Source organism: Tenrec ecaudatus, unplaced genomic scaffold (genome assembly GCF_050624435.1).
Source record: "Tenrec ecaudatus isolate mTenEca1 unplaced genomic scaffold, mTenEca1.hap1 Scaffold_480, whole genome shotgun sequence".
Lineage (NCBI taxonomy): Eukaryota > Metazoa > Chordata > Mammalia > Afrosoricida > Tenrecidae > Tenrec > Tenrec ecaudatus.
The window spans coordinates 1-72,089 of NW_027459390.1; the positions used below are offsets into that span (position 1 = coordinate 1).

Sequence of the window (72,089 nt, forward strand, 5' to 3'; positions counted from 1 at the left end):
TTAAACTCATCTTGAATGTCCCTTGGGATTTATTTCTAGAGCCTCGAATTCAGTGTGGATGAGAAGGTGAACCTTCTGGATCTGGCCTGGGCTATCGACAACAAGCTCCTGATGGTCACTGGTGTCATTCAGCAAGCGGCCCTGGCCTCCTACCACCAGGAGCTGAGCTACCTCCAGTAAGAGGCTGGGAGAGGTTGTTTCAAGGCTAGGGGTGTGGTTTGTTCTCAGGGGTCCGGGACTGGCAAGGGTCTGGGCTGCTGCCTTGCCTGCCCCCACCACCCTCTATAGGCAACTTGTGATGGGACAAGGAAAAGGGTCTCTGGTGTAGGGAGAGACGCTTTGCCTCTTCCTAATAGGGCCTAATGAGCAAGGGGCCGCCTACGGTTATTCTTGCCACAGGTCTTGCATACTTGGTGAGAGGCTTAGAAAGCCAGATCTCAAAATCCTAACCTAATCCCCTTAATAATATCCCAAGCAGCTGAATCCAACTTAAAACTTATGTGACTGACATTTTTCTTGCTATTATGGAGGTGCAAATGTTCTCCAGACCAGCCCATGGGGCCCCCAGGCTTAAGCCAATTGACTGAAAGCGCACAAAAAAAAAATTGCTTCTTAGACCTTTTCACTGAGCACAACGTGGCAGTTGGCACCGTGTTCCATTACAACAGAGCTCTGCTTTCACTCAACGGGTTATTCATGTTGTTCTGCTAAATAGATTCACAGGGACAAAAGTTGATAGTATTTTATAGAAAGATAACTTTTCCAACAGTTTTGTTGGCATATAAGTCATGTATCATACAATTCAGTGGTTTAGACATATTTTAAAAGAATTGTGTAGGCGTCACCACAATGAGTTTTAGAATATTTTCTTCATTCTGGTACCCTTTATTATTAACTCCCCATAGCCCCCAGTCTCCCCTGCCACAACCGGAAGGAGCTATTAATCTAATTGCTGTTTCTATAGATCACCTATCCCGGATTTCATATACAGAAAATCCTACAAAACAAAATAAACACCAAAAAACCTCAATTCAAAAGCAAGTCGACAATAATATAAACCAAAACGAATAAAGTCATTTAATGTCAGGATACACCATTAGAGAACCATTCTTCAAAGACTCAAAGACAAGGCTAGCCCGCACTCAACACCATCATGTTGGCTGTTTTTTGTCGTTTATGCAGACCCAGAGTTTGAGGGCCCTGCAACGGTATGTGCTTCTGTGGGAAGCTGACAGAGTAGTAGCTACATTTGACAGTGTCTCCTTCCTGTGGGCAGGGGGCAAATGAAGCAAATGGTGCAGGAGCGAGACAAGGCAAGACAGGACCTGGAGAAGGCTGAGAAGAGGAACCTGGAGTTTGTGACAGAGATGGATGACTGCCACTCTGCCATGGAACAGCTCACGGAACGCAGGATCAAGTAGGTGCCACCGAGACAGCTTCTGGGTCAGAGCCTGGCACAGTAGCCCTCTAGAATCACAGCAGCTGTCCCCAATCTGGTCCCTACACCCTGGCCAGAGGGTGGGTGAAGGACAAATAGCTGCTACCCAAGTGGCAGTGCTATAGTTCTGGTTCATTGAAGGCCTTACTTGAGCCAGTAGAAACCAGAAAATGTGACTTTTTGTTTTGTACCATCAGTCAGGGGCCTCCAGAGTAACACGGTCAGTACGATAGATGGGTGTTCATATGGGTGGAAACATGGAGGGATACACGTGATTCATTTATTTTAGAAAACTGCCTCCTGGTTGTGAGGCTTGGCAATTCTAAAATCCATCGGTCAGATGGCAGGTTGGAGACTGTCTGCAGGATGGCTACGGTCTTAAAACATCCTTCTCCTTCCAGAAACCTTAACGTCTGCTCGGAAAACCTTCAACTTATTGCATAACCCCCCCCCCCACACACACACACACACACACACACACATCATGGATCATGACCTGTTTTACTGAGGACTGACAGGCTTAAATGCTAATCATATGTAATGCCCTCATAGCAATACTAAGCCAATATGTTAATAAGCAGTGGAGCCCCATGGCCTACCCAACGGCACACATGAAATTAGCTATCACAAGACTCCTTGAAAGATGAGGGTACAATAGAAGCATCAACTGAACTCTGGGTGGGGCTGGTGCAGTATGCACTGGCTTCTCATTCTATATGCCTATGGGCTGCAGACATTCGTCTCTACCCTACCTCTACTCTCTTTGCTCAATCCGTTGGACCTGCCCTCAGCTCAAGGAAGACCTTTAACTATTGTTTGTGCTTGTGATGGGTGTTATGTAAGATATTTTTTGCAAACAGCTTCAGGAGTTCAGCAGGTAGCACTCAACACAGCGAAGGTACCCCAACACCTCAGTCTTACCTCTCATCATCCTTCATACTGAACAGTCTTAGGGGGAACTCTGTATGGTATGTTTGGTGATGGCTTCAAGGCCAGAGAAAAGGATGTAAGAAAACCTAGCCACATATATATCCACACTGCATCAGGGAGAAGGTTTTTTTCACCCCTATTGAGAGAAAAGTCTTGGCCAGAGGTGGCTAAACTCAGCTAGTGATTCACCTTCCTGAATCTTTTGTTTACTGAAGGTGCTCTGCTGGAAACAGCTGAGGCTACATGAAATGATCTTCTACATTTCTCTTTCTCTCATACTGGCTCATGCCAGAAGTCAGAACACTGGCTGCCTGCTCCCTGGTCTGTCTTCCTTCACTGGTGGGCAAGATGTCTGTGGGGCATGCCCTTTTAGAATCCTGCTTCCTTGCCCCTAGCCCCTTGCCCTTTGGGTAAGCTGAGTCCTTTGGTCTCCTCATCTCTAACCTGAGAATGGTAATGAGCCCTGTCTAGCATGGAGGGATGACCAACACAATATGTCGAGCTTCCTAATTCTGATGACTGTGCATAGGCCCAATCATGTGCCTCAGGAAACAGAGAGAGTGAGAGAGACGTCATAAATGATGCAGAGTCCTGGCGTGGTGAAAAGGTTGGCCCCTTGGCACCTTGCCTCTGTGTGGGGTCATGTTCTCCTGGAAGGACCAGCAGTGAATGTGGTGTCCAGTGTCTGGTCCCTGCCTTCAGAACACTCATACTTTCTATCAAACAGGCGGCTATAAAGCCTAAAACTGTCAGTAGATATACAATCTTCCAGAAGGCCAGGCCATGTGTGACACTGGGGAGGTAGTTTAAGGAGGTGTCCCAAAAGGTACCCTCAGTCTCTCCTTTGTGGGTATTGTAGACACCTGGAGCAGGGATACTGTGGACAATTGGCCCTGCTTCGCTCAGAGTTGGAGATGGAACAAGAGCTGCTCTGGCAGCAGACCAGCATGCAGAGGGCTAGGCTGGAGGAGGACCTTGAAGCCCTGCACAGGGAGGAAGCCTGCTTGCAAGAGAGGCTATCATTGGTGCTAAAGGTATGAGGGTGCTATACAAAGAAAATGCATGTGCACAAAGCTGGGAGTACATAAAGCTTGATTTTCTCCTCACAACTGTGTTCCCTGACAATTGCCCCAGCCAGCTCTAGGGTAGTATAGCTACTTCGTGGCTATTGCCTGCAGCTCTGAGCTGGTAGATAGGGGCCAGGGAAGGTCTGCAACAGCATCTGGCACGCCTGCATCCCCAGAGACCAGGAACATATTGTGGCTTTAGCAAAAAAAAAAAAAAAAAGCCAGGACCTGAAGCTCACCTAGCAGGAGCCCCACTGTATTTCCAGGAGCTGAGAGGTTCATGGGTGTGTGCCACCCAGTCCTTACCACAGCCGGCACTTGATCCCCAGGGATTACTTCTCAGGAGAGACAGGAAGGCCCTGAATCCCTGTCTTAGTTGTGAGGCCTCTGGGGAGAGGATGGCATAGCAGGTGAGAGGCAGAAGTAGCTGAGCTGACTGTCTCGGTGGACTTTCTTCCCAGTCCTTTTTGCACTCCAGCCTGCCTGCCTTCTCCGTTTTCATCTTGGCTCCTTTTTTCTCTCCCTTTCTACCTGTCCTCCCTCCCTTGATGTCTGTCTCCCTTACTCCAGCTCCTGGCTTTTCAACCCTGCGGAGCACTCAGCAGAGCCTTACCTCTTAGTTATACACTGTGTCTCAGAAGTAATTCCACATCCTTCTGATTCGTCATTGCAGCTTTCAAGTGTCTGTAAACACTGGACTTTTCCCTGACTGGATATATGGACTGCATTGATGTTATTTCAGATCTCTTATTTAGAAGTACACCCTGAAATCATTTGTCTCTAATCTTCTTTCCTAGCTTATTGCTGTTGAGCTCTTGAAGTGGGAGAAGTAGCGGCAGTGGGAAAGCACTGGGCACTTCAGTGTCTGCATGTCTGGCTTAGGAGCTGGTCTACTAAAGAAATGTTATGGGGGCCACCACGCACCTCCTCTGGCTACACACAGAAGAGGAGACTCCAACACCAACCCAATGCCAATTGGCACAGGGCAGAAGTTAAAGATGCCTCCCCCCACCATCTTTATGCTATTCTAACGCCAACCATCCCTAACCTTCCCATAACACTCTTCTTAGCTAGATTCGGTCATTTATTTCAGTGACCACATACAATTCACAGACAATATTCACAATTATCGAGTTAATCAGGGAAATGTTAATGATACAGGTCTTTTGTCTACAATACCATGCTGATAACCACCTCTTTCTCTGGTCCCAGGCCTCTCAGTTGCATAGTCCCTTGGCTTCTGCTTTGTTCCATGGGCCAGGAAGCCTACCACTCTGCCTCGTGGTCTCAGTGTTGCTCCTTGCTCTGTCTCATGTGCTCAGTGCCAGGGCTTCTGCTGCCTCCACGACTTACGGCATGGATCTCACATGTGCCCCACTGATGGCTCTTATTTCTTGATGGACACAGGATTCTCTCTCTCTGCTACTGAGATGCCGTGCAAGGGCATCACTGTCCGACCCATCTATGAGTGTTTCACATACCTGATTTGCCTAGTCCCACCCAATTATTTGATGAGTGTTACAAAGATATGGATAGAAGAGCCCTTTGGATCATTTCACTTCACCCCGGGCTACCTTTTGGCTCTTCTAGACATTGCTCCTTTAATACATGAAGAATTGCCTCCTGCCCACTGACATCTAGGATTTGTTTTCACAGTCGTGGTGACCCTGCTAACAGTCACTCGTACTTCAGTCATATCATCAAACCAGCATCTTCTCCTCGCCTCCTTTTACCTGAGCCCATGGTGAAAAGAGGACACTCTTCAATGGGGACTTTCCCTTGACTTGTTCTTTTTCTTTTCTTTTTCATATTGATACTAATACACCCATAAAAACTGGTAAACCAGCTACTTCATTACCACTCCCTATTTTAGATATCCCATTGCTAAATTGTCAATCCCTAACAACCAGTCCTCTGAGGAGACAAGCAAATTTTTGATCAGAAGAATCTTTATTTATGATTTAAACTTTGAGCATCTGTTTCCATAAATATAATCCAATCCAGGGAAAGCCATCAAATTAGAGCAATGTATGCCAGATCATAGTGTCAACATTTATCTTGTCATTCATTTGGGTTCTGGTCAACTCAGCCCTAGAATCCAAGGTAGATCAAATAGGTACCAGTATCAAGCTTGGGAGTTCACACACACCTCCCTGTACTTTAGATTAACTGGCCAATTCATATATTCTCATCAACCCTAACTCCCCATGGCCTAGGTCCTGATCATCAGCTTTATAATTCACAACTCATGAAATCTCCCAATGTCTTCCCCTCTTCACTCACATTTTCAAACTTCAGACCAGCCAGCCCCTCTCTCTCATCTCTAGCTTCTGGGGCCAGATCAGCAGGTGCCAATAGAACATGCCAAAATGCAGGCTGTGTCATCAGTGCGGCAGTTCCACCACTCCCACCCAAGTGGACCCAAGTGTCAGCACAGTGAGCGTACTAGGCTGCCGCCAGCTCCCTTAACTTCAGTCTGTCAGGAGCCATTCTCTGAGAGGAACACACTTCTCCCTGCTAAGATGACTCTAAAGGCAGGCAGCTCAAAATTCAAAAGGCCAAACCGATTTTTCTCCTACTCATTCTTTCAGTTGTTCTGGGTGGATCTGCATGTCTTTGCAAATAAGTGCAAAAGTACTGGTAGCAAAGGTTCTGGGTGAGGCTTCCATCCACACTGGTGAGAGCTTTCACTGCTCTCTCCAAACCAAACCAAACCAAACTCACTGCAGTTAAGTCAATTCTGACTCCCATTCAGCCTATAGGGCAGGGGGTAGAGCTGCCCTTGTGGGTTTCTAAGATTGTAACTCTTTACAGGAATAGAAAGCCACATCTTTCTCCCATGAAGTGTCTTGTGGTTTGAACTGCTGAACTTGCAGTTAGAAGCCCAGTGCGTAACTACTACACCAACAGGCCTCCAATACTCTACTTGGACTTAAAACAAAAACCCATTTCTTCAGGGAAAATTCCTAACTCCCCTTTTAACAAATCCAATAAAAATAGGCTGAATGTGAACATACAAGCTCTCTGTAATCATAAAACTGAGTATTTGTTTCTATCGCACATGATACCTATTTATAACACTAGTCAGGAGAAACCTCTATCCAACAGTCAGCTAAACACATAAACCCAAATACATCATCCTTTTAAAAACACTCAGTTCAATGTTCTTTTCTCCACCCAGATTATCCCATTTGTATGTCTACGGACTTGGGCCTCTGTTAGGGTACATCCAGGAAACCCTGGCCTTCTTATTAACTGTTTTGTTTAACCAGCCTGGTATTTCCTTCAGGCCACTCCAGAGCACTTTCACGCCCTTGACATCTCTTACATTTCTTTCAAGCACTGCCATTGTTTTAGGTAGGTACCATCATGTAGGTTTCGACCTTATGCATCTATGCCAGGTTCTGCAATATCCTCACAGTTTTTCCCGTTGAGCCTCCTGTTGCAGCCATGGTACCAATCGATCGCATCGAGAGCCTTCCTCTTTTTCACTGTCCCTTTGCTTTATCAGACATAATGTCTTCCCCAGGGGCTGGTCTTTCCTGACATGTCCAAAGTGTGCCCATCTTAGACTCTTAAGGTGCACTATAGCTGTATTTCTTCCAAGACAGATCATTTTGTCCTTTCAGCAGTCCATAGTAAGAATAACCAAAGTAATAATCTAAGAATCAAAATTTTCACTTCCCTTACCCTGACCTTTCTTTTGTAAAACCCCATGCTTTCATGAGCCTGGAGCCATTGCAGTTAATTCCACTCTTGACACCAACTGATGAAATGCCGTACGTCTGACCTCCTAGCTACACGAAGGGGGAGATTCCAATGCCACACCAGCCCAAGCTAATTGCCACAAGGCAGAATGCCTTGACCCTCTATCCTTTTTTTACCCTTATCTGATACCAACATCCCTCAGTTGGCACGCTACCTCTCTGTTGGGTTCAATAATGTATTGCAACGTCTTCAAAAAAATTTACAGGCAATGTTCATGGTTATAGAATTGCTTAAGGAAGCTAACCAGTTACAGAACGTTAAGGAAACAGGTTTTTTGGTCTGCATTGCCTCTTCTCACCCACGATGGTAGGCATCTCTTTCTTAGTGTTGCACCTCTGCCCTCTACCTCATGAGCTTAGCACTGCTCCTTTGCTTTGTCTTCTGTTCTCAGTGCCTTGGCCTCTGATACTTCTGGTGCCTCCACTACTTCAGGCAAGGATCTTACATGTGCTCACTCCTGGTGTTTCCATCTTGATTAACATGGAATGTTTCTGTCTGCAACTGTTATCATTCACTCTTATATACACAGTGCAATGGGAAAACCAACAAATTCCCTCAGTTAGCATTTCACATACCCTATTTGCTTGATATGGCCCCAAAATTTGGTGGGAGTTACAAAGACATGAATAGAAAAGCCATTCCAAGTAATTTCACTTCAACACAGCTGCCCTCACACCCTCCACCACTACAGGAACTCTTTCAAGGAAAAGCAGCTTGCCTCCCTGTAACACCTCTCCCTTATGGAAAGGTGAGAAACTTACCATTGCGTCATTGCTTGCGTTATATAGCTATTAAACCACTGGCCTGAATCTTTTAGGAAAACAGTCGATTGCAGAAGGAGATCTTTGAAGTTGTGGAAAAGTAGTCAGATTCAGAGAAGCTGGTGCTGAAACTGCAGAATGACCTTGAGTTTGTGCTGAAGGACAAGGCAAGTGCTTCTGCTTATTCTGAGTCTTTCAACTAGAATCATGGTCAGTAGTGTGGGCCATGTCTTGAAAATGATACTTGGGTGATAGAACTTTGGTTTTTTTCCTTACAAAAATCCTGTAATGGAGAGAAATCTATATAATATCTTTTTCTTTCCCCTTTTCATGACAAGTCACTGTGACCTAGTGCTACCCCGCGTAGTATGGCCTCTGTACTGATAAAGCCAGGACCCACTAATAGTACTTGGGATTAGCCAGAGAGGCCAAAGGAGCACTTAGAGCGTGGTGCCATCATATGTCATCTACCCTAAGGACGTTGCTGGGAAGGGAGAAGTTGCACCAGAGACAAGGCAGAAGTGCATCCCAGCCACCACAGGCTCCGGGTCCTAAGAAAACGCTGTTGGTGGCAAGACCTTTTAAACAAGTTTGAAAGTAGGTAGACTGGATGCTTTTTTCTAGAGCTACTGGAAAGTAGAAGTTAGATTCCCAGAAGGAAAGTGAGGAGGTGGCCCCAGGAACCTGGCCCAAGAGGACCTGCCTTACCATTCTCTGTATTGTTGCTTTCTTTCTGGGTCTGACATCAGCTGGAACCAGATGGCACTGCACTCTTCTCTCAAGAACAGTTCATGGCGATCCTGAAGGAGTATGAATTCAAGTGCAGGGTATGTGCCAGGGAAGTTTGGGGGGCTGGGCCGGGGGGGTTCCCTCACCATCCTCAGCTCTACTGCACTCACTCTTTTGACTGCTGTGAGCAGTCACATATTAATCTTGTATTGGGTCTTACATGCCAGCATTTTGGTTGTTGGTACCCAAACCTTCACCTTTGCTCATTCCCATCCTCTTCCCCAACCATTTCTACACTGGGGCAGGGTCAAAGCTTATGGGGAACTTAGGGTTTTCTCTAAAAGCATGACCCTCTGGCTGCATCAGCAGGTCTCTAGACCTCTTGTGCAAAAAAGTCCAAAGAACTCTACTTCTTGTCTCATTGTACCTGCTAAGAGGGTGGTGTTCAACCATTAGAATGGACAGAACTGTAGGTGACCAGTGTCTGTGTAGCTCAACCTAGCTGATGGCTATGAGAGTGGCTGAGGTTTGAGCAGGCCATGTTCAGGCCCTCCTTTTGGAGGTTGAAAGAGGAGACCACTGAGAGTATCTTCTTGAAGAGACCGGGCTTCTACGTTTAGCCTTGATTCTGCTGAAAAGCCTCTAATTTGATGACGTCTACTTGCTGCGTGTGGAAGGTCAACTTGATATCTAAAAGTGGCCTCATGTTATAGCCACAAGAATGTCCCAAGAAACCAGGCCCAGTGCTCCAGACTTGACGGCTGCTATTCTTCTACTGTATATCTTTCTTTAAAAACAAAGTTGTTGTGTGGGTGTTTTTTAATCATTTTATTGGGGGCTCTTACAACTCTTGTTACAATCTATACATCAATTGTATCTGACATATCCGTACATATATTCTGTCTTTCTTTTATAGACATTTACTTTCCATGGAGCCCTTGGGATCAGCTCCTCTTTTTTTCTCTCCCTTCTCCTCCCCCAACCCCAACCCTCGTGGCCCCTTGATACATTGTAGATTGTTAATTATTTTCAAATCTTACTCCGACCGCCATCTCCCTTCCCTTCTAGTTTCTGTTGTTCTCCCCCCTGACTGGGGGTACGGGATTATATGCTATTCATTGCTATTGGTGTCTCCTCTCTCCCCACTTCGCCCCCTTCCCCCTACCCTTTTGTTGTCTCTATTCCCATTCCTGTTCCTGGTTCCATGTGTCGTGAGTTTTATCTCTTGCCTATGCCTATGCGCATGCTCCCGTCTAGTCTAGATTGGGAAGCGGCACTGAGGTCGTGATAGCGGGGAGTGAGAAGCTGTTGAACTCATTGGAGTACAGTCCTTCATAGTACTGTGCAATTACCCTTTTGATTTTATTAGGGTTCATTGTAATGTCCCTTGTTTCATTCCTCATCCTTGCTATTGAAATTTGTTCCTTCCTTTCTTTGGTTAGGTTTTCCATGGTCTTTTGATTCTGTTAATCCTTTCAAAGATCCAGCTTTTAGCTGCATTTCTTTTTTCCATAATTTTCTTGTTTTCCCTTTCATGAATCTCAGCCCTTTTTATTTTTCTTTTGCAATTTGTAGGATTATTCTGCTGACTGCTCTAATTGGTGTAAGTTTTGTGTCAGCACATCAATCATACGTCTCTTTCTTTTTCATGTGCTTACATATTACTATCAGACTTTCTCTGATAGCGGCCTTTGCTGTCTCAAAGGTATTGGTAACTGTATTCTCATTGGTTTCTAGAAATTTTCTAATTTCATATCTTTCTGAGCCAGTAACCACTCCTTTTGCAAAAGAGAGTTATTTTTCTTACAATTTTTTCCCTTGTTTTCTTCATCATCCTTCTGTCGATTTTCAGCCTTATGTTATAGTGGTCGGAGAGAGAAGTCGGTATGGTCTCTTTATGTTTGAATTTACACAGATTCAACTTATGTCCCAGCATGTGGTCTATCTTTGAGTATGTGCCATGGGGGGCTTAAAAAGAATATGAGGGTGTTTTTGCATTTTGGTGGAGCGTTCTGAAAATATCTATCAGGTCAAGTCATTTAATCATAATGTTTAGATCTGTTGCCTCCTTGTTAAGCTTCTTTCCTTGTGATCTTTCTCAGAGAATGGTGTATTAAGGTCACCTACTATAATTGTTAGCCTGTGATTTCTTTTATCATCTTTTGGAGTGTTTGATAAATTTTGTGGACGTCGCGTTGAACATGAATATATTTATTATGTTCACTGGTTCTTCATCTACTGTTCCCTTGAACATTATATAGTGCCCCTACCCCTTATGTCTTGTTATGGCTTGTACCTTGGGAACTATTTTTACAATCTGAGGTTAGGATTGCAACCTTTGCTTTTTTTTGAATGGCCGTTTTCTTGGTATATTTTTCTTCAGCCTATTTTTGTCTGTAATCATAAGATGTGTATCCTATAGGTAGCAGCCCAAGGGGTTGTGTTTTCTAAGTCAGGCTGCTAACCTCTGCCTTTTATTGGCTGAGTTCTGTCCATTGTTATTCAGGGTTATTATATCCAGCTGTGGACTCTGTGATGTCATCTTGTACCTTTTGTGTTGAATGTTTTCCTACCTCCCTTTCTTATCAGTGTGTTGTCCATTTGTGTGTGGTTCATTCTGCCTTTCTTTGCCACTGTTATCTTGGGGGCTGTTTACTCTTTGTTTACATCTGGGTGGAGTTGTTTTATGTGGCAGTCTCTTGTTTTTGTTTGGTGAGTGATGTTTTTCTGCCCATACCGGTTAGATAAGGATCTTTTGTAGGGCTAGTTTCTTTTATCGTAGTCTTTGAGTTTTTCCTGTCTGGGAAGACTCTAACTTCTCCATCTATCTTGATAATTTGGCTGGATAGAGTATTCTTGGGTTTGTGTTATTTTCTTCAATTTCTCCTCTTCACAGTGTCCGCTGATTGGTCTCAACAGACTCTTGTTTGAGTTCCTTTATAGGTAACTGTTTCTATTTTCCCTAGCTGCTCTTATGAGTCTGTCCTTTTCCTCTAAGTTGGATAGAATAGCTGTTATATGCCTTGGTGATTTCTTCTTGGGAATTCAGTCCAGCTGGTGTTATTTTGGCCTCCTGAATAGTTGCCTAGTTTTCATTTATTAATCTGGAGAAGTTTTCCCCTAAGAATTTCTACACTATTTATTATGCCATTGACTCTTTTGTTGTGCCTTGTTCAGGTAGTTCAATTATTCAGATGTTGTTCTTCATAGCATCAAACATGGCTCTCAGCTTTTCTTCAGTTTCTTTGATTATCTTGGCTAACTGCCTTTCCCATTTGCTGAAGTCTGCCTGTTTATCCTCTAGGCCACTGGTGCAATTCTCTGCCTCATCAAGTCTTTTGGAGAAGTCTGTGAATTCACTACTGGATTTGGTTATCTTGTCCCTGAGGTCTTTTATTTCCCTTTGGTGCGTGGCCTTTATCTCCTCTATCATTTCATCCTTTTTTTATATTGCTTCCCTCATATTCTGTATAACTCCAAGCAGAAATCCTGAAGATTGCTTTCTGTTTGCAGATCAATGTCTGCTTCTACTATACATGTCATTATGTTCAGGACTTCTGGCATTGCCTTTTGTTTCTCCTGTTTTTTCATTGAGGTTTTTGTGGCTGGTTGCTGTTTGTGTTGTGTTGTTTTAGAAGAGCCTGGTGCCATTTTTCAGAAAGTCAACAAGCACTGGTCTCCTACTTTGGAAAACTCATTGGAGTGCGTCATTGAACTGCCTGCAGCTAAATGTACTAGGTCAGGCTACCACTTTTTCCTCCTGTGGTTTTACTCCTTACCTAGCCAACCCGTATCCTGTTATTTAGAGGTTACGTTGGATGGTCCTCTCATGGGACTCTGGTTGGGTGATTGTGGACTGGGGAGGATGACACTGCACTGGATGATCTTACAGGAAGCCATGGTGGTGTGGCCCACAGCGGCTTGGAACACCTCAGGGGAAGTGCGGGGGTGCTTCCTGCAGCGGGATTGCCACATAGTGTTGATGGGTGTGCCCACTTTAGTGTAGAGCACTGCAGATAACAGACGGAATTGTTCTAGTAGCAAGATCTCCCATATAGGTCACACAGATGCTCCCACAGCAGTATGGCACACTGGAGAGGGCTCACACAGAGCTGTCTTAAGTTGTGTAAAGCACGGCAGCAAGTAGGAGGAAGTTCCCTCAGCCATGTGGGACCACAGAGGACGGGGAGGGGCCCAGGGACCCTCCCAGCCACATGGTGCACCGTGGAGGGTGGTTGGGATTTCCATCATCTGCTTACAGGGCTTTGGAGGGTTGATGGGAGTTCTCCTAGATGTTTTAAGGGGAGATTCCCCCATTTGAGGTGTGGCAGAAGACAGGCAAGATTTCCCCAGCTGCTTGTAAGGCTACAGAGGGCAAGTGGGCAGGAGCTGCCCCAGCTGAGTGGAGGATGGATGCAGTTGCTCTAGGCAAAGAGCAGTGACCTGGAGCCCAGCAGTGACATGTGAAAGGAAAGACAAGAAAGAAAAAAGACCAGGTGGTGGGTACCGAGGCCAATTAGACTGTGGAAGAAGGGAGAGAGAAATAACAGCCCCAGTCACCTGACTGTGGGGCTGGAGGGGTTTAAACCCTGCTGAAAGGCAGCAGTAAGCTGTGGTTGTGTTGAAGTTAAGCCTTTGTGCTGGCCAAGAGAGCTCAGATCCAGCCGAGACTGTGGCAGGGGAAAGGCTAAGCCATAGCCAACCTCTACAGTAGTAGCCCAAACCCCACAGCTCTTCAAGACCTAGTGTCTGCTCATCTTTAAGATGCTCTGCCTGTGACCCAGAAGAGTGATATTTCCCTCTCAGTGACTCTCCTCCACTGATTTCTGCAGAGTCCCTCTGGAATGCTACTCCATCACCATCTTGCCACACAGACCTATTCATCTTTTTCTTATTGAAGTGTTTCAATTACGTATATCATTGCCAAAATCTTTTTCCTAATCTGTAGATAACATTTTTACTTTTTTGATGAAGTTTTTGTTTTACTTTTCTTAAGTCCCAGACTTCAATTTTGTCTTCTGTTACGTGTGTATCCTTCATTAATATTTGACATTTTGTGTATCCCCTGCAATAGCACTCTTAAGTTTGTCCATGTTTTCTCATTGATTTTCTGGTATTTATTTTTAGATATTTGATCCATATTATATGTTTTTGTGGGGGTGTGGGGCATTAGTCTTATTTAATTATTCTGCAAGTCGAAATCCAATTTTTCCTGCACCATTTGTTAAAGAGACTCATCTTTATGTGGTTATTGTAAATGGTATTGATTCCTTGTTTTCTTTTCCGGAGTTATCTTTGTTAGTATGCAAGAATCCTGTTGATTATTATATGTCAATTTTGTTTCCTGCCATGTTGCCAAATCTTTTTATATTTTCTAGCAATATTTTTGTTGAGCCTTTGGTGCCTTCTATGTATAGAATCAGATCGTCTGCAAATAGTGACAGTTTTACTTCTTTGCCCATTTGGATTTTTGAAACTTCTTTTTGTGTCCTGATAGCTCTGGCTAACTTCCAGTACAATGTTGAATAAGAGTGTTAATAAGGAGCATTGTTGTGTAATTCCATCTGAAAGAGGAATGAGTGCTTTCAGTTTCTCCCTATTGAGTAAGATGCTGGCAGTTGGTTTTTCATATATGTCCCTGATTTCATTGAGAATTTCCCTTCGAATCCTATTTTTTAGTATTTGTATCTAGAATGGCTGTTAGATATTATCAAATACCTTTTCTGAATCAATTGAAATGCTCATGTGGTTGTTTTTCTTTTTTATATGGTAGATCACATTCATTATTTTTCTCATTTCAAACCATCTTTGCATCCCTGGAACCAATCTCACCTGCTGTGGTTCTTTTGCTTAGCTTTTTGATAGATTGTTGGATTCTGTTGGCCAGGATTTTGAGATTTTGCCCCTATATTCATAAGGGATATTGGTTTACAGTTTTGTTTTGTTTGAAATATTTATTTCTGTTGACAAATAAATGAAATTTTGTCTTAAAGCATGGTGCAGCATGGGTAACAATGTTCACTCACGGTACTCACATGTGGGTGTATCTGCATGTGGGCGGACCCACCTAGAGACAGATAGAGGAGCGGTGTCTTGGTTCCTAAGAACATTGGTAACACAGAAAAATATGAGAAAAAGACAAAAAGGATGGTAATAGAAATAAATTAATAAAAATATCTATTAAAGGCAACAAAAGAGAGACAATGGGAAGAAAACATAAAATTTAAATTTACAAGACATATTTTTGTTTTAAATTCTATACCATTGGCTAAATTAACTACACTATCAATAAAATTGCCTTATGCCCAAGGGGATGATTGATAATGTTCTCTAACAGAAAATAACAATTATATCTCTGAGGTGAACCAGAGCCAGATGAACCATAAATATGTGAATGGATTTTGAGCTTGCACTTAATTCTAGCCTCAATCTAAGTACAATTAGTTCTTATGAAATGGCCCTATTTGATGCTCGTCCTCATGAAGAAATCACTCAAGACATGAATGCTATAGGAAAGTGTAATGAAGAAACTAGATGGTGCCCACCTATCAGAAAAAAATAGCATCTGGGGTCTTAAAAGCTGGTCTTAAACAGCCATCTAAGTGAGGGATCAACTAAGTCCATGTGGAAGAAGCACACCAGCCTGTAACATCCTAGGATTTTAACTCATGAAATTCAAATCTGAAGGAGGGAATGATATCAGCTTCAATTATGAACACCTGGTTTTAAGGTTGTGGATAACATTTGCAAGCTCTGGGGAATCCTCTCTGACCAGAGCCATGGGATGTGAACAGCCCTGTTATCAGACAGATAGCATTGTAAAATTGGTTATTACAGATGTATTTAAGTTAAAATTTATACATCTCCCTTTTGACTCATTTTAAATATATTCCAGTTCTTTTAACCTCTGCTTTCTTTTCTAGAGCTTTTTTAATCTGTTTTCTTTGTTATTGTTGTTAGGCTTTTAAAAATACATTTTTCTGTATATGAAATCCAGGATAACTGAATCTATATAGACAATGGTTTTGGGGGCTGTGGCAGGGGAGGTTGGGGGAAATAACATGAATACAATAAAGAAAAAATGTTCTAAAATTGATTGTGGTGATAATGATTATTACAATTTATCTTAATATAATTGAGCTGTTGTATGACATGTGAGTCATATGCCAATAAAAGTGTTTTTGTAAATGAATTAAAACAATTTTTCCAAGCTGTTCTCAGCCTGCTAATTGTTTCTGTCTTGGAAATTTCAACGACAATATGTTCCAGTGTTTTCTTTTGGGATCTGTGGTGTTTTGGGTTCTCTCTGCTTCCTGGAGAATTATTTTATCCTCCTCTGTTCTGTTAAGGAAGTATTATTCCGGAATTTCTTATATGGATAGAATCCCACTTCATTCTTATGTTTTCTTCAGATTCTTTTGTTCTTTTAGCTGATTGTATCACTCATAAATTGGATTTAAGAGATATGCCTTCAAACTCACCAATTCAGCTTTCCATTTCTTCAATTCTCTTACTCTGTTCTTCTAAATTGTTGCCTAATTCTCTTATCTTAATATTTTCTGCATTTCTTTTTAGAGGTTTTTGTTGAAGATATCTAGCTTTTCTATTCTGACCATTGTTCTCGCAAACTCTTTGTTGAAAGTACATGACAACATTTTTCTGAATTCAATTTATGATAGTTTCAGAGCCTGTTCTTTTTAAGAAAATTCCTTGAGATCTGAGTGTTGTTCATTTGTTAATCCTTCTTCTGATGAATCAGGAGTGACTGCTGCCACTGCAGCATCGTGGCCGGGTATTACGGTTGGGAGGGCTGCTAGATTTTGTGGGAGTCGATGACTTTGTTGAGTAGTGCCAGAAATGAATAATAGAAGAGGGACGGGGGAGGGAAAAAAGGCTTTGGGCAGTAAAAGGCTGTACTAAGAAAAGTTGGGAGGGGGAGGAACACTGTACTTGAGTGTATTCTTCCCTAAGGCCAAGAGCTTCTTAACATAGTCCGTCAAAGCACAGGCAATCTTCAGGAAAACCATCATGGTGCCAAGTTTGTCCTTGGGATAGCCTAGGCTGGTCCTTTGGGACCTATGCTCCGGGAACTGTGCAGGCCAGCTTGCTTGGAGAGCTGGAAGCCACATGGGACCTGCGTGCTTATTACACGTGAAGCTTTGGACCCTGCTCACAATGATAGTCTTTGAGGAGTGGAGCTGGGTTGCTGTAGCCAGCAGTGCAGAATGGAGCTACAGATGGGTAGCAGGAGACCACTGGGCGCCTCTTCAGTGGACCTGCTCTTTCCTTCCCTTCTCTGCTTGCTCCCACAGTCTCTGATATATGGAAGCCTCCTTTTACTTCACTTTCAAGCCATTGTCTGAGATCACAGGCCACCTGTCTTTTCTTAGGGCCTAGTCTATCCTGGTTGTTACATAAGGATCTACCTGTGTGTATGTGTTCAGTTGGACATGTTCTAGTCCCCTTTCTTTAATGTTTTTAAAAGTTTCTATAGAACTGGTGTCAGCACTTCTGAATTTTTTATGAAATATCCCAGTGAAGCCATCTTGCCATTGACTTTTCTTTTTATATATATTTTTGGTCTTTTTTGAAGGGGTGGAGCAGGGGGTTAATCACATTCTGAATTGCTTATTTCATAATTACTCTGCTTAAACCTATTTCTATTCATATTAGTTTAGGTATGTCGTATATTTTCAGGAATTTGTCCCATTCATCTGCACTTTCAAATCTGTTGCAGTTCTTTTTCATAGTGTTATGATTCTTTATTCAATGAATATGTTGTGTTGTCTCCAGATTCATTTCTTTGGATTATTTGCCCTCCCCCCCCCCCCCAGTATATCCAGTAGTTTGTTTCAGTGATCCTTTTCAAAGAACCAACTTCTGGTTTGATTGATTTTTTTCTGTTGTTTAACTGTATTCTATTTCATTTCTTTCTCACTGGTATTTATTATTCATTTCAGCTAGTATCTTTGGCCTCTTGCTCTTCCTTTCCTTTTTGTTCAAGTTTTCATTTAAACAATTGATTTTCATCCATCTTTTTAAATATGGGCATGTATTGCTATGAATTTCCCTCTGAGAATGGTTTGTGCTGTGTCCCAAAGGATTTGGTATGTTGTGCTTTCCTTTATATTTGATACCAAGTATATTTTTATTTCACTTTTAATTTCTTACATAGAGAAATTGTTTTCTAGTCGTACAATATTTAATTTTGGTATAATAATAATTATTCATTTTTATTCTTCCTGTGATTGATTTCTTACTTCATACCATTATGGTCAGAAAGTATGCTTTGTATGATTTTAATGTTTTAAAACTTGAGATTTGTGGCCTAATCTGTAGTTGGTTCTGGAAAAATTATCCTGTGAAAATGTCTGCTGATGATGGATGGAGTGTTCTAAGTTAAACTGGCTTATGATTTTCTTTATGTTCTTAATGTGCTTATTGATTCACTTTTTAAATGTTCTGTCGAGAACTGAAATTGAAGGTTTCAAATCTACAAATATTAATAGCGGCACTGTAATTTTTTTTCTTTGATATTAGTGTTTGTGTCATGTTTTTGGACAGGTTAGGTGAATATATGCTAATAATTGTTGTATCTTCTTGAAGTATTAGCCCTTTTATTATGTAATAGCCTTTATCAGTATGACCACACTCCTTTTTTTGGGTGCTGGTTGCACGGAACATTTTTTCCATCCTTTATTTTCAGTCAGTTTGTGTCCTAATGTGAATGTGTGTTTTGTGTAGGTAACAAAAGATGAATCATGTTTTTTATCCAGTCGATCACTCTGCCTTTTGTGTAAATATTTTGGCTATTTACATTTTCTTCATTCTTTTAGCTAATTGGGTTTTGAGTTTCTTTTATCTGGTTTCTCTTTTTATCAATTTTCCTGTTATTTTTTGTATTTAGCATCTTTTGTTATGAGCTTTAATTCCTCTTTACATATTCTCTTAGTGGTTACTACAAATATTATACTATACAACATGCAATTACAGTAACATTTAGCATGCAATCAACAATGAATGTGAAATATTAAGTATTCCTGGTTTACTGTTCCCTCTCCTTTTTCTGTTGGTGAACCTCCAGTGACAGTAATGTACACCCTACATCCAGTAGTCGTAATATGTACTTATTTTCTGAGATCTCTGTCTGACTCCTTCCTCCCCCTTTGTGTACATTTGAGTGTTTGATTAATGTTCTTTCCTTTCCATTTAGAAAACTTCCTTAAGTACATGTAGGGCTGGTCTGGTATTGCCAAATTCCCAAGGCTTCTGGTTATTTGGGACTCTTCTTCCCTGTTTCAAAGAAATGCCTTGACTTAGTGCTTTTCTGTTGTTTCCTTTTTAATTAAAGTAGGGCGATGCCATCTATCGGTTGGCGTGTGTCACATATTGGTATAAGGAGCCCTGGTGGTGCAGATTGGTGTGATACTGCTAACCACAAGTCAGCAATTCACATCCATCTTTCTCTGTAGGGGAAAGATCAAGCTATTGCTCCCATAAACATGTACGCTCTCAGAACTCTAGGGTAAAAAAAGAAACCAAGAAACCATGGGGAGCAGTTTTACTCTTCCCATAGGGACACGAACAGTCAGAATCAACTTGAAGGCAGTGGGTTTTTACCTGTTGTTATGGAATTAAAGAATTTCTGATTTATTACCAAAGGTTTATAATTCATTACTGTGCTTAGATTTCTGGTGTTCAAATTGTGCCAGACAGGTCAACCTATCTGCTAAGTTTTTGCACTGCACCATCATTGTTTTGGTTGTTTTATTACGTGGTTCCTGAGATACTCCAGATTTACCTTGTACATTGCTGCCATTTACCCCAGAATCTGCCATTTCTCCAATGACTGCCGGTTCATTTGACAAGAGAATGATTCTTGAGGTCGATTAGGTTACCAGATGGGCTCATTGCTACAGGGATATCCTTGCTTGTTGGCTGAACTCAGTGTCTTACACTCATTCTACAGAAGGAGAAATAGCATGACCTTTCCCCCTGCGTAGCGCCCATTCTTTTCCAAATTTTAGCGTAAAGTTTCACTGTAATTTACAATGCATATTGCAAAGCACAACAACCATGCTTCTTCCCTTTGTCGCTGAATTTTCCTCCAATTTAGCTATCATTTTAACTTTCTTTCTCTTTCTCTCAGCTGGTAATCTTTGTTTTCTCGATGAGGCTGCCCTTGGCAAATATAAGATTTTAGTCAGATCGCATTCAGTGGCAGTTTTTACTGCTATTGTGGACACTACAATGGATTTATCAAATGTTCTTTCTCTTTAAGCATCATTTCAGCTTTTTCTTTTTTTTCCCAACTGTCCATCTTGATTTTCCTGGTGAGGCTGCCTTTGATAAAAGGAAATATAAGATGGTAACCCGCTATCTTTGGTTTGATACTTTTTTCTGCTGTGTATTTTGCTGGACACCATAATGGCTTTCTGTGGCCTCTGTAAGAAACCCAGAGTCCTTTGTTCTTAATGCTGTGATAGACCTTAGTGGACTTGCTACTTCACAAGACTTTCCCCAGATTCCTTATCACCTTCAACATCCACAGCCACCCACTTAAGCAAGTGATAACTTAAAAACAGTAGTCTGACTTCCATCCTTCCAGAGAGCCACCAAGTAGACGTGCTAAGGCCCTGCTGCTCCAGCTCAGGCTCCACACATCTCTACCAGTTGTAATGGACTATGCTCCTAGGTTTTGTGTTACTAAATCTCAAGACAGAGAGACTTCGACTCGTTGTATATCAGGCATCAGCTTTCTCACACTGCTGAGTGGTAGGGATGTGTCTAAAGGAGTCCTAGTGGTACTTAGTGGCTATGTTTGGGTGCTGTTAAAATCTAGGTCAGTCGTTCAAACCCATCAGCCAGTCTGTGGGAGCGAGATGAAGCCGTCTGTTCCTGTAAAGATTTTCCACCTCAAAAACCGAAAGAAGTAGTTCTCTGCCCTATATGGTCGTTGTGAGTCAGAATCAACTTGTTATCAGCAGTGGACATTTTCAGAATACCTATTTGGAATATAAGAAGAACCACACAAGAAGCAGGCCACCAGATAAATATGACTGTGGATGCTGCTTCCAAGATCCGTGCTGCCCAGTGGAAAGGGAAATGAGCTGCAAGTGCACACAGTTGACGCATCCCACTGCCGACTGCGAGGCTGGCAGTTTGAGTCCACCCACATTGAAAGGGATATTGAAAGAAAGACCTGGTGATCTACTTCTGAAAAATCACCATCGAAAACCCTGTGAAGCACAGTTCTACCCTGACACCCATGGGATTGGCAGTACTACTCAACCGGGTGCCTAGCAAGACACCATTCTTTGTGGGATTTTTCCTATTTTAATTACCATCCATTGCTTTTTATTTTTTTAATCATTTTACTGAGGGCTCGTACAACATTTATCACAATCCATACGTACATCCATTGTGTCAAGCACATTTGTACATTTCTTGCCATCATCATTCTCAAAATATTTCTTTCTGCTTGAGCCCTTGGTATCAGCTCCTCCTTTTTCCCCTCCTTCCTAACCCTTCTCCCTCATGAATCCTTGATAAATTTATAAATTATTATTATTTTGCCATGTCTTACACTGTCCAGCATCTTCCTTCACCCACATTTCTGTTGTCTGTCCCCCAGGGGGTGGTTACATGTAGATCCTTGTGATCAGTTCCTGCTTTCTACCCCTCCGTCCCTCCACCCTCCCTGTTTCGCCGCTCTCACCACTGGTCCTGAGAGGGTCATCTGTCCTGGATTGCCTCTGTTTCCAGTTCCTGTGTGTACCAGTATACATCCTTTGGTCTAGCTGGATTTGTAAGGTAGAATTGGGATGATGATAGTGGGGAGGAGGAAGCATTGAAACTAGAGTAAAGTTGTATGTTTCATCATTGCTACACAGCACCTTGACTTGCTCATCTCCTCCCTGCGACCCTTCTGTGAGGGGATCTCCACTTGCCTACAGATGGGCTTTGGATCCCCACTCTGCACTGCCCCTCATTCACAGTGATAATAATATTTTTGTTCTTTGATGCCTGATACCTGAACCCATCAACATCTCATGATCACACAGGGTAGTGTGCTTCTTCCATGTGGGATTTATTGCTTCTCAGCTAAATGGCCTCTTTATTTTTAAGCCATTAAGACCCTAGGTGCTATATCTTTTGATAGCCAGGCACTACCAGCTTTCTTCACCACATTTGCTTACGCACCTGTGCTGTCTTCAGCGATCGTGTTGGGAAGGTGAGCCTTATGGAATGCCAGTTTAATAGAACAAGTGTTCTTGCATTGAGGGAGTACTTGAGTAGAGGCCCAATGTCCATCTGCTACGTTAATACTATAAATATATGCACATAGATCGATTATTTCCCCATTGTCATATATAAATATGTTTGCATATGTACATGCCTGTATTTAGACCTCTATAAATGTCCTTTGCCTTCTAGTTCTTTCCTCTATTTCCTTTTACTTTTATCTTGTCCCACTATCATGCTCAGCCTTCATTTGGGTTTCAGTAATTCCTCTCAGTTACATTACCCTTGAACGAGCCCTACCATGCCTTTTACACCCTCCTCATCACTGATTTTGGATCACTTGTTATTCCATTGTCCCTGGGATTTATTAACACCACTTCCTTTCCCCCACCTCTCCCTCTACTATGTCCCCTGGAACCTTCGGTCCTGTTGTTTTCTCCTCCAGATTGTTTATCCAGACTCTTTTATCTAGACAGACCTGCAGAGATAATACTATGCACAAACCAAGACAGAGCAAAACAAAGCAACAAACAAGAAAATAGTTCAAGGTCTATTGACATTTAGGAGTGTTTTCTGGTGGAGTCTGATGGAGTGCCACACCATGGCCCCAAAGTCTATTTTTGGTATTCCCTCGAGACGTCCTTGCTCTGCTCCCCTTGCTGTTCTGTTGCACGCCTTTAGTGTTTTGCCTCGGTGTGGTGGGGTCTGATCAGGCATAATTCCCTCACTGTGTATCCAGTGTTGTCCCCTATAGGGCTATGGGCCAGTGAGGGATGTCATGTCTCATAGTGGGGTTGACCATATGGCCCTCTCTAGCTATTGGCTGCTCTGAGCAGGGATATCATCTTCAAGTCTTGGTGGGCCAGGATGTGCTCCACTCTCTCTTCCTCCCCCCTCATTTGCTCCTGTGTGCTCTGATCAGACATGTCCCTCTCCCTGAGCTGTAGCTTCAGTGCTGCCCCTAAGGTAAATTCTTCAGGGGGCAGGGGTGGTTGTCCACATAGTTGGGATTGGGGCCTGTCTCTCAGACCCCTCTACTGGTTCCCTGCTTCATGCCAGTATGTTGCATTCACATCTTAGAGCACCGCTTTGTAGTCTGGTCCCTCTTTCCCTGAGAAGATATGAATAATACACTCCCCTTGGGGGAGTTAGTGCCCTGTTCCCCAACTACTCATTTGTTTTTGTTTTTTCTCTCTTTCCCCTTCCTTTTTAGTTGTCTACCATATGTATTCCTGGATTTGGTCTAGTCCCTGCCATACTCCCTGAACCTGAACCCAGGAATGTTTATATACAATAGTTTTTTCCCTAAGCCCGTTTTGCACTTTTTTTTTTTAAGCTTTCCTCATCAGACTCATATAGTACTTCTCATTTTCTGCTTGGCTTACTTCGCTTAGTATAATTTCCTCCAATTCTTTCCAATGTGCTTCATGCATTCATCACTACTTTTTTTCTTATTTTTTAATCATTTTATTGGGGGCTCATAGAATTCTTATCACAATATGTTCTTGATCCATTGTGTCAAGAACATATGTACATTTGTTGCCATCATCATCCTCCAAACATTTGCCTTCTATTTGAGCCCTTAATATCTGCTGCTTATTTTCCCCCTCCCTCCCCACTGTCCCCTACCTCATGAACCCTTCATCATTAATAAATTATGATTATTTTGTCATATACTACACTGTCCGATGTCTCCCACCGCCTTCTTCTCAACTGTCCCTCCCCCAGGGAGGAGACTATATGTAGATTCTTGTAATCAGTTCCCCCTATCCACCCCACATTCTCTCCATCCTCCAGGCATCGCCACTCTCACCACTGGTCCTGAATGAGTCATCTGTCCTGGATTCCCTGTGTTTCCAGTTGCTATCTGTACCAATGTACATCCTCTGGTCTAGCCAGATTTGTAAGGTAGAATTGGGATCATGATAGTGGAGGAGAGGAAGTATTTAAGAACTAGAGGAAAGTTATATGTTTCATCGCTGCTACCCTGCACTCTGACTGGTTCATCTCTTCCCCACAACCCTTCACTAAGGGGTGTCCGATTGGCTACCAATGGGCTTTGAGTCTCCACTCTGCACTCACCCACATTTTCAATGATATGATCTTTTGTTCCTTGATGCTTGAAACCTGATCCCTTCGACAGCTCGTGGTCACACAGGCTGGTGTGTTTCTTCCATGTGGGCTTTATTGCTTTTGAGCTAGATGGCCACTTGTTTATCTTAGAACCTTTAAGAACACAGACGCTATATCTTTTGATAGCTGGGCACCATCACTTTTCTTCACTACATTTGCTTACACACACGTTTGTCTTCATTGATCGTATCAGGGAGGTGGGCACCCATTGATATGATTTTTAGTTCTTTCATGTCTGATAACCAGTCCCTTCTGCACCTTGTGGTCAGACAGGCTGTGTGCTTCTTCCATGTTGGCTTTGATGCTTCTCAGCTAGATGGCCGCTTGTTTATCTTCAACGCTTTAAGATCCCAGACGCTTTGATAGCCACGTACCATCAGCCTTCTTCACCACATTTGCTTATGCACACATTTTTCTTCAGCAATCATGTCGGGAATGTATGCATCCTGGAATGCCAATTTAATAGAACAAAGTGTTCTTGCATTGAGTAAGTGGAGGCCTAATTGTTTTATTAGGAGTTCACACAACTCTTATCACAATTCATACATACATCAGTTGTGTAGAGCACATTTGTTCATTCATTGCCCTCATCATTCTCAAAACATTTCCTCTCCACTTAAGCCCTTGGCATCAGGTCCTCATTTTGTCCCCTCCATCCCCGCTTCCCCCTCCCTCATGAACCCTGGATAATTTATAAATTATTATTTTGTCATATCTTGCCTTGTCCGACATCTCCCTTCACCCACTTTTCTGTTGTCCACCCCCTAGTAACAAGGTCAAATGCAGATCATTGAAATCGATTCCTCCCTTCCAACCTACTCTCCCTCTACGCTTCTAGTAGTGCCACTCTCACCACTGGACCTGAAGAGATCATCCACCCTGGATTCCCTATGTTTCTGGTTCCTATCTGCACCAGTGTACATCCTCTGGTCTAGCCAGACTTGCAAGGTAGAAATCAGATCATGATAGTGCAGGAGGATGAAGCATTTAGGAACTAGAGGAAAGTTGTATTTTTCATTGTTGCTACATCACACCTTGACTGGCTCGCCTCCTCCCCTACACCCCTCTGCAAGGGGATTCCGGTGACTGACAAATGGGTTTTGGATCTCCAATCTGCACCCCGCCCCCCCACCTCATTCACTATGGTAAGATTTTTTGTTCTGATGATGCCTGATACCTGATCCCTTCAACACCTTGTGATCGCACAGGATGGTGTGGTTCTTCCATGTGGGCTTTGTTGCTTCTGAGCTAAGTGGCTGCTTGTTTGCCTTTAAGACACCAGACGCTATACCTTTTGATATCCGGGCACCATCAGCTTTCTTTGCCACATTTGCTTATGCACCCATTTGTCTTCAGCGATCATATCATGGAGGCAAGCACAAAATGTTATGATTTTTTGTTCTTTGATGCCTGATAACTGATCCCTTTGGCACCTTGTGATCACACAAGCTGGTGTGCGTCTTCCATGTGGGCTTTGTTGCTTCAGAGCTAGATGACCACTTGTTTATCTTCAATCCTTTAAGACCCCAGACGTTATATCTTTTGATAGCCGGGCACCATCAGCTTTATTCACCACATTTGCTTATGCACCCGCTTTGTCTTCAGCAGTTGCGTTGAAAAGGTCAGCATCACAGAATGTCAATTTAATAGAAGAAAGTATTCTTGCATTAAGGGAGTACTTGAGTGGAGGCCCAATGTCCTTCTGCTACCTTAATACTAAACGTATAAATATATGCACATAGATCTATTTACCCATCCTCATATATAAATATATTTGCATATATACATGTCTTTATCTAAACCTCTATAAATGCCCTTTGTCTCCTAGCTCTTTCCTCTATTTCCCTTGACTTTCCTTCTGTCCCACTATCATGCTCAGTCCCGACCAGGGTTTCAGCAAATCCTCTTTGTTACATTACCCTTGATCATGCCCTACCAGGCCTCCCAGCCCCTCCTCACCACTGATTTAGATCACTTGTTCCCTTGTCCCTGGGTTTGTTAACACCACTACCTTTTCCCCCACCTCTCCTATGTCCCTCCTGAACTGTCGGTCCTGTTGTTTTATCCTCCAGATTGTTCATCCAGCCTATCTTATTTAGAAAGACCAGCGGAGATAATAACATGCACAAAAACAAGACATAAAAATACCAAGGAACAATATACAACCAACCAACAACAATAAATCAATGACAAAAAAAAGCACAAGAAAGAAAAGTTTGTAGTTAGTTCAAGGATTGTGTGTTGGCCTTTAGGAGTGTTTTCCAGTTCAATCAATTGGGGTACCACACCCTAGCCCCAAAGTCCACCTTCATCATTCCCTGAGGACCTCGCCATTCCATTCCCTTGCTATTCTGTTGCACCCCCTTAGTGTTTTGCCTCGGTGTGGCAGGATCAGATCAGGCGTAGTTCCCACACTGTGTCTCCAGTGTTGTCCCCGGTAGAGCTATGGGTCAGTGAGGGACGTCATGTCTCATAGTGGGGCTGGCCATGTGGTCCTCTCTGTGAACTGGCTGCTCTAATCGGGATAATCGTCCTCAAGACCTGGTGGGCCAGGATGTGCTCCACTTTCTCCTCCTCCCCCTTCATCATCACCCATGTGCTCCCATCAGATATGTCCCTCTCCTGGAGCTGCAGATTCAATGCCGTCTTTTGAAATAAGTTCTTCTGGTGGGAGGGCCAGGCGTCCTCTTAGTATTTGTCATCACTGCTTTTTAGTGATGTGTAGTACTCCATTGTATGTATATACCACTGTTTTTTAATCCAATCATTTGTTGGTGGAAATTTGGGTTGTTTCCAACTCCTTGCATTCGGATTTGTACCCTTGTGGAACTGCTGTTCAGGACCTTTGCCCACCTCCTCGGTGGGCAATTAGTTTTTTTCTCTTTGGAAACTAGCAGAGTATTGTAGATTTTAGTAATAAGGCCTTTGTCTGATGTGTCAGGCTAAAGATGTTTTCCCAGTCCGTGGGCTCTCTTATTACTCTCTTGGTGAATTATTTTGATGTACACAGATGTTTTATCTTCAGTGTATCCCACATGTCAATTTGTGACTCATGTGCATTTGTGTCCTTCCCTGTTTCTGCTATCCCATGTATTCCCAGTGCCAAAATTCTCAGATTGGTCCCAGTTCCCTTATTGATGGACCTAATAGTTTGCAGTTTTACCTCAAGGTCTGTGATTTACCTTGAGTTTATTCTTGTGCATGGAGTCAGATAAGGGTCATGCTTCATTTTTCTGCAGGTAGATATCCATTTTTTCCAACACCGCTTGTTAAAGAGGGTACCTGCTTTTGATATTTTGGGGGCTTTATCAAAAGTGAGTTGTCTGTATGCTGATGATTTTATTTCTGGGTTTTCAGTTCTTTTCCAGTAGTCTAAGTATCTGTCATTATACCAATACCTCCCAGTTTTGACCATGATGGCATTATAATATGTGCTAAAGTCAGGTAAAGCAAGCCCTCCCACTGTGTCCTTCTTAGGGAGTCTCTGCTAATTCTGGGCTTCTTCCCTCTCCATATGAATTTGGTAATCAGTTTTTCCATTTCTTTCAAGAAAGATGAGGGTAATTCTCTCAGGATTGCATTAAAGTTATATAGTGCCTAGGAGAGAACTGACATCTTTACTATATTGAGTCTTCTGATCGACAAAAATGGGATATTCTCCCATTTGTTGAATCACTCTTGGTTTCTTGTAATAGTGTTCCATAGTTTTCCTCATATAAATCTTTTGTTCTTTTAGTCTGCTATTTCCCTAGATATTTTAATTTGTGCTTGGCTATTGTGATGGGTACCACCTTTTTGACCTCCTCTTCTGTTATTTTAGCTGATATGTATAGCAGTCCAGTGGACTTCTGTTTGTTGATCTTGTATCCTGCCACTCTGCCCCTTTTGGATCTTTTGGGATTTTCCATTTATAAAATCATGTCATCTACATATAACGATAGTTTTACCTCTTCCTTCCCCAGACGAATACCTTTGATGTCTCTCCTTTGCCTTATGCTGCGAGCTAAAACCTCCAGTACGATGTTAAATAAGAGTGGGGACAAGGGGCATCCTTGTCTGGACCCTTTTTCTGTGGAATTGTGTTCCTCTTTTCTGCATTGACTACCATGTTGGCTGTTGGTTCTTCATATATAGCTTGTATGGTCTTGAGGAATTGTCCTTCCATTCCTATCTCCTGACGTGTCTTAAAAAGGAATTGGTGTTGGATGTTGTCGAATGCTTTTTCCACATCTATCAATATTATCATGTGGTTCTTAGAGTTTTTCATGTCAATGTGGCACATGATACTAATGGTCTTTCGTATGTTGAACTATCCCTGGTATGAATCTTGCTTGGTCATGGTGAATTACCATATATACTCGTGTATAAGCTGAATTTTTCAGCACAAAAAATGTGCTGAAAAACTGGGGTTTAACTTATACGAGGTGTAATATCTCACAGGTGATTGTCGTTCCTCCGCTGTTCATTCAAAGCCCCACTGATACTGCAGGGCTTTGAATGTTTGTTACTCACATCTAACCAATCAGAGCCATCCTATGACGTGGAAGGCTCCAATTTGCAGAAGCACCCATAGTGATTCACTTACGCTGGCAGCTGAACTGGTCAGGATGTGTCCGTGGCTGCGCTCCGTCTCTCCCCTCTGGTCTCTGTGTTAATTCACATCCTGCATTTCCCACCCTAGGCTTATACTCAAGTCATCAGTTTTTCTAGTTTCCCAGGTAAAAACTAGGTACCTAGGCTTATACTCAGGTCGGCTTATATTCAAGTATATATGGTATTCGTTTTATATACATTTGTATTCTATTGGCAAGTATTTTGTTAACAATTTTTGCATCTGTGTTCATTAAGAATATTGGTCTGTAGTTCTCAATTCTTGTAGGATTCCTGCCCTGTTTGGGTATCATATTTATACTTGCTTCAAGAGGTTGCCGTCTTTTCTATGTTCTGGAAGATTTTGTGTAGGATTGGTGTCATTTCTTCCCTAAATGCTTGGTAGAATTGTCCTGTGAAGCCATCTGGCCCAGGGAATTTGGGGTTGGTAATCCCTTGATATCCTTGTCTATTTCTTCTATTGCTATGGGTCTATTGACATTCTTGATGTTCCTCTGGGAAATTCGAGGGAGGGATTGTTTTTCAAAATTTGACCATGTCTTCCAAGTTGTTGAATTCATTGGAATACAGTCCTTCGTAATACTCTTTAATTGTCATTTTGAATTCATTAGAGTCTGTTGTAATGTCCCCTCTTTCATCCCTCATTCTTGCTATTGAAATTTGTTCCCGTCTTTCTTTGGTTAGGTTTACCCACGATATGTTGATTCTGTTTATCTTTTCAAAGAACCAACTTTTAGCAGCATTAATTTTTTCCATAGTTTTCTTATTTTCCCTCTCCTAAATCTCAGCCCTGATTTTTATTATTTCTTTTCTTTTGCTATTAGCACGATTGTGCTGTTGACTCAGCCCTAGTTGCTGTAAATTTTGTGCCAGCATATCAATCATATGGCTTTCTTCCTTTCTCAGGTGTGCATGTATTGCTATGAAACTTCCTCTGATAACTGCCTTTGCTGTGTCCCATAAGTTTTGGTACGTCTTATTCTCATTCTCATTGGTTTCTAGAAATTTCCTAATTTCATCTATGATCTGAGCCAGTACACACTCCTTTTTCAGTAGAGAGTTATTCATCCTCCAATTGTTTGCCTTGTTTTATTCATCTTCCTTTTGCTGATTTCCAGCCTTATGGCACAGTGGTCAGTGAGAGAAGTCTATATGATATCAATGTGCTTAAATTTATGCAGATTTGACTTATGCCCCAGCATGTCGTCTATCTTCGAATATGTGCTATGTGGGCTTGAAAAGAATGTGAAATATTTTGTATTTTCATGCAAAGCTCTGTAAATATATATCAGGTCAAATTGACTAATTGTAGTGTTTAGATCTCTGGCCTCCTTGTTGAGTTTCTTTCCCTGTGATATTTCTTTCTCAGAGAGTGGTGTATTGAAGTCACCTACTATAATTGTTGAGGCTGTGACTTCCTTTTTCATATTTTGAAGCATTTGTTTGATGTATTCAGCAGGTCTGTCATTTGGGGAATATGTTTACAATGCTTAGTGGTTCTTTGCCTACTGTTCCCTTGAGCAATATATAGTGTTCCACATCTCTTTTTATGGTTTGCACTTTGAGGTCAGTTTTATCCAAGATTACGATTGCAACCCTTGGTTTTTTTTAATTGCTGTTTCTTTGGTATGTTTTTCTCCAGCATTTGATTCTCAGCCTAGTTTTGTTTGTAGTCTTGACATGTGTCTCCTGTTGGCAGCAGATTGATTAGTTGTATTTCTAAACTAGTCTAAACTAGTCTGCTAGCCTCAGTCTTTTAATGCCTGAGTTTAGTTCATAGATATTCAGGGGTATTATTTCCATCCGTGGACTCTGTGATGTCATCTTACACCTTTTGTGTTGGGTGTTTTCCCACCTCCCTTTCTTTTTAATGTAGTGTGTGTGTGTGTGTGTGTTTCATTCTTGACTTCTTTTCACCCTTAATCCAATGCTATCTTGGGGGCTGTTTTCTCTTTGTTTCCCTCTGGGTGAGGTTGTTCTCTGTGGCAGTCTCTTACTTATGCTTGGTGAGTGCTGTTCTTCTGCCTATACTGGATCGACAAGGATCCAGGCTGGGTTTCTTCTAATGTATTCTTTGAGTTTTTCCTTCTCTAAAAGACAATTACTTCTTCATCTATCTTGATCAATAATTTGGCTGTGTAGAGTATTCTTGGGTTTGCATTATTTTCCTTCAATTTTTGCAATGTTACTCAACAACTCTCTTCTCTTCTTCATAGTGTTCTCTGATACCCTGTTTCCCCGAAAATAAGACAGTGTCTTATATTAATTTTTGCTCCCAAAGATGCACTAGGTCTTATTTTCAGGGGACATCTTATTTTTCCATGGAGAAGTATGTGGTACACGTTTATTGTTTATTGTTTTATTAAAAGAGACCTCGTACTACCTGTCTGCTCTGACTGCGCTGCAGCCAATAGTGAGCTGCGTGGTGGTGCCCACCACTATGATCCAGAGTCCAGAGTTACGGTAGCTTCGGGGGTGCTGATTTTTGGGGAGATCTTATTTTTGGGAGATGCCTTATATTTCAGCCCGAGGCAAAACTGTAAGTAGGTCTTATTTTGGGGGGATGTCTGACTTTGGGGGAAACATGATAGGTCTGAGCATATTCTTATTTGGGAAACTATGTGATTGCTTGTTTTTCCCTAGCTCTTCTCATGATTTTCTCCTTTTCCTCAAAGTTGGATAGTAAGTATGATGTGCCTTGATTTCTTCTTGGGTTTCAATCTGACTGGTGTTCTTTCAGCCTCCTGAATGGTTGCCAGGTTTTCATTCATTAAGCTCGGGAAGTTTTCCTCCAAGAATTTCCTCTCTGTTGCAGTTGACTTCTTTGTGGTGTCTTCCTCTGGTAATCCAATAATTCTAATGTTGTTCCACTTCATAGCATCAGACCTAGCTTTTAGGTTCTCTTCAGCTTCACTAATGATCTTATTAGATTTTTGTTCGCATTTAAAGTCTCCTTGGCTGTCCTCTAGGTCACTGGTGCAATTATCTGCCTCCTCCAGTCGATTCTCGAGGTCTGTGTGTCTGCTACTAGTTTTTGTTATCTCTTCCCTGATCTCTTGTATTTCCCTTTGGTGTATGGACTTAATCTCCTCTTTCATTTAATCTTTTTTCTGTATTGTTTTTCTCATATCCTGTATTACTGCAAGAAGTATTCTGAAAAATTCTTTATGTGGCAGATAAATATCTGCTTCTTCTATGCATGTCGTTCGGTTCAGGACATCTCTGCCATTGAAGTTTGTTTCTCATGTTTTTTTGTTGAGGTCATTGGGCCTGATTGCTGTTTGTTTTAGAGGAGCCAGGTGCCATTTTTCAGGGAGTCAAAGAGCACTGGCTCTCTCTGGGAGACTCGTAGGAATGCTTCTTCGAACTGCTACAGCTAATTTCACTATGGAATTAGCCAACCACTTTGTCCTCCTGTGGCTTCACTCTTTCCCTAGTCAACAAGTTGGATGGGCCTCTCCGGAGATGCTGGTTGGGTTGTTGTGGATCCACGAGGATGGTGCTTTACTGGGTGATCTCACAAGAATCCATGATGGTGTGGCCCATGACGGCTTGGGTTGTCACAGGTGGCATGCAAAGGTGCCCGCTGCAACAGGAGTGTCACAGAAATCTGGTTGGTTGCCTGCTTTGGTATAGAGCACCGTGAATGGTGGGCGGAATTTCCCTGATCAGGTAGATCACTGCGTAGGTTAGGCAGAGTTTCCCACTGCTCCGTGGAAAGCTGGTGAGTGTTTGATAAGCTTTCTTAGTCTGTGAGGCACTACAGCAGGCGGGAGGAAGCTCCCTCAGTAACGTGGGCCCACAGAGGATGGATAGGAGCTCCCCAAGGCACACAGGCAGGATTTCCCCCAAAGAAGGGGTGCCGAATTTCTCCAGCCATGTCTTAAGCACTACAGAGGACCGGCAGGTGGGCTTTTCCAGGGAAGAAGTTGGGCAGGATATCCCCTGTTGGAGTGTGGGTCGGCTTTCCCAGCTTCCGGTTATGCTGCAGAGGGAGGAGCTCGTCCAGTAGGGTTGAGTGCAGGCATTAATGCCCTAGGCTAAGGGTAGTGGTCAGGATGTTGGCAGTGCTGTGTGAGAGAAAGGGGAAGAGAAAAAGAGAAGGAAAAAAAAACAGCCCACTGAGACAGGGGGCTAGGGGGGAATAGAGAGAAGAGAGGGAAACTGAAGCATCAATATAAATGAACCTGATCCTTGACCATGGGGCTGGAGGGGTTTAATCCCTGCCCTGAGATGGTGTCAAACTGTGGCTGTGTTGAGATAAAGCCCCTGTGTTGCCTACAAATGATCCTGGCTCCAGCCAAGACAGTGGCCGGGCCAAGGTAAGGTGACCAGATTTTAACATTGGTATAGCGGGACACCACTGATAAAACTCATATCCTGGTGAAATTGCCACATGGCAGCCGAAAACCGTATATACCCTCACTTGTTGTGCATTCTTTCCAAAAATTGGGACTTTTTAAAAACACCATAGACACGAGAAAAAATGTTTAAAAAGCGGTACGTCTGGTCACCTTAGGCTAAGGTCAAACCCTAGCTGGCCTCCATTGTGGTAAGCCAAAAGACCCAGCTCCTTAAAACCTATTGGATCTCTGCCTACTTATCTTTCTGATGCTCCTTCTGCGACCTGGTGGTGTGGAATTTCCCTCTTAGTGACTCTCCTGCACAGATTTCTGTGGAGTTCCTCTGCTATGTGTTACTCAGTCGCCATCTTCCTGGAAGTCTCTACCATCCATTTCTTAACAGATTTTTGTGAGAACTTTTTTTTCTCTCCCACTTAAAATTAATATACTTTTCCCCTCAAGAGACTGTAATTTACCTTTGTAAATTACAGAAAAAGGGCTTCAAAAATTCATGGAAAATTCCTTTACCTTTTAATCCTATTTCCATGAGCTATTTGTGGCTCACTCATACATGTTATTCCAGTTACTATGGCTCCATAAGAAATTATCGCCAACACTTAATGGCCTAAAATAGCAATTAAATATGCTCATAGATTTTATATTTTGTGGGAAGGAACTCAGACATAGCATAACAAACATGTTTCTTCTCTGCCCTATGATGCTGGGGCCTCAGCTACACACCTTACTGGCTAGACCAGAAATGTCTGAAAGCTCGCTTACCATGTGGCTGCCTGATGGGCCAGTTTGGGCTTCTTCACAGTTCAATGTCTAGTGTCCCTCCAGAGTACGTTTCCTAAAGGAGAAACCAGGTAGAATCATACTCCTATAGTCCCTGGGAGCACTGCTGCCGTATTCATTAGGTCTGAAGAGTCCCAAGTCCCCCATCCCCAGGTGCACAAAAGGGAAAGTGACCACACACCTCACATTCCTTCACGAAGGGATCTAGGGTCCCTGAGTAAACCGCATGGAGTGCATAGCTGACCTCTGGCTACATCAAGGAGAAGAATCCTACGTAGCTCCATCAATCAAGGCCGATTGCCACAAAATAGAGATCAGGCATGCCTCCACCCTCCATCATTCTTTACCCTTTTCTGATAGTAACTGTTTCTTCCACAGCATTCTACTTTTGTGCTGTGTTCTATAATCCATTGCACTGGTCGCACAGAGCTCACAGGCAATACTCACAATTAAGGGAGCTTTTTAGAGAACTTAATGGGTTACTACAAGCCAAGATCAGAAAACACTAAGGATACAGTCATTGGTCCACAGTATCATCTCGCCTCAATCAAGTCTTTCTCTAGTCCTTAGTCTCTGTGTTGCTCTTCAATTCTGTCTCGTGTCTCCTTGCCTCAGCCTCTGACTTTGCCTTGTTCTTTCAGTCTGTCCAGTAATTTCTGTTTCACAGCCTCTGGTTCCTCTTGTCTTTAGACAGAGATCTCATTTGTTCTCCACTGGTAGTTCTTTATCCCTTAAGTTCATGGGATTCCTCTCTGTTCCTGTTCTAAGATAACACATCCCTATGGCCAGGGAAGTGGCAACGAAAATGAACCAGTCCACTCTGTTTTGTGTTAGACATGCCCTATTTGCAAAGTCCCACCTAATCATCAATGGGAATCACAAAGACCTAGACAGAAGAGCCATGCCAAGAGACTTCACACCACGATAGTCCCACAGACAGGCGCTTCTTGCCTTCTTACCCTTAAATCTACAAGTGAGAGCTGTGTCTTGGGAGATTCGCCTCTAAACCCTGGCAACCAAGTGTGCTTTTTACAGTGCATTTCCTCAACTCCTGTGCAGACAGACCACTGCAGCCAGGTGCAGATTCAGGGCAGCCTCCCAGCATTGCCTGTCTGTCCTGCAGCCCCCACTCTATGTGCCTCATTGGGCCTCAGCCATCCATGTGGCCTTTCTGCTCTGCTGGGTGGCATTTTGTTTTAAGATGATGGCAACGCCTTGACAGTCAAAGCTGCAGAACCCTCTGGAGAAAGGACACCAGTGAGTTGCTTTTCTTGGCCATACCCCATCACTGTGGTGGACTTGCACACATTCCTGTTGAGTCAGGTGTTGGTGATCTGCATTTCTCCTCCACATTCACTTCACTTTAAAAAAAAAATTTAGCCCCTGCTATGATTCTAGTGATAGAAGGCGATGTAGGATTTAAGAAAGCTGAATTATCCCTGTCATGTTTAACTCACTGCATAGTTGGAAACTTATAGTTTGAATGTTACATGTTTGCTGTCAGGAATTGAATTTCCTTTCCACTGGGCATCCTGCAGACCCTGCGGTGCTGCATTGCTCCTTGGGCCTTGCTGTGTAGCATGGGGATTGCAGGGCCATCTCTACTCTGCTTATAGGACCTGCAGGACCGCAATGATGAGTTGCAGGCTGCGCTGGAAGGCCTACAGACATGGATGCACAAGACACAGAGTAGCCCATCTAGTTTCCGGCCAGATGGATGCCTGCCCCCAGCAGATTGCTCCGAAGGTAGAGGATCTTCTTGGGGAAAGGGTGGAGTCCTTGTTCCAGCAAACTGGGCTATCTCTCAGACCTACCCGTAGTTTGTGTCATGGGCCACTTCCAAGCATCATAGGGTATATTGAGGCACAAACACCTGCCCCAGACACACTGGCACCACCCGGCTGAGTTCCTTGTAGCTGGGAATTTATGGAAGGGGATGGGGGCTTTATCAACTGTAATGAAATGGCAGCAGTTATGTGATCTCACAATGACCTCATCAGAGGCATGTCCATCACTCGTAGATGTTCCAAAGCCACCTCCAGAGTTGTGATTAAGATGAAGGGACTTGGTGGTGAGGTTTCAGCATAGGCTAGAGACAGAGAGAGTGAGGGTATGTGACAGTAAATAAAGGAGCTATATTTCCTTTGCCCAGGTCACAGACCAGTCTCTATACAGATTGTCCTCTGAGCTGTAAGCTGGTTGATGTGAAAACTCTTTTAATAAAAGAGATAAATTATATCTAAAACATATTAATGACTCCCTGATATTCAGAGAGAGCTTGAGATTTGTCCCCTTGAGTGTCAGAATTCGTCAGAATAGACCTGTGCCAGCGGCGCCTGCGCAGGACACAGGTCAAGCACTGGAAGCAGTTGGGACCTGTGTGCATAGGCGTGCATATCTGCTTAAAAGTAGATATCTCTGGCTTCAGGATCCTCTTAGTGCTGAGGTTTATGACAAATTCCACCTACAGTGTAGACTGTGTTTGATTAATCTCAGCTCCTTCAAAAGACAAGAACAAGGAGGTAACACAGCTGCCCTAGAGTTTTGTCATAGTCCTGTATAGCCAGGGGTTGGTTCTTGGATCAGTGCCCCCAACTGTGCATCAGCAGACACCGTGGCAAGTCTCTCAGCCCTGCTGCCAAAGCTCTGATACACAGTGGTTTTGTGTGCTAAGTTTTGGCCACTCCCTCACCCCAGGGAGATCTGTGGACACTGACAGGCCACTCCCTCACCCCAGGGAGATCTGTGGACACTGACAGGCCACTCCCTCACCCCAGGGAGATCTGTGGACACTGACCTGTGGATCTTTGGCAGTCGAGCATTTTGCATCCTCCTCCCTCCCAGTTTTGTAGTGCTCTAAAGCTATTTATTTAATAAAATGTAAATGAATTATAGCTAAAAGAGCCAACCTGGGAACCTTAAGTTTTCTCTGAATGTGGGTACAGCGTCTTTGGACCCCAACATAACCTGCTCACCTGCAAATGGCAGATTGGTGTCTTGAAATCCTGTGAGTCAACAGCCAAAGGCCATTAGACTCATTTGGGAAATGTGGGATGGAGCCTGACACAGCCAGCTGCACCACATCCAGAGATGCCAAGGGTGCTGTGACATCCATTTAAGGCATCCTACGTATTCTTCCACACAACAGACAGGTCAGCCATCCCCAGGGAAATGGACACTGTGTCCCCTCAACTACACAGAATTTATGGCCCTCAGCACGAACCACTGACCCAAAACCTGGGAGACAAGGCCCTGAAGTCTTGGGTCTGCTCGAGACTGGGGACTGCGGCACCAGATCACAGACCTAGGCTTCATGCCATCGCTAATGAAACCTAGCAGTTTCACAATGTGGCCTTTTTATGTACTGTCCTCCCATCCCTCTGATGGAAACCATTTTAGAAGCAGCACCAAGGCTCAGTTGACCCTTCCGATGTTTGTCTGCTGCTGAGAGAATAGTAAGAAGCTGGGTTGCAGTAAGCCTAGTGATGTGGACTGTCCAGCCTCACGGACCTCCTGTCAGCCCAGGTGACTGCGCAAGTTGACAGTTCTCAGTTTCCAAGGCAAAGTAATTCTTTCCAGAGGTTCTCATTCAGGTTTTTGTCTTGTCCCTTATGTCAAAGTTTGTCACCATTTTCAGGGTGACAATGAGAGTAGAGGATGACTTTGCCACGTCCCATCCTTGACACTGCAAAATGAAGACTGAGTCATGGCATAAATGCAATTCTGAGTCTCAGACCAGCTCTCTTCCAAGCCCTAGCAACACACGTAGTTCAAAGATGTGCCTTGTGTGCCTGGTGTGCGGAGTGGTGATTCAGGTCGGAAAGCGAGTCCTTGCAGTGCTCTCAAGCACCATTCCTCATTCCACACGTATGGAATGTGCCTGACTGCTTTATTTATTATTATTATTATTATTGTATTTTAAAATCATTTTGTTGGGACATCTTACAAGTATAACATTCCATAGTTAAATCACATCAAACAGTGTTGTACAGTTGCTACCACAATCCGTTTCAAAACATTTTCTTTTTCTTGAACTCCTTGATATCTGCTCCCCATTTATTCCCTCCTTTGCCCACCATACCCCGCCCCAGGAAACCTTACTTTATTTTTTTCCATATCTTGCACATCCAATATATCCACTCACATACAATTCTGTTGTTCGATCCCATTGAGTGGGGTTATTCAGTCATCAGTGCTCTCAGCTCCCTGTTATCTCCTCCCCCCTTCCCGTACCCTCAGGGAACCGTTACTCCATTTATTGTTTCTGAAGGGTTATCTATCTTAGCTTTCATGTATCAAATGATATTAAATATACGATGAACCTACATCAAATCTGATATGATTAAAGAGGCAAAACAAATAAAAACCATAATCATAAGGGGAGGGAATATTAAGGAACTAGAGGATAATTATGTAGTTCATCAGCGCTATACCACACCCTGGATTTATCATCCCTTCCTGTGTCCCTTCTGAGCGTGACTGTCCAATTACCAGAGGGGCTGTGATTTCTGGGTCTCTACTACATCCATGCCCCTTCACATCAATTTGGTTGCTTATCTTTTGAACTTCTGATACCATTTCTCCTCAACACCTCATGATCACACAGGCTGGTGTGCTTCCTTGTGGGCTGTTTCTTACCTGCTAGTTGGGCACTTATTTAACTGCAAAGCATCTAAGACCCCATATGCTATTAATAACCAGGCACCATCAGCTTTTTTCAACCACATTTGCTTATGCACCCATTTTGGCTTCAGCAATCATCTGACCAGTTTATCGAGCAACACACAGACTTACTGCCATCAAGTTGATGCCAACTCATAATGACCCTATAGGACATGGGAGACCTGCCCCTGTGGGTTTCTGAGACTGTAACTCTTGATGGTGGTTTCAAACTGCTGACATTTCAGATCACAGTCCAATGCATAAACACCATGCCACCAGAGCTCCTACATATCCTGAAACCCAGCATTATTTGTGTGAGGAGGAGGAGGCCAATTTGAAGTCTTTAGCTAATAAACAGGCCATGAGGTGTGTCTGGCCACCTTCATACACAGTGAGGCTCATTCCCAGGCATCACACTGCCCAGAGGCATGTGTCACCAGGTCACCCCACTTCTTCCATCTCCCCACCTCCTCTATGATCCTGGCATCACCAGGGAATAAACTTGAAGTGAAGTACAAGGGGGCCTTACATTCATGGACAATTCCATTATCTTTTTCTTCCGTGTTCTGGAGGTTTTTTGAAGTCCCTTCACACGATATCACTGCCACTTTGTAGGAACTTGAAGGGTGTGATGGGCTGCAGGAGCCTCCTGAGCAATCTGTTCTGGTGAAAGTGTGAAATGGTTCTAAATGAGTGTTTCCTAACGTGGGCAATGCTGCCCCCTGGGGGGCACTGGAATAATCCGTGGGAGCTGCCAAAGCAAATAACCTACACCCTATCCTGGATTAGGGATGGGCTATTGTATAAAAGTTAATTGCCAGAGGGTTGCTGGGTAACTATTTTTCTGAAAATTGGACAGCTGACCAAATAAGTTTGAGATCCTTTATTCTACATGGATACAACATAGCAGATCACCAGTGATGCGTGCTGTTGTACGCCAGTGCGGCAGGACTCCACCATCACTGCCTTTCCCTTGAAAAAGCACATGTAGAATCTGTGCTTTGTTGTCCCTTGGGAATAGGAAAGCTGTAAGAAACCTGTAATGTCCTCACTGAGCTAAGCTGAGATTTCCTCTTCTTCGCAGGCTTTTTCACATGCGTTACAGCTCCTACTCCAGTGAGCCTCGAAACGGAACTCATGATGGAGCAGGTGAAAGAACGTTACCAAGACGTCAAGAGCCAGCTGGAGACGAAGGTAGGTGTGAGGGGTGCCCGAGGGGGAGCCTGGGGCTTCCTTTTGTGCACAGAGAGCCGTGCTTAGTGCTGACCCTTCTCCAGGCAGCTGCCTTGGATTTCTCTGGTTGGTGAGCGGGGGCACTAAGAAGACAGTTTGAGGGAAATACAAGCAGAAATGACTGTCAGTGCCTGGCCCAAAGTCGCTGGGGGCTGGCATGCTGAGTGCAGCCCTGCCAACTGCTGTGTGGGAATTCACACCACCTACCTCATTCTTAGCATAACTTATCCTTGGCTTTGCCTCTCGTGGGATGCTGCATAGTTTCTCAGCCAGGATTACCCTGGCTGACAAGGTCTTCTCAGATGAAGTTAGCTCCTGCCTCTCCTTAGATGGTGACTAAGAGAATGTCCGCACACAGTTGCCATGTGCCGCGTTCTTTCTACTTTCAGGACTCAGAGAGCCAGCCACCCTGTTTCCACCGGGACCTCTGAGCTCCTGGGTGCAAGTTACTTACCTAAACGGAGCTTGCCAGCCAACGGCCAGACAATATCTTCTCCCACGGGAGGTTATCCAACTGGTCCAGACAAGGCTGTGCCTACATCTTGAGCACTGAGTCTTGGGGATGTCACCGCTGCCTTTTCATCCCTGACTTCTGCAGGCCTCAGCTCCTTGGCATGCCCGACAACCTTGCTGTTTCCATGTCATATTGTCAGGGGCTAATGTTTCTCTTTCCAGGTAAACTACAAGCAGGAAATTGAACTAATGAAGAAAAACTTTGAGAAGGAGAAAAGGGAAATGGAGCTTATGTTCAAAAGTGAAGTCAGCATGCTAGAGAGGCGCTCCATGCACAGTCTCAGGATGCCCTTTGCAGCCTGCAGGGGCAGCTGTGGGAGATAAGGAGTGGGGGCCCACATTGCCCCAAGGAGTTGGCCACCTTAGCTCAGTGGCCAGACGAGAAGCTACGCCTGAGACACCAGCACGGACTACCACAAATCAGGTCTGCTGCCCTGTTTTCTTCTGGGTCCTCCTTCAGTCTGAAGTTCTTCCCAAAAACCCACATTAGATATTTAATTCAGGAAATGACTCAACTGCAGTGCATGCTAAGTGGGTAGTTTTTCTCTGGCCACAGAGAGGAAGGTAGGAAAAAATAGGGCTTTGTATGAGTTGTTTTAACTTAAATTAGAAATATATATATTAAAACTTAAGTTATGAAGTAATTTAGTTTGTAGACTACTTTTAACACATTCATATTTATTTTCTGCCTCAGACTTCTCTGTAGCAAAGGAACAAAGTAGCAAAGCATCTTCCTTATTTAATGTCATGTTCTAATTTTCCAGTGCACGCGGTAGTATGTGGGCAAATGGAGAAAAAGGCTAAAAGCTCCTTTGCAATAGGGAGGCCAGTTATCTGCGAAGGTAGCTTTTCAAAGCTGTCCTAAGCGAAAGGAGCCCTGCTGGGGCTTTGGGTTAGCATCAGGCTGCTAACTACAAGATTGGTGATTCCAACCTCCCAACTGCTTTGTGAGAGAAAAACAGACTTGCTCCTCCAAGAAGAGGGACCATCTGAGAGCCTCGGCAGCAGTTTGCTCCATCCTGCAGAGCATAGGAGTTAGAATCGGTTTCATGGCAGCGAGTTGCTGTGTCATCACAAAGAAAAGCAATGAAAGATTTCTTTGGAAAACTGAGCGTATCAAGTAGGTTTCACTTAGTGGAATGATAACTGGTTGCTGCCAGCCCATGCCTATTTATCATGACCTCACTCTCCCACAGAGAATCTTGGCCCTCGCCAACTTGGACACCAAGCGGGCTAGAGCCCTGCTGACCAGACCTGCAAAGCCTCCTTGGGAAGCATTCTTAGCTGGGAACATGGCTCGGGTTAGAAGTGGCACTACGATGACCACAGTGGATCAAGCCATCTCCCGTGTCCTGTGACCTGGGGAGGTTGATGATCCCAGAGCCAGTCTGCCTTTCTGTCATGGTGCAAGGAAATTGAGGCAGCTTAAGTATGGGCGGTAAAGAAAATCCTGGACTACTGAATTGTACCCTCTTCTGTACCCTGCCTTTCTGTTCCCCAAAAGATGACCACACAGTGGCCTCAGACCTGGGCGTTGCAATAACACATACTGCCCGCTAGGATGATCCAGAGCTTCCTCCTGAGAATTTTGCTTCATAGTATCTGAACCTGTGAACTGTCTGGTAAAGGGCGGGCTACTGTCCAGAACACCTTATAGACCATTGCCACTATTCCCAAGCCCTTTCAGGCTCTAAGAAGCAGCAAAGGGACATGTCTGGTCCCAGGAGTTTCCTTAACTGGCTGGAAGGCTGCTCCCACCCCCATTCCCACCCCATGTCATGATTGTGAGTCGAGCCATATTGCATGACTCTGATGAGCTGAGTTACTCTTGTTCTCCCAGGCTGACTGCTCTCAGCTGGGCCTCACTCCACCTCAGTGTTATTTTCCTGGGGCTTCTAAAGGCCTCTTTCCTGGATGTTTAAAATACTTTTTAGAGTAATTTCGACTAAAGGTACTTTTTTTTTTTTCACTAAACTTTAGGCCAGTACTGCCCAATACAGCTTTCTGTAGTGATAGACATATCTTGTGTTTGCCTGCCCATTACAGGAGCCACTGGCCACATGGGGTCACTGAAAGTGACTGATGTGACCAAGAATCTGAGCTTTGATTTTATTCCATTTTAATCCGTCTAAATGTAAATTTAGTCCCATTTGACAAGTCGTGTCTGCTGCATTATCAACTAGATCCTGTGCATGCACTCTCTGAGCACAGCTGGCACGAGTAGCGAGGAGTTGTGCACTTAGAACGTGCGCTTGGGCAGGCCTTTCTAACCCTGTGATACATGTGACATTCGTGTTTCTGAGCCAGGTCCATGTGAAAGTTTCTGTAGAAAGGGGGCAAAGGCTGAACTGAGCCAGAAACTCCTGTGGATGGAAGCAGCGCACTTGTTACAGCAATGGGACTGTAAAAAGAAAAAGATGCTTCAGAGGCAACTGCAGCTAGTGACAGACATGGGAGCCCAGCTGGACTTGGACAAGGGATAGAGAAGAGAGGCAGAAGGAGATGCTAGCCCAGTGCAAGAAGCAGCAACGCAAGTTGGGTGGGGGGTGGAGGGTGGAGGGTGGCAGGGAGGGCTGATGAGTAAAGAGCAAGCTAAAATTTGCAAAGTGTTTGCACTTGAAAAGTTAGAAACCACATATAGGAAGCAATTAAAAGGGCTTTCCCTGGAGGCAGAGGGGCTGAAAGCCTTCTTGAAGGAGGGAAAGGCAACTGCCTCCAGGCCTGCTGAGGTCCACAGAAGTCAGAAAGGAGACGGGACCAGCAGGGTCAGAACGTGGAGAGGCTGAGTTCCTGCGTATGCCAGGGAGGCATCTCACTGCAGATCCTGTCCAGAGCCCGGTCCCGAGAGCAGCCCCACAGCCCAGAGGACCCTCTGCATAGCTCACTATCAGGGCCATCCCATCTTGGTGAATGATATAGAGGTGGTTCCTGCTCCTTTAGAGACATGGGTGATCTATGCTATCCCCTAGAGGGGCAAGGCCCATGTTCCTGGAGAAACCCGTACCTTTGGCTAGCAGCCTTGCTGGTCAGAAGCAAAGATCATCTGAGCAGCAGGAGTCCAAAGCCACAGAGCAGCCCTTACTGGACATGGCTGGACACAAGCTGCCCCTCTAGGAGCCTCTGTGTCTTGGAAGGTGAGCATGGGGTAGGGACCACTAGGACAGGACAGCAGAAATTAGAAGATGCTGTACCGATAACAGAAGGTAGAAACTGTGCTGGAGAGAGAAAAGAATGACATGAAAACCTGGCTCCTACAGCTGGAAGATAAGCTTCTGGCTAGGGAGAAAGAAGCAGACTCGAGAGAGAATAACAGGTTTGCCCTCTATCCATTCTTAAACAAGTGGAACTGAGTCATCTCAGTCCCTGATGACTTGATTGCATAACCCCCTTTCCTCCTAGCAGGCTGGTAGACTCGGCACCAGGAGAATACCACGTAGCCCAGGTGTGCCCAAGCTTACAAGCCCAGTCTGGCCTGTACTCGGGCCGTGGTGTTGCTAGGTGCTGTGTGAATGCGAAAAGAGAAATTTTCCATACAGAAACCCCCAGAACTTCACCAAGAGGACTGCTGTGGCTTAGACTCAGGTTTTCACTATCTCTGTCGGCAGGAAATCTGTGCTTGTCTCACGGGGCCCACGAAAGACTGCCCTGAACCCCATTTCATTCCTTTGGGGTCTCTGAAGGTCTCTGCCTGCCAGCTCCAAGCACCTTCCTTTAGTCCCACTGTGTGTATTTATTGAAAGTGTCCTTGGCGCAGATCTACTGCTTTGTGAATTCTGTGAGAGCCCCAAGAACTGACTGGGACACTCGGATGTTGGCCGCAGAAGCCAATGCCTTCTAGAGAAAGCTGAGCTGAGAGGGAGTTCTTAATTCCACCAGCTGGGCAGGCTGCTTGAAAGGCCACAGGTGGAACTGGCCTTCTCGCTTGAGGACTTTGGCTGGCAAATGCTCTATCTCAAAAGCCTGGGATATAGGAAGGCCTTTCCCAATATTTTCCATAGATGGACCCATGTCCCTGAGTGGCTTAAAACAACACAGATTTAATATCTTACAGTTCTAGACGCTACAGGTCAGAAATAGGTTAAAATTTAGCTAATTTCTTGACAGCTTAGTTGCATGTTAGCTAGAACTGAGAGCTAAATTGTACTCTAATCGAGGTGTCATCAGGGTTGTGCCCCTTCCAAGGGGTTCTAAGGAGAACCCATGTACTTACTTTTTCCACCTTCTAGAAGCCACTCACATTTCTTGACTCGTGGCCTCTTCCACTTTTCAAAGCGTCCAATGGCTGGCTGAATCTAAGGCTGTGCCTCTTCTGCCTCTTTCATTTAAAAGGACCCTAGTCTGTACAATAGGCCCACTAGAATAGTCCAGAATAATCTCATTATCTCACAGTCAGCTGATCAGCAGACTTAATTTCATCTTCAACTGTAATTCCCCTTAGCCATGTAACATAATATTCACAATCGGGAATTAGAACATGAATAATGTTTTACCAACTGCCATCGAGTTAATTCTGACTCATATCCACCCCAAAGGGCAGAGTAAAACTGATCCCTAGGGTTTGTGAGGCTATAAATCTTGATAGAAGCAGAAAGCCCCATCGTTCTCCTTTAGAGCAGTGAGTGGGTGGGTCTTTTAGCTGCTGGCTTTCCAGTTAGCAACCTAGAGTGAAATGCAGATGAATACAATACCAACTGCACCACCATGGCTTCCCAGAACAGTCTTTAGGAGGTCATTAATCTGCCAACCACAGCAGTGATCTGGATGTTTTTTATCTCTGATACATTCATGATCACATATCTTTGGTGTATTTAGGTGTGTATTTTTTAAAATATTCTAATGTTATATGCAATAAAAAAGTGTACTGCTATGATTTTATAAGAAATTGATCAGATCGTTTTACCAGCACCCAAAACAAGAAATAGAACCCTCCTAGATTCCCCACACATAGCCAGTATCCTGACTTCTAACTCCTTAATTTTGCCTGTTTTTGCACTTTATATAAAAGAAGCATACCATCCGTTCTTTCTTACCATATGTTGTTTGTGAGATTCTTCCATATTGTTGCTTAGAGCTATAGTTATTTCATTTGCACTTTATTTTTCATTCTCTTGCCTGCATTTTTCTACTGCTATGAAAGTTCTGGGTCAATGCAATATGTTTGTATGGAATGGAATTTTTTAGATTTTAAGATATAATAATGTTTACCTTTTTATTGACATAAGAAACAATGTGTCTTGTGCAAAACTCAACTACAACTCTTTTTTTAATGAAGTTTTTATTGTGAATTAAGGTTTACAGAGCAGATCATACTTTAACACTCTGCAATTCATACATATTTTGATGCCATTCATTCATTCCAGTCCTCTTAATATGCCCTCCCTTAGTCCACGACTTCCCTGTTTTCTGTGTCCTTTTCTCCTCCTTTCCTAGCCTTCTGTCTTTGGGTGAATGCTCCCCATCTCATTTTAACGGTTGACTTTTCTAACACAGTAGTGAGTTGAAGTCCAGACCCAAGGGAGCACGGTCTTAGGGGCCCTACCAGACGCTGTCTGACCAGTAAGCCTGGTTTCTTTTAGGATTTTGATTGACAGGTTCTTCTTCTCTTTCCAGGACTCTCTAGTGTGATTTTATGCAGAGCTGGTGGTGGTGGCGCCAGGTATCACCCCGTTCTTCTGGGCCCAGGATTGTGGAGACCGGTGTTCTCACTGTCCCTTCGACTAAGTGTTTTCCCTGTGTCTGTTTAACTGCCACCCCGCTGCTCTGCCCTGGACAGGGAGAGATCAGTCCTTGCACCCTAGACGGCTGCTCAGAGACCTTTAAGACCGCTGCTACTTACCAGATTAGAATGTAGAGCACTGTCTTTGTGAACTATGATATGCTAATGGATCATTTTGTCCCCTGCAACTATTGTGATACCACTCCCCCAAAGCCCAGTACCTTATTCCTTCAGAGTATCTGCTTATATTTAAGAAGTTGTCATAATTTTGTCCTCTGTTCGCCCCACCACATTCATGGATATATTTGCAGTAAAAGTAAATATACAAATACTCTCTTTTAAACACACACACACACACACACACACACACACACACACACACACATATATATGTTTGTAAAAGTCTCCTATCTGTTCAGCCTGTGTGTATGTCCAAGTACTCACTTGTAGATTCCCCAATCCCCCACTGTTGTAGGACTTTGAATCTAACAGTGTTTGCGTCTGTAGTTTCTCACTCTTGCAAACTACCGGTGTACTCGCCTGCCTGCCTCCATCGTTTCTCCTGTGTGTTGCATTCCCCTCCGCCCAGGCTATCACTTGCCTGTGTTCTAGCCGCACCTCCCCCCCCCCTCCTTTCCATCCTCTGCAACCATCAAAGAATGTTTTTATTTCCATAAGAAAACTTACTGTTGATTTTTATAGTGGTGGTCTCATACGATATCTGTCCTTTTTGTTTTTGACTAATTCCACTCGGCGTACTGTCCTCCGTGTCCATCCCTCTGTGAGGGCTTTGCAGGTGCATCGTTATTCTTCGACGTTGCATAGCATTTCATTGTGTGTTTATTGCACCCAAGTTTGTTCATCCATTCTTCCACTGCAGGGCATTTAGATTGTTCCTGTTTTTTGCTATTGTGAATAATGCTATGATGAACATGGGTCTGTATCTATTTATTTGTGTCATAGTTTTTATTTCTCGAAGACACATACCAAGTAGAGGGATTGATGTGTCATGGTATTTCTCTTCCCAACTTTCTCAGGGTGCACCATACTGCCTGCCACAGTGGCTGCACCATTTCCCAGTTCCTCCGGCAGTGTATGAAAGTGCCAGTCTTTCCACACCCTCACCATCATTTGTTGTTATCTGTTGTTGTTTTTTTTAACCTTCCAGTTAATTTGGGGGGTGAGGTCGTATCTTATTTTGATGTGTATTTCTCTAATGGCTAATGATTAAGAGCATTTCTTCATATATTTTTGCCCCCCTGAATGTCTTCTTTGGTGAAGGATCTGTTCACATCCTTTGACCATTTTTTAAATTAGATTGCCTATCTCTTTCTGTTGAGATACTCAATTTTCTGTAAATTTTAGAGATGAGTCTCTTGTCCAGTATGTCATTGTCCAATATGAAATTCCACAGCCTTTAGCTTCTCTTTTGACTCTTGGTGGAATCTCTTGACACACACAATTGTCTACGTTTTCGGAGCCCCTAGTCATCCATTGTGTTCTGCTCTGAGTGTGTTCTCCATTACTTCTGTGAGGGCAGTTACATACTTGGCTTCACATAGTCTCTTAATTGTTCAGCAGATAGGATGAGCAATCTTCATTGTATCTGCGCTCCAAGCAGCCAAAAGTAGAATTCCACCTCCACCTAACACAGTGTACACACCTAGAATCAGTCTGTTTCCCATACTAGAGCCAGAGTGACCATTTCAAATTTCATGTCCCATTTATTTGACAGCCCTACTCTAAACCCTTTGCTGCTTTTAAAGTTCCCATGACTTCTTTTTCTCTATTTTTCCCTTAGTGCCCCATGAGATCAAATGAAGTCAGATGAGACATATTTGTGCTTGATACTAGAACATAATGCATAAGATAAGCATTACTTAGATTGGGAAAATTAGAATCTAACAAGATGCCAGACAAAGACGTAGTTGGGGGGATAAATATCGACATGTGTTCAGGACAGAAAGTATGGGTTCAAAGCTCATTAGGGATTTTTTTGTTGGTAAAAATACTTGCCTGTCATAAATCACTTGTGTTGTCTTGGCAGAGATTCTTTAAGAATTGTTTGTCAGGAAATAATGTGGCCCAGGGTAGCCTTGGTCATGGAGTAGATAGTGACACCTGCCTTTCTCTGCTGAGGTATTCACTGTGCATCAGGCCGCTCCATAAATCAATATGTGTTTCTTCCTCAGTTTTTCCTTCCAGTGATGACCTTGGAGTATAGCAGGTGACAGTCTCACTAAAGAGGAAAATGTGTGCATATATTTTAAGCTCTGGTCATTCTTGTTTCTTAGATCCCTGCCGGGATTCACTAGCAGGGAATAGCTTTTGGAATGCCCCAAGGTCTCACATTCAGTATTACGCATTGATACCAACCATGGGCACATGGTTCCCAACTTACTTCTGATTGTCAATTGTGCTTGCAGAGCCGAGCTACAGAGGTTTTCTGAAGAAAACACATCGTTGACAAATGAATTGGGAAGGATTCAGCAAGAACTTAAAGTTGCAGAAAGAACAAATGATGTACAGAGGTAAAGGCTTGTCCAGGTTCAACTTAGGACCTTTGAGCTTGTGACCCAGTTTTCACATAGCAGAATGAGTGGTTTCCTCTCAGTAAAGTGAGTGTAGAAGTTACTGAGATAGAAAGTGGGACGTATTCTCAAATCAACCTCACTTTCCAGAAAGCCAAGAGTGGATGAACCTAATTGGTCTCTGACCATGACATGACACATATGTAAAGGGCCCTGGCCTACCTCCACATGCAGGCAGCCCCTCTCATACCTGAATGCCTGGTCTCAGACGTAAAAGGTAGAACACGTATGTATGTGGCAGCATTGACCACCCCACAGTGAGCAGCTGCTACACCCATCCTTCTTACCTCTGCCATCGTGGCATACCACCTTATTCCCTGTATGAAAGTACTCCGCATCACACCTGATGGTGAGGACAGGTGGACATAGTTTAGTACAGTGAAATGATCCTAGGGCCTTCCTAGACAAATACAATATCTATGTTCATGACTCAGTAATAATTTCAGGTGGACTTTTCACCACGGTTTATATTTGTATGTAGATATCGGCATTAGGGGTAGGTCTGGGCCCTAGGACACTGAGGCAGGAACAAGGGACAGGGAGTGGAGTGCTAACACTGGTCAGTGAGTTTTCACTGCTGTAGCCATATCCAAGGGCAGTCTGCCTTTTGATTTTTCTTCCAAATAAGAAGTTCAAGATAAAGTCAACTCTGACCTGCTGCGAGCATGGAGCATAGTTGATGGAGTAGCCATGACGGTCAGAATATGGATGGCAGGGGAAGGGACCAGCGGGGATTTGCATCATTACAGTTCTGAAATCCAGGAGGTCTTCCCTTGAAACCATTTTCTCCTAAGTTTACTACCAGACTCCATTCCCAGCAGATCGCAGTGAGGGTAAGATGGTTTGTGTTTGTGTTGCTGGGTGGCTAGTTCCATACTTTGCTAAATCCGTAGTAATTTGCTTGACTAAGGATTGCCACGGAGAATGCTCCTTTTGTACAATCTGGCAAAATCTTGCAAGCGAAAACTAAACCCACTCTCATTGAGTCTGTAGAGGGTTTCTAAGACTGAATCGTTAAGGGGTGTGGGAGGCTATACCATTGACCTTGGCAGTTACCAGCACAAACCAAGGTGACACCTGGCTTTGGTTTCACCCTCCCTGCTGAAAATTTTCATTTCCGCCTCAAAAAGAGTCACCTGACGAATCCCATCTGACCCTAGACCAAGGATGGGACCAGCCTTGTTCGCATGTAAAATGCATTGGAAAGGGGATTATTGGAGATGCAGTTAGTTTAAAATTTGGCACCTTGTCTTTTGATCTCTCTTAAGTTCCATTTTTAATTTGTTCCAGTTTTTAATACTTTCTGCTTTCTTTTCTAAATGTTCTTGTCTGTTTTACTTTGTTATTGTTAGTTGTTTCTGTTGTTTTTAAAGTATGTTTTCCTATAGATGAAGTCCAGAATAGGTGCATCTATACAGACCCTAACTGGATTACTGGTTCTTTGGGAGTTTCACACAGTTGGTTAGAAGGAAATGGAAAGCTAATAACGACGAGTACAAGAATGAAGAAAATGTTCCAAAACTGATTGTGGTGATGATTATACAATCTTGATATGATTGAACTATTGAATTGTATATATGTGAATTATGTATCAATAGAACTTTTTTAAAAATTAAAGAATCGCCTGAGAACTTTGCTAAAATATTGATTGTGATTCAGTATATTTAGGTCAAAAATTCAAATTATCAACAGGGGTTGGAACTGGAATGAATCGGTTTGAAGTCCTAAGGGTAAACTTTCCTAAATTCTTCTGGCTTTAGGAGCTTGGGATCAAGATTGAACCATCACCACTATTATCAATCATAGCAGTAGCAGTAGTGTAGAGGGATCTGGGCCGTAGAATATGAGGGGAGGTAGGGGTGGGCCTTTTTGTCCAAGCCATGGTGGACTGTTACTAGAAGAAGAAAACACATTAATTGGCAATGATATTGTTAATTTTGCTTTTTCAACAGGAAAGAAATTGATATTTTAAAGAAAGAGAAATATCAGGCCTGCCTTGAAATGGAAATGATCAACAGTCAGGTTTAGTATTACCACCTGATGTGAAGCTAATGAACTTTTCTTTCTCTCTTTCTTTCTTTCTTTAAAAACTATTTTCGAATATTATAGAGGACTTTGTTCCTCAACGATTTCAGAATGCAGTAACTACCTCCCTTGTCAAAAATCAGAAAGTTCGTGTGGATACATTACTGCCGTCAGGGACACCCCATTTTGGTGCTGCCAGCCATCCTGATAATTCTTAGAATCACATATGGCATTTATATCATGTCTTCTTGTCTCTTTCTCTCGGTCTATTCTTTATTTTGGAGACCATGGCACTTTTGAATATTACATGCAATTGTTTTGTTCCGTGTCTTGAAGTTTGGGTTTGTCTAGTCATTGATAATAATTAGATTGAGATGAGGCTTCTTTGGCAGAAGTACAAGAGTAAGAGTTGTGCAGTCATCAGCACCATCAATGTCAGAACTCTTCCTTCTTCCACTCATTGTTAGCTTCCCACTTCCCGCAACCTTCCTGCCATGCCCCTAGCCAACTATCACTCCAGTTACTGTCTCTAGAGATTTACATAGCCTGGATTTCATACACAGAAAATCACACAAAGCACAAACAATGACAAAGCAAAACAGAGAAAAACCTCAACCAAAAGAAAATATAAAATGTTAGAAACTGCCACCAGTTAGAACCTCCTTGGGATTTCAGCCAGTCTCAGCCAGAATCTTAACAGTGAGACACACTTTCACATAAACTAACAAGTACTAGCAGACCCCTTAAAATCCCCTTTTTTAATTTATCAGAAAACCACTATAACCAGAACACCACTTATGATTATTTCTGTCACCTAAATCCTACTCATGTATTCCTATCTCCTATTCCTTCTACCCAGTCAGCTCTATCATTTCTTCCTCATCTCAACAGAATACAATTTCCAGCCCCTATCTGAACTTTCTCCACTAACCCAAAGAGCAAGTCCTGTCCCTCCCTCCTCCACCTACTCACACACAATCCAGAACCTTACATACCATCTACAGTTGGATCACTATGCCATGCAAACAACAGTCAGCAGTAGTAACCACAAAAAATCAAGATAAACAAAAGTCAACAACTGAAGATTACGCAACTTCATTGGAATACACAGAAAGTGAAGACCTTAAATTACCAGAAAGAGAATACAGGTGAATGATGTTTGTGACCATACAAGAGATTTGGGGATCAATTCTGAAAAAAGGAAGAAAGTGTGATACTAAAAACCTCACACCCCAAAGAAACCGAGAAACAAAACAATGAGATAACAGAATTAAAAAACATTGTATGAGAACTGAGCAATACCGGTGTTCATCGCAGCACAGTTTACAATTGCAAGGAGTTGGAAACAACCCAAATTTCCATCAACAGATAAATGGATTAAAAACCTATGGTACAGATGTGCTTTACATAATTGATGTATGTATGGATTGTGCTAAGAGTTGTATGAGCCTCTAATAAAATGATTTAAATAAAAACTATGGTACATTCATACACTGGAGTACTACACATCACTGAAAAGCAGTGATGAATGCATGAAGCACCTTGCCACATGGGAAAAACTGGAGAAAATGATGCTAAACAAAGTAAGCCAAGCACAAAACACAAATACAACATGAGTCCGCTGAGGTAAACTTAAAAAAAATGCAAAAGGGACATAAGGAAAAAGCTACTGTATACAAACATTCCTGGGGTGGTAGTATGGCAGGGGCCAGACCAAATCCAGGGATACATATGTTAGACAATTAAAAAGGTTGGGGGGGGGGAAGAAAATGAAATAAATGGGTAGCTGGGGAACAGGGAACTAACCCATCCAAAGGGAGGGTCTTGTTCATATCGTCGCCGGGAAAGAAGGACCAGACTTCTACCCCATGCTCCAAGATGTGAATGCAACATACTGGCATGAAGCAAGGAACCAGTAGAGAGGTCTGAGGGGTTGGCCCCAATCCCAACTACATGGACAACAGCCCTTGCCCCCAGAAGAAAGTACTTCAGAGGATAGCATTGAAGCTACAGCTCCGAGAGAGGGACATGTCTGATCAGAGCAAATCGAAGCAAATGAAGGGGGAGGAAGACAGACTGGAGCACATCCTGGCCCACCAAGCCTTAAGGACAATATCCCCACCAAGAACAGCCAATGCACAGAGAGGACCATATGGCTGGTCCCACTATGAGACAGGACATCCCCCACTGACCCATAGCCCTATAGGGGACAACACTGGAGACACAGTGTGGGAATTAGACCGATCTGACCCCACCACACTGAGGCAAAACATGAAGGGCATGCAACAGAACAGCAAGGGAAGCAGAGCAAGGAAGTCCCGAGGCATTATCAAAAATAGACTTTGGGTTCAGAGCATGGCACCCCATCAGGCTCAATCAGCAAACACTCGCAAATGTCAACAAACAGACCTTGAACTATTGACAGGCTTTTCTTTTTTTTTGTCATTTGTTTTTTGGTGGTGTTGTTTTGTTTTCTTTTGTTGCTTTGTTTTGTTCTGTCTTGTTTTTGTGTATATTATTATCTCTGCAGGTCTATCTAGATAAAATAGGTGGGATAAACAATCTGGAGGAGAAAACAATGGGACTGACAGTTCCAGGGGGACATGAGAGAGGGGAAGGTTGGGGAAAAGAAGTGGTTAACAAACCAAGGGACAAGAGAACAACAAGTGATCCAAAATCAGTGGTGAGGAGCGTGTAAGAGGCCTGGTAGGGCTTGATCATGGGTAATGTAACCGAGAGGAATTACTGAAACCCTAATGAAGGCTGAACATGAACAAGAGCAAAGTAAAAGGAAATAGAGGAAAGAACTGCAAGGCACATAGCATTTATAGAGCTCTAAATATAGGCATGTACATATGTAAATATATTTATATATGATGATGGAGAAATAGAACTATGCATATATTTATAGGTTTAGTATTAAAGTAGCAGATGGACATTTGGCCCCTACTCAAGTACTCTCTCAATGTAAGAACACTTGTTCTATTAAACTGGCATTCCATGATGCTCACCTTCCAGACACAATCACTGAAGGCAAATGTGGTGAAGAAAGTCAATGGTGTCGGCTATCAAAAGATATAGCATCTAGAGTCTTAAAGGTTTGAAGGTAAACAAGTGGCCTTCTAGGCCAACCAAAGCCCACATGGAAGAAGCACACCAGCCTGTGTGATCATGAAGTGTCAAAGGGATCAGGTATCAGGCATCAAAGAACAAAAAATAATATCATTGTGAATGAGGCGAGTGCAGATTGGGGACCCAAAGCCCATCTGTAGGCAATTGGACACCCCCTTACAGAAGGGTCACGGGGAGGAGATGGGCCAGTCAGGGTGCAGTGTAGCAATGATGAACATACAACTTTCCTCTATTTCTTAAATGTTTCTTCCCCACCACTATCATGATCCCAATTCTATCTTACAAATCTGGCTAGACCGGAGGATGTACACTGGTACAGATAGGAACTGAAAACACAGGGAATCCAGGATAGATGAACCCTTCAGGACCAGTGGTGGGAGTGGCAATACTGGGAAGGTGGAGGGAAGGTGGGGGTAGAAAGAGAGAACCAATTACAATGATCTACATATAACCCCCTCCCTGGGGGATGTACAACTGAAAAGTGGGTGAAGAGAGACGTTGAACGGTGTAAGACATGACTAATAATAATTTATAAATTATTAAGTGTTCATGAGAAAGGGGGGCAGGGAGGGAGGGTAAAAAATGAGCTCATACCAAGGACTCAAGTAGAAAGCAATGTTTTGAGAATGATGAGGGCAACAAATGTACAAATGTGCTGACACAATGGATGTATGAATGGATTGTGATAAAAGTAGTATGAGCCCCCAATAAAATAATTACCCCCAAAAAAGAACTGAACAATAGAATGGAAGAAAATGAAAATTGAATCTATGAACTTGAAGACAACCATGCAGACTTCAGCAAATGAGAGAAACAAACAAAAAAGTAAAATAATCTGAAGTAAACCTGAGGATGATGTGAGAAACCATGAACAGAAGTAATGAATGTCTTGTTTGGAATACTGGAACAGGAAGAAACAAACAAATCTACATATAAATTAGTAAGAGAATTTGTGGAGGAAATTTTCCCCAGTACTATAAAGGAGGAGATAATAACCATTCAGGAGACAGAGAGAACTCCAAGGAGGTTAGACCCGGGGGGTGGGGGTAGGGGACATGTATAGGAGGGCATCAGGACATATGATAGTCAAAATATTCAACTTCAAGGAAAAGGAGAGAATCTTGAGAGCAGCTAGAGAGGGAAAAAGTCACCTTCAGAGGTAATCAGATTGGAATAAGCTCAGAGCTCTCAGCAGAAAATATGCAGGAAATAAGAAAATGGAGCAACATAGATCAAACTTTCAAAGTAAAAACCTGCCAACCAAAATCCTGTATCCAGCAAAGCGATATATCACATATAAAGAAGAAATAAAGGTATTCCCAAACAAGGAAATAGTTAGAGAATTCATAAAAACAAAACCAGCATTGCCGAAAACACTAACCATATCTCTATGGTCAGAAAATCAACAGCACAAAAACATTATGAGATCGCCACAGTCCGTGCTTCTTTCCAGAAGTCAACACACTAAAACAACACCCAAAACAGTAGATCTAGACGGGAAACAAGGACATGAATAGATTCCTCCCTCCCAAACACAGATAATACAATATGATAGTAACTCACCTGCATTTGGAATTAATACCAATGAAAATCAATGGGCTAAATACCCCAGTCAAAAGACAGAGTAGCAGACTGGATTAGGAAACAAGATCCATCAATCTGCTGCCTTCAAGAAACACACCTCAAACTCACAGACAAAAACAGACTGAGAGTCAAAAGATGGAGAAAAAATTACTAAACCAATGACAATGAAAGGAAGACCTCACACAAATAGAAAACTACAAGCCAATATCTCTCATGAACATAGATTCTCAACAAAATCCTGGCCAGTAGAATTCAACAACATATCAAAATAATAATAATACTTCATGCCCAAATGGGATTCATACCACCATATAAACAAAATATAGAAGAACCAGATGATCATATTGATGGATGTAGTAAAAGCATTTGACAATATCCAACACCCATTCCTAATAAAAACAATAATTAAATATAAGGAAATTCTTCAATATACTAAAGTCCATGTCTTAATATCCAACAGCCAGTATCATACTGGATGGAGAAAAGCTGAAATCATTGCAATTGAAAATGGGAACCAGACAAAGATGCCCATTATCCCCACTTTTATTCAGCATTGTGCTAGATCCTAGCCAGAATCAAAAGGCAACAAGAGATTAAGGGAGTGCAATTGGGCAAAGAGAAATTAAGCTCTAGTTATTTGCAGATGGTATGATTTTATAGAGAGAGAAAAACCCAAGGTCTCCACAAAACCCTGTTGGAAATAATTGGAGCTTGTTTCAAATAAGCACCCATCTAAGTGAGATGCCAGTAAACTCACCTGGAAGAAGCACACGATCATCGATGATCCAAGGATTATCAATTATATAAACCAGATCTGAAGAAGGGCGTGCTGTCAGAGCTGAAATTTGTGAAATTCTGGTGTTCACAAAGCTATGGCTGACAGTGGGAGCCCAAAATACATGTTCAGGTTCTCCACAGGGAATAAGCCTCCAGTGGCCCCCCTCTGACTATCACTGAGGGATAGGAATAACCTGGTTATCAGGCAGCTGGTATTGGAAAGACGATTATAGTAAATTAAAATGATAAATAGGGCTTGAATGGTTAAAATCTTGTTATTTGAGCTCCCTTTAGATACACTTTGACTTTTATCTAGTTTTTAATATTTTCTGGGTTTTGCTGTTGTTTTCTAGATTAGGTCTTATCTCTGCTGTATTTTGTTATTTTGGTACCTTTCTTGATTCTCTGTTATGTATCTTTCTGTGTTTGGGGGTTTATCAAACCCAGATTGGGTGAATCTGTAGAGGTAATAACTGGAGTAAGAGTTCTTGGGGTGTATTGATGGGGAGGAAAGAGGTAATGGGGAGCTGATATCACGTAGTATGAAAAGGAAGAAATTGATTATATGCAGTAATTGCACAATGCTGCTTGATCTGATAGAGCTATTGGTATGATGTCTGGATTATGCCCTAATAAAATGATCTGGGAAAAACATAAATTTTAAAAAATCAATTTTCATTTACATCAGGGCTATCACATTTTTAACAAAACTCAAGTGAATATTCCCAAATTAATTAAGTTTTCCCACAAGTTTACAGGAATGCTGCTGCTCCACATAACACAATACTTTTTAGCGTTTTAATGAAGGTCGGGAAGACCTCAAAGATGAATTCAAGGCAAGTCACCTCAGAAGGCTTTGGAGACTCTCTTTCTGGGTTTCAAAGGAATCCTCTTTATATTTTCTCAAGGATGATCACAGAGACTTCTCAGGAAGACATCTGAAGAGAATGGAAAGCTGCGCTGGGGAGGAGGAAGAAGGACAGGAAAATGTACCACGGCGTGTGTTCTGTTACGGCGCCATACCTGCTCCTCCTGGAGGGTAGCAAGGACTGTCTGACGAGCTCCTCATTGGGAACGACCCATCCACCTGACGCAGCCTTATCTGCCTTCCACACTGCTCTGTGTTCCCAAGCTCAGAGGACATTTAAAACGAACATGATTTGCATCCCTTGAACATGACAAAACTCCCATTTGACATGACATAAATTGAAGAGTGAGAATTCTTTGGGAAATGAATAGAAAGATGAAAACACTTCAGAAGCATATAGGCATAGATAAAGATATGACATGAAACAGTAGCTTCATATTTTGATAGTTTTGTTTAATTAAGGTTTCTTTTTTTAATCATTTTATTGGGGGCTCATACAACTTATCACATTCCATACATACATTCATTGTGTCAAGCACATTCATACATATGTTTCCATAATCATTTTAAACAAGTTTCTATTATAAAATGCTTTTATACTTACCCTTGTGTGTGCGTATTAAACCTACAAGATAAAAATGATATGATTCTGCTCATTGCTGAACCATAGGTATTCACACCAACGTGGGAATACCTTGGAACTGTGGTTGATCTCTCCCCTGAAAACTAATTGTTGTGAGAAAAAAAGAAAGGCAATCCAACAAAAATTTAATTTGATTCTTTTAAATTGTAATTTATTGAAAGATGCTCCTGACCAGTGGTTGACAGTAACTGAAATCTCTATGGTGAAAAACTGAGAAATTTTCTAGCAACTGTTGGAACACACGGCCATTTGTGTATACACCAAGAGGACATCTGTCAGACACTCTAATTTCCTGGCCCAGTGGTACTGAGAATATCAACAACTTACTGCCAGATAGATTTGGATATCAGGGACAGGTCAGAGGTCCTTTTGAAGAGATTCATATGCTTTAAGTTTCTTCCTCCCCCCCCCCCCTTAACACGATGTTTTAAATAACTTAGATAAAAGTGGGAGGCCTTCAGAACAGTGGTTTAAATGTTCTTAATGGTCTAGATGTATTCTCACTTCTTCTCAGGAATAAAGCAGAGTTCTCAACTTCAGCATCATTGCTGTGTGAGACTGGATAAGTCTGTATAGGGGCTGTCCTATACACTGTAGGATATTTAGTAGCATTTCTACATGTCAGTAGCCACCCCTACCTACCCCAATTATGACAATGAAAAATGCCTCCAGATGTTGCCACGTCCCACAGTGAGACAAAATTACCCCTCATTAACCACTGAAAGGATCTGCTGGGGCTTCGTTTTTGTTTTCAATCATTGTTTTACCCTTTTTTGCTCTAGAGTCAGAAATACAAGGATCAGTTATCTCAGCTCAACCATAGGATCCTTCACCTGGGTGAGGAGGCCTTTGTCCACAAGGCTCAAAATGAGAAAAATCAAGTACCCGTTCAGTTGCTGACACTGAAGATGGATCGGGCTGGTCACCAGGTGAAAGAGCAGGTGAGTGGGCAGTGCAGAGTGGGAATATGAGAGCAACAACTTAAAGATATGGAGACATACACTGCCCCACACATAGCCAGGAAGCCTGGGGGAAAAGAACATGGAATATCATAGTTTTTTATAAATCTGCTTTATTTAGAAGAGTAGCATAAAGGAATTAAATCTTAAAAAGAGAGTGAATTCCTACAACCTTTCTGAAAAGACAAGTTGAAAATATAGATAGCAAGAGCCTCAAGAATCTCATTATAAGAAGTGAAACTTCACTGTTTGCAAATAATATGATTTTATATATTGAGAATCCTAAAGGGTCCACAAGAGACTAGCTGGAAGTCATAGAGGAGTTTAGTAGAGTAGCAGTATACAAGAGTAACAATTGACTTCTTCTATACCAGGGATGGGGGTACAGAAAAAGATACCAAGGAATCAGTATCCTTTGCAAAAGCTGAAATACCTGGGAATAAACTTAACCAAAAACCAAGACTTGTACGAAGAAAACTATAGAACATTACTATAAGAAGCCAACCGGGATCTACACAAATGGAAGCATATTCCGTGTTTGTGGATCAGAAGACTCAGTATTGTGAGAATGTTGATACTATCTAAAACAATCTACAAATAAAATGCATTGCCGATCCAAATTCTAACATCATTCTTCAAAGAAATGGAAACACTGATTATTAACTCCATATAAAAAGGGAAGAAACCCAGGATAAGCAAAGAACTCCCCAAGAAAAAGAACAAAGCAGGTGATCTCACATTACTTGACCCCAAAACCTACTTATACAGCCACAGTTGTCAAAACAGTCTGATACTGGTATACTGATACATGCTCCCTGTCACTAGCCACCCAGGAAATGCGAGTCAAAATGACCATAAGATCCCACCTAATGCCCATAACTAGCCCAATTAAAAAAAACAGAATGTGAAAGGGAGGATAGGGCGGAGGTAGGGGGAGGAATGAGGAGCTGATGCCAAGGGCTCAAGTAGAAAGAAAATATTTTGAAAATGATGATGGCAACAAATGAACAAATGTGCTTGACACAATGGAAGGATTACAATAAGTTGTACAAGTCCCCAATAAAATGATTTTTCAAAAGAAACAGAACAACAAATGTTGGAGAGTGTGTGGTGAGATAGGAACTCTTATCCCCTGCTGGTGGACTGGTAAATATGTACAGGCACTCTGGAAGGCAGTATGGCGATACCTAAAACAGATGGCAACTGAACTACCATATGATCCAGCAATACCATTGCTGGTATGTACCCCAAAGAAATAAGAAGCAGATCACGGACAGATGTTTCCCTCCCCTATGGTCATCACAGCAGAGTTCATAGTAGCAAAAAGCTGGTGGGTGGGCAGGAAGAAGCTGGAAACAGCCTACATTACCATCAGTACAAGAGTGGATAAAAACTCTGGTACATACATACAATGGAATACATCCCTAAAAACAACAATGAAACACCTCAAGTTGTAGAGGCATCTGGAAGATATTATGCTGAGTGAAGCTAGTCAAGCACAGAAGGATAAACACTGTGTGAGTCCACGATAATAGGAACATGCAGCAGAACGGGCACAAGTTCAAGTGTGCAGGCCATCCAGTCGTCTGGCTGGGGACCAGGCAGGCCGCTAAAGAGCCACACATCATCTGCTCAAAGTAAGTATCATGTAGGTCACTTGGCCGAAGGTCACCTCATGAGAGCTGGAATCAGATGGATGGGGTGGGGTTGATGCTGGTCCCTGAGAGGTAGCCATGTGGATTTGGGGTGAGGTCTCCCAGAGAGGGAATCAGCCCTGTCAGAGGAATGGGGCTTACTGATGCGAGGGGCAGCACAGGAAAGAAGAAAGGCAATGGTCAAATTTGGGGGAACATAGGTGCATGCCTGTTGAGGGGAGAAGAGGGAGGGCTGACATTGTGGGGGAGGGGTGTCCAGTGAGGTTGCTCTTGGGAGGACCTGATGCAGAGGGGTTAAGTGGAGAGCAAATGCTTTGAGAGTGATTAGGGCAAAGAATGTATGGATGTGCTTTATACAATTGATGTATGTATATGTATGGATTGTGATAAGAGTTGTATGAGCCCCTAATAAATTGTTTAAAAAATAATAATAAATTTTTTTAAAGTTGTATGAGCCCCTAAAAAATGATTTTTTAAAATACTGTAAAAAAAGAAACCAAACTTGACCAACAGTTACCATGGGTGAAGGGGAAAGATCTGTTGCTTTGGGAGCATTGAGTTTCTGTCACTGTGGTCGATAGTTTGAAAAAGGATAACAATGATAGTTGTACAACATGAAGAATATTATTGAGCCTCTTCTCGCTCTGAATTATACAACTAGAAGTTGTGCAATTGGAAAATATTTCTGTACATTTGTGCCACAGTTAGAAAAAAATAAGTACATGAATTACAATGAGTACAAGGAAGAAGAAAAAGGTTTTGAATTAAATATTGTAACAATTGGACAACTTTTCTTGATCTGATTGAATTGTATGACGTGGGTGAAGTGCTAATACAACTGTTTTAAAAGATGTGATGCAAAACAATAATATGGATTATTCGGGAGAACATGATGCTGAGTGAAATTAGTCAATCACAAGAGACAGATATTGTATGAGACCACTACTGCAAACGGTTTTCATATTGAAAAATAAATAACGAGATAGAAAGAAACTCCATGTGGTTACAGATCAGATCAGGTTTTCTGGGATGTTAGAATTACAGAGTCAGATCATGACCAAGAAAGCCCCATGGAGCACTTCGACTCTGACAAATACATGTGTTGCCCTGAGTTAGAACTAACTCCACAGCATCAGTTTTCGTTATTAACTGCTGTCTCTTGTTCCCATTCAGGATGACGCTTAGGGTTGCCCGTAGGCATGCCCTGTACCCAAGATTAAAGTTTCATGCAGAATAATTTCACTGCCCTTAAAATTCTCTGCTCCACCTGTTTGTTCCTCTATTGTTCCTTGAACTCCTGCTAGTCGCTGACCTTGTTTCTGTCTCTTTAATTTTGCTTTATAATTGGAATCATGCATTATGTAGCTTTTTCAGACTGGTTTCTTGTACTTAATAAGTACTTAAGTTTCCTCCATATTTTTTTTCATGGCTTGATGGCTCATTTATTTTTTTTGCTAGATAATATTTCCATGATACAGATATGCTCGTTTGTTTAGCCATTGACCTGTTGAAGGACCTCTTGATTACTTCCAGTTTGGGGCAATAATGAATAAAATTATGATAAATATTTGTATGCAGGCTTTTATGTGGATACAGATTTTCAACTCATTTGAGTAAATACCTAGGAACACAACTGCTAAAACATATGACAGGCCTTTGGAATAGTGGTTACATTACCAGATAAGTATTGGACTGCTGACAGCGAGATTGACAGTTCAAATCCACCAGATGATCCGAGGGAAAAAGATAAGCCTATCTATTCCCATAAAGAAATCCTGTCAGAAACTCTATAGAGGGACGCTGTGAGTCAAATTGGCTTGATGGCATTGTTTTTGTTTTTTTGTAAGCCTATGTAAGAAACTGCCACTGTCGGATTCCTATGCAAAACACTACGCCCTGCGCCACACCTATACTCCTGACAGAGCTTGTTAGCATCCCATGTTCAGACAGAGGCTCGTAGCTAGTAACTTGTAGATGTGTACATTTCGCCCAAATACCATTTTAAATGTCTTGAAGTTAGTTCTTTTAAAACATAATTTTTTGATTGGTAACCTCCTTTTGTCAGGAAATACATGAAAAACAACTTAATACCACAGAAAAGCAAGTGGATAAAGTGGAAATGATCTTAAAGAATATGGAAATGCTTCTACAAGAAAAAGTAGATGAGCAGAAGGACCAGGTGAGTGATAAGTTCTTGTCATTTCCTCACAAACATCTTATATCTGCACACTTCTACCTCCTGGGTATTCACACAGCTGGTGTAGTAAGAGACTGTCTGGTCACAGACTCCGAGAGGCCATGTTCATTAGTTACCCCTCAGACTGAGCCTCTGTCAACACCTTATACTTGAACATGAAGTAATTTTCCACAGGATTCATAATTAATAGCAGTCAATAAAAGATTCTATTATATATATAAAACTAGCTTGTTTATTGTACTTATTTTCTTTTGGGTATCATTTTAAGGTTTCTTTTTTGAGATGGCCACATAACCTCAGGAAGGTTATGGATTTATTCATGCATCCTTCATTCAGCACATTGCCTACTGAGCACCTACTGTGTAGGAAAGCATTTTTCTAGGTAGACCTGAGATAAATAAGCCCTCATGGAACTTAAATTCTAGAGCTGATGAGAGCTAATAATAAGATTGTAGTTGGCCAAGGGCTTTGAAGAAAACACATTTTCCTGGACTGTAGAGTCAGGGTGTTAGGGGAGACTATACTGCACAGATAAGGTATCTGAGCAGCCCCTTAATCATGACCTAACATATATGAGTGGGTAAAAAAGAAAAACAGGAAAACTCCACTCTGTGGAGCTTTCATAGGATGCATTGTTCCTACTAGCTGAGCATCGAGCAACTTGTTCTGAGTTAGTGCACCCAGCGGCGTCGCCTGGGAAGGTTCTCTGGTCACAGTGAATTTTTTCATAAAAGCAGTTTTGCTCACACCTTGTTTTTTGTGATGGCTCATTTAAGAGAACTGCGTGTGGCTGTGAAAGTTTGCTTTCTGCTCCAGAAAAATGTCACAGAAACTGTTGTGATGTTGAATACAACTTACAAGGATAGCACTCTGAAAAAAACTCAAGTGTACCAGTAGTTTTCTTATTTCCAACAAGGTAAAATGTCGATCGATAACAAACCTTATTCTGGATGTCCATCAACTTTCCAAACAGACAAAAATGTCCAAAAAATTCATCCACTTTTGCTTGAAGACCAATGATGGACCATTAAAAAGATGGGGAAGTTATCGACTATCTTGGAGCTTAGTTCAGTGAAGTTTAACAGAAGATTTGTGACAGGCCACCAAGAAGGAGTGTCAACTGGAAACAAGTCATTCTTGGAAAGAACAACTCTGAAGTGATCCAGACTTTTCTCAAGGTCATTACTGGTGACAAGCAAACTTCAGTCAAGCCAGGGGAAGACACCGTCATCACCTTGCCCAAGAAAAACTCGTCAAGTGAAATTAAAGATCAAGATTATGCTCATTTGATTTTTTTGATGTCCATAATATAGTGCATTTAGAGTTCCTTCCACTAGGTCAGACTGTTAATCAAACTTTCTATTTAGAGGTTTTGAAAATATTGTGTAACAATGTGCAACAAAAAAGACCTGATTTGTGGCAGATGGGGGACTGGTTTTACCATCATGACAATGCAACTGCTCACATGCCATCTCAGTGTGCCAATTTTTGACAAGAAACAGCATGCCTCTCTTGTCCCATGCACCTTACCTGACTTCACTCCATGCAACTTCTTTGTGTTTCCACCAATGCAGAGGAACATGAAAGGACAGCTAGTTGATGATATAGAAGAGATGAAGCAAAAAAATGAGAGAGGTGCTGTCAGCCGTCCAAACAGCTGAATTTGAAAAAAAAAAAACAATGTTTCCAAGAATGGAAGCGCAGAATTGACAAATGTATTAGGTGTAATGGAGAGTACTTTGAAGGTGATAAGGTTGTTTTGTAAAAAAATTTAAATACAAAGCTTTGAAACAAAATTCCAGGTTTTCGGGGTACCCCATCGTATACCTCAAGTAGAAAACAGATTAGCATTGGGGGAAGCATGTTGCTCACTGGTGGAATATCACATGTGTTGTACTTGAGAATCCTTCCTGACAGGTGCTAAATACCGGTAACATTTCCTGATCACCAGACAGCCATAAATAGGCACCCACACACTTACACTTCCCTGTTCGTGGTTGTGGGAAAATAGTCTCGGCCCTGTAAAAGGTTTTGCTCTACCGAGTGCCAGGCACCATGCCTGTCACTGTTCTACTGTTCCTTTACTTCCTCCTGTCCCTCCCCTACTCCTCTTAAGTCCCCTTTCTCCTCTTCTTTCCATCCTGCCTTGCTCTTTTTTATTCCCCCACTCACTGGGAGCCCTCCTTGCCATAAGTATGTAAGCCCATTGTAAAGAAGCCTGGCCCTCTGGCCTAGCCCTCAGCCCTCCTCTCTGCTCTTTAAATGCCCTTCAAAGACTCTGTGCTCACAACCCTGCTTCTCTCCCTTCCATGCTCCTCTCATGGCTCAGCCACTGTTCGTCCCCCCTGCCTGGGTCTACACCTAATTCGCAGCTCAGCTTTCAGAATGGATATAGACTCCAAGCACTCGTACCCCACTGATCTCACTCTGGTCCACACCCCCTCACTTTATGCCCTCTCTCTGGCCTTCCTGGTTCTGCCTTGCATACCGGCCTTGATTTCTTCTTAGCACAGGCGCTGCAATACCTCTGAGATCTCAGCTCGCCGCGCCTCACACCTTCCCATCTTCTTCAAAGTAAAAGTCAACCTTGTCACGGTGTCCTTTAAGGCTCTCTTAGATTTAGTGTCCACTCCTGCCCTGACTTCCTGTCTATGTTTCCTCAGGAGCACACACCTTCAGCTATGGTGGCTGCCTGCTGCTACCTAGTCACCCGAGGCCCTGACCAGCTGCAAGGTCTTTGTAATCTCTCTTCTTGCTACCTGGTGTTCACATAGCCCCTAGATTCCTAAACTTACTTGGCCTACCACCCCTTTTTACAGGAAAAAAAAATCACTCATTGTCCACCTGACCATTAAAATCTTTTGTACTATTGCCCCTAATTCAGGATACGGTTTGGGTGTCTGCTTGTGTAGCGCCCCTGGATGCTTTGAGGCCCAGACATCGTCACTGGACTGTTTCACTGCTACCCAACGGGCAGTACCGCCCCCTTTGGGAAAAACTGGGATAGTCTCTGGACTCTCATTTTACTCAGAACTCCGTTCACATGTCATCTTACAGGAACAGCCTCGGGGTTTCTGTAGACAAGCAAAACCAGTAAAACATGTATGTAAATATATTGAGAAAATTGTACTTCGTGACTCACACACATGGGGGGGTTAGCACGTCCCATATCCGTGGGTCCAGTGGCAACTTGGAGACCTCTGCTGGTTCATGGGGTAGCAGAGGAACAGATGTCTGCAGGTTTATGAACTAGAACTGCAGGCCAGGCGTTAAGCAAAAACATAACAAAGAATCGAGACGGCTAACCACGATGACAAAATACAACAGAAATAAACCCCCATAGTTTTAACTGTTCGAGATTTTAGCTATTCAAGTCAGAGTTATCATTTTAATTTCCTATAGTCATCTTCAGTACTCTCATCTGGTAACCAGGTTCTTCCCATTCCTCAGTTTCATCGGAAAATCACTGGAGACTTATTCGCTGAGTAGCTCCTGCAAATGTATTTTGGCCTTCCGCTCTCATCCATTCCCTTCTGAAAACCAGAATCTCGCCTGCTAAGCTTTGATACTATTCCCTTCTTCCGATTTGGATTATATAATTTACAATCCATGGATAACAGATGTTGGTGTGCTTCTTCCATGTGGATTAGTTGACATCTCACTTAGATGGCTGCTTGTTTGGAAACAAGCCTTTAAGATCCCAGATGCTGTTCTGTCTGATTAGTGGGGCACCATCTAATTTCTTCACCAATGCTACCCTTAAGGGACCTGATCTCATTCAAGAACTTTTTGAAGCCCCCTTGTATTCTTGACCTTGATAGCTAAAGGTACACTGCTTCTGACAGGTATCAAGAAAAAGACATTGATTAAAGCAATAGCTATGTGCTATCTTCCAGGAAATGTACTAATGTGCTCAAGCAGTGAAACCACATCTGGATTAGCAGTTACAATCAGAGCCACCACTGGTTAAGTTTATATCAATTCACTGTCACTCTCTTAAGATCCTTTTTTTTTTTTTTTTTGCACAAGACAGATAGGTAAGTTGAATGAGATTGTGGTGGAAATCATCCCCCTCCATTCTTCAAGTCTTTATGGTGACATTAATCTCTGCAGGTTCTCCAGCAATGTAATACTGCTTTTGGTCTAATATTTCTTTGAGGAAAGTTCTAATGGCTTCCACTTGGCCTTTCTTACTGTAATAACCCTTTCTCCATGTGTCAGGGATCCAAAATTCTGCCAATTGCATATTCTGGACCTGGAGAGATTATTACAGGATTATTTCAGAGACCACTGTACCCACTGTTGGATAGGCATGAGCTGACATTTGGGCCTCCTAGAATGAGTGTCAGTTTAGTGCCATAGGGATCCTTTGAGAAATATTAACTATCTATATTCTGACAGTGTAGTGGATTTCTACCTCAGAGGATTCATAGGAGTTGTGGGCCTATACACTTGCTCATCTTGGAATTGATAGAGCCCTCTAAGCATCCCCTGCATGTGTGGGTATGTCCATCTTGATAAATCTACTCTAACATTCCAATTTACTTCAGCTTTTAGATCCCTTTTCCAGTATATAAAAGCAATTCAACTTCATTCAGTATAGGCCACTTCATAGTCCTCATTGTCGTCCCGCAACAATGGAACTACTAGGTACTTTTCTGACGCCGTGAGCTGAAACATCGAATGAAGACTTGCCACTTGGCAGGCTCATAGCACTACACTCAGACTGACACAGTTCCCACACCTAATCCCGAGGCCTTTGTTTCTCCTTGTGTTCAGTAGGAAAAGCAAGCAGTCTCTGTCTGGAGTATGCCATACCTCCTCCTGGGCCACACTTTATGCCTCAAAGAAGTCGTGTCACGGGACAGTGGACTTCACACTAGTTATTGTTCTAAAAGCAAAAAGTGCATCTTGCAAAGCATTTGCCTCATACAAAGATTCCTGGGACACAGCTGTGGGACTATGGTCAGATGAGGATAAGAGGGCTGGTTTTACTCTCGAAGGTGATTCAGGCAAAGAAGGTGGGTTAATCCCTTCAGATGGGGGCAGGAGGCTGGTCCTTCTGAAAATAAAAAAAGGTAATTCAACAATAAGGGCTCCATGTCCCTAGCTTGATCCTTTTATTGTCCACATTTTCCCATCTCAATTTTCAGGATCTCACATCTTCCCCGTCAAACCTTTCAACATAAGGGATTCAGTTGATGGTGTAATTAACTATTCTTCAGCTAGGACTCAGGAATGATGGTGGTGTGTGGGTTACAAACTGGACTGTTAGCTAAAGGTCAGCGATTTTAAAAGCACCAGCCATGCCCCAGGTAAAAGATGAAGTTTGTGCTCCGATAAATATTTATAGCCCCCAGAGCCCTCGAGGACATTCGATTTTGGCTTGTGCAGTCACTGTGCATTGCAGCCAACTCAGTGGTAGTGAGGATAAGACTCTGGATGGGTTTTCAGCAATCTCAACACTGCTACAAGAAATAAGACTTTATTTCAAGACCCAAATAGCAACTTTCAGGTCCTTTATGTACTGCTTGAGCCAGGACTTTGAAGCTCTGGACTCATCATTTTCTCTTTCCGCGTTGTGTATCTGAAAGCTGAACCAGCCAGCTTCACTATGCTTGTGGGTGTAACAAAAATGTTGAAAGATAATAATGAAATAGTAGTCACTCACAGCATTGTCTCTCACAGATGTTTGATCTAATGGTGGGGATATTATGCTTGTCTTTATTGCCACCTCATGCCATGGATTACTATGCCTCTTTACTATTGGAAGTCGAGCAATTAGTACTTTTAAATCCAGCCAGACTTGAGAATAAGTTCAGAAAGCATGCTGTAGTGGAGTTAACAAACCCAGGGACAAGAGAACAACAAGTGCTCCAAAATCAGTGACGAGGATGGTGTAAGAGGCCTAGTAGGGCTTGATCAAGGACAATGTAACTGAGCGGAATTACTGAAACTCAAATGAAGGCTGAGCATGATAGTGGGACAAGAGAAAAGTAAATGGAAAAAGAGGAAAGAACTACAAGGCAAAGGGCATTTATAGAGGTCTAAGTACAGGTGTGTACATATGTAAATATATTTATATATGATGATGGGGAAATAGATCTATGTGCATATAGTTATAGATTTAGTATTAAGGTAGCAGATGGACATTGGGCCTCCACTCAAGTACTCCCTCAATGTCAGAACACTTTGTTCTATTAAGCTGGTATTCCATGAAGCTCACCTTCCTGACATGATCGCTGAAGACAAATGGGTACATAAGCAAATGTGGTGAAGAAAGCTGATGGTGCCCAGCTATCAAAAGATATAGCATCTGGGGTCTTAAAGGCTTGAAGGTAAACAATTGGCCATCTAGCTCAGAAGCAACAAAACCCACATAGAAAAAGCACAACAACCTGTGTGATCATGAGGTGTCGAAGGGATCAGATATCAGACATCAAAGAACAAAAAATCCTATCATGGTGAATGAGGGGAAGTGCAGAGTAGGGACACAAAGCCCATCTTTAGGCAACTGGAGATCCCCTCACAGAAGGATCATGGGGAGGAGACAAGCCAGTCAGGGTGCAGTGTAGCAATGATGAAACATACAACTTTCCTCTAGTTCTTAAATGCTTCCTCTCCCTCCCCCGCCATCATGATCCCAATGCTACCTTACAAATCTGGCCAGACGATGTAGACTGATACAGATAGGAAATGGAAACACAGGGAATCCAGGATGGATGAACTCCTCAGGACGAGTGGTGATACCGGGAGTGTCAAGGGAATGTAGAATAGAAAGGGGGAACCAGTCACAAGGATTTACATAAAACCCCCTCCCTGGGGGACAGACAACAGAAAAGTGGGTGAAGGAAGATGTCGGACAGTGTAAGACATGACAAAATAACAATTTATAAATTATCAAAGGTTCATAAGAGAGGGGGACTGGGGAGAGGGGGGAAACAAGGAACTGATGCCAAGGGCTCAAGTAGAAAGCAAATGTTTGAGAATGATGATGGCAACAGATGTACAAATGTGCTTGACACAATGGATGATTGTGTGGATTGTGATAAGAGATGTAAGAGTTCCCAAGGAAAGTATATAACTAAAAAAGAAAGAAAGCATTCTGTGTTGGGCCGGGTTGACTAGAGAAACAAATCCAGAGATACTCATATATGTATAAGAAAAAGTTTTATCTCAAGAAGTAATTATGGATCAATAAAACATTCCATCCCAGTCCAGCTCTTCAGTCTATAAGTCGCTCTTCAGACTCATTAAGTCACATGCAATGATGCAGAATGCAGGACAATCACAGGCCAGTGGGTGTAGTTATGTGGATCCAACTGACCGTATCGTAGTGCTTGCAGCAGCCAGGAAAGTGAAGGCACAGAGAGTGGGGGAGGTGCCCAGGACCCTGCTTATGAGAACGTCTCGCCCACAGAGAGTCACCATCAGGGTGTGACCTGATTGACAGACTAAACTCTACCCTTACACTTTCATATATCTTCAAGTTGACATGAAATGATGTAACTACCACTTATTCTTTGAGTTTTGTTCTTCTAGAATCACTCTTGGTGCCAAATAGCTAAGTCTGAGTTCTCGAGAGGGGTGCATCAGTGAGATGCACACATACATACATATAAAGAGATTTGCTGCATGGTAGGGGTTTATGCAGTTGTAGAGGTTGGCAAGTCCCAAACCTACCGTATGTGTCCAGTGGAAGCTAAGGATTTCTGATGACTTGTGGGGTTGTAGGACTGGTGAATCCACGACCTGCTGGTTAGGCTGGAGACTTCTTCAGGTTTATAACACAGGAACTGCAGATCAGGCAACTAGAGTGCAGGTCAAGAAAGAGAGCAAACTTTGCCACAACTTCCACTTCGATAAAGGAAGCTGGCCACACTCCCGAGGCAATTTCCCTTTCAACTGATTGGCTGTTCATATCAGATCACAAAAATGAAAGTTGATTCCATTATGAAAAAGCACCTGTCAGACTGATGAGAATCATAGTCTAGTCAAATTGAGGTTTACATTAGTCGTTACAGTTCCCTCAACCAACTAGCTGCACCCCTCTTGCTCCTTGCTTGGTTTTCTCAGCACTTCCCCCATATGGCATACTAAGTTTGGTTCTCATTAGCATATGTGGCGCACAGCCCAGAGACTACGTTCACCACTGCTTCGCTAGTGCTAGAGCAAGACCTGGCATGTGGGCGCTTACTGACTATGTTCTACAAGTGATATTTGGTGTTGACTGAACCCCATGCTGGGATTCTTGTGCCCTTGTATTTTGAATGAGGTCATTGCTAGTGTTTCCTGTCATTCACATCTGTGAAACCGTATGGGTTTGGCAGAAAGCTCAGACCCAGGAAACAGCAGTGGGGGTCAGGGCCACAGTGATTCCTAGGGCAAAGGGCAGTAAAGAACCAAAAATTGTTGTCATTCTTTGCAATTCATTATTGTATTGTACAATAGCCTTTCTGAGAACTGTTGATTTGTGACTCTTGGGTCTTCCGGTTAAACTGATTCCCACAATTTCCCTTAAATTTTCTCCAGTACATAATTCATCACACCCTCAGTTGGAGGTCTCACTTCAGGGTAACAAGAAGTGTCATACACGCAATATTTTTGTTATATCCTTAAGAACCTAAAGTTATCATTTCAACGACCGTGGAATGAACAGGGTCGGGAGCATGTACCCCTTCCCTGCACTCACAGTAATGGGTGGCTCTCTTCCCTCTCTAGTTTGAAAACAGCGTGAAGTCCAATTTGCTGCTCAAGGAGCTTTATGTGGAGAACGCACACCTGCTTAAAGCCCTCCAGGTTACTGAAGAGAAACAAAGAGGAGCTGAGAAAAACAGCCTCATCTTGGAAGAAAAACTCAGAGCTCTCAACAAATTAATCAGTAAGATTTCTCCGGCATCCCTCTGTGTGTAAAGACTGCTTGCTTTCTTGGAATTCATTCTGAAAAGGAAATCTTAAAACCTGAGCCACTGTGATGCCTTAATCACTTGCAGCTTATTGGCCATGGTCCTCAGAAACAGGGCGACTGTGGTGTCTGGCTCGTTCCAGCAGCATCTGCTCTGTGCCAGATCCTGGGAACATACACGTGTTGGACAAGAGCACATTTTTATAAAACTCCCAATTTTACCACTGGGAAAACATGATGGAAACACTTGGTCAGGCCTGACAGAGAAAGTGGGTTAAGATAATGCAGTTCCAATACTGCATTTTCGACTTAAGCTCTCATTGCCATCGAGTCAATTACAATTCGTAGTGACTTTGGCTTCAAAGATTAAAATGTAAAGTAGGGCTCTAGACAGCTTTATCATATTTTTCCTTTTAAATTTCATTTATGTTTTCTTAAGCAGACACACAACAAAACATACATCACTTCAGCAGTTTTTAATGTATACAGTTTGCTGATACGGATTATATTCCTCCGGTCTGTAGCCATTTTCAGCTTTTTTGAGTTGTTGCTCATCTGTTAGCATAAATTCACTCCCCTTAGAGTTCCAGGGGAGTCCAGGTGGCATGGTGATGACAGCGCTGGGCTGCTAGCCACAAAAGCAGCACTTTAAATCCAACAGACTTGGGAGAAAGACATGGCTGTCTGCTCCCATGAAGAGTTGCGGTCTCAGAAACGCACAGGGGCAGGTCTACTCGGTCCTGTAAGGTCATTGTGAATCAGAATTGATTTCATGGCAGTGTGGTTGGCTTTGTTTTTTTGTTTAA

At 42.8% G+C, this 72,089-nt stretch overlaps 1 long non-coding RNA gene across 1 annotated transcript; it reads left to right on the forward strand.

Annotated features, from left to right (window-relative positions):
- The first annotated feature begins 8,068 nt into the window (after window positions 1-8,068).
- Window positions 8,069-35,559, forward strand: LOC142436619 (uncharacterized). The gene is made up of 3 exons (XR_012782029.1): window positions 8,069-8,131; window positions 8,714-8,791; window positions 35,440-35,559. It is a non-coding gene; the product is annotated as an uncharacterized LOC142436619 (long non-coding RNA).
- The last annotated feature ends 36,530 nt before the right edge of the window (window positions 35,560-72,089 follow it).